Source organism: Trichomycterus rosablanca, chromosome 17, assembly GCF_030014385.1.
Source record: "Trichomycterus rosablanca isolate fTriRos1 chromosome 17, fTriRos1.hap1, whole genome shotgun sequence".
NCBI lineage: Eukaryota > Metazoa > Chordata > Actinopteri > Siluriformes > Trichomycteridae > Trichomycterus > Trichomycterus rosablanca.
In genome coordinates, this window is record NC_086004.1 from 6,785,692 (window position 1) to 6,836,660 (window position 50,969).

A 50,969-nucleotide genomic window follows, 5' to 3' on the forward strand; every position below is an offset into this window, starting at 1 on the left:
AACCAGTAACTACCGTTCCTGTCATGAATGTAACCAAAGTGTAAAACAAAGACGTTAAAATCCTAATAAACAAATAAACAATCACCCACCCCATCATCCTATTTGAATTATAACAATGAGTTATTTCCTCTGTGTAAACTTTAAGCTGATAGATAAATGCAGTTTTTCTTAAAATTTAGACTCTTTAACTGAAATTATCAGTGTTTTTAAATTATTATATCGAATTTTATTTTATTTTAATGTTTTTTTAATTAAATATTAAAATATTAATGTTTCCTCTTTATTCAGGTTGCTCAGTGCTGTGTAGATGTGGATGGAGACTTTTCATTTGAAATCAGCGCCGCTTCACTGAACCTCGTTTCTTTTTGCGTGTCGTCTCGGTCAAAGAGGTTCATCTTACTGCGTTTAGCATGTACACAGAGAGGACCAGCAGTCTCTGAACAGGTGAGTGCTTTTATAAATATGTTCCTCTGTGACTTGCAGTATTATTAGCTGAAATGTAATATTCACGCTGTTTGCAGTGTTTTTAAATGTGAAATTGACATTACGAGCCAGTGCTAATAGTGCTAACTATGCTAACACTCACCGGTACAGACGCACTCAGAGCTAAGCTGAGGGGAGCTGTTATGACTCTTCTGTCCCTGTTTGTTTTTTTAACTACATTTGAACAGTTTGGCTGGTATTTTCTGGTTAGAACAATTACAAAAGAAATAATAGATGTATTAATGTTAATAAGGTGTTAACTTAAATAGCTAGTGTAAACTTCAGGTAGTTTAGGTAAAACGCGACCGGCTCGCCAACCTGTCAAAACATTTCACTTTTATTTGGCTGCTCATAGGAACCTCGTCCAGACCAGCTGGTTTACTAGTAAACATTACAGATGGATAAGCTTTACATTTTAACGAAATTAAGCTAATGGGAACAAGTATTCGTATATACAAGAGCGACAACAAACCTATTTATATCGTTTGGGCTTTATTTAAATTTATTTTTTGTTTTTTTACGTGTACACTTGTTTTTCTGTAACTGAGTGTACATCACAAACATATTTGTCCAAAAATCGTTTATTTGTTGCTACTTTCTGATATTCTGCTTGCTATAATATACACACAGTTAGGGCTGGGCGATATGACCAAAAATTTGTATCACGATATTTTTTTAAGATTCCTGCGGTTCCACGGTATTTCACTGTATGTTTTTTTGTATTACTGGGACTTTTAATATGTCTGTGGCTTATTCTACTGTCATAAGTACATAGAATATAAAAGGTTCAGTTTTACCATGTATATAATGAAGGTTTTGAGAACTATAAGCTATGCTTGGCGACACAATATATGATTGAATCAGTACGCATGAAACTGTTGCAGTAAATACAATTTTTAAGTATTGTACAATTACCCTCAGCTCTCCCTTTAACAAATAAAACAACGTTTGCAAACTCCACCTGTTTGTTGTAGAAAAGTGGACAACTTTATATATCTCCGCTTCCAATTTGCTTATAACGTTGGTTTAGCAACTGACCTGAAGTATTTTCACCCCATAAGACAAACCTGGATTCTACTGATTTCCACTTATTTCCACTTATTTCCACTTATTTCCACTGATTTCCACTGATTTCCACTGATTCTCGACTGTCTATAGAGGAATGTTATATGATTTGCTGCGTACAGCTGTTGTATTAACTATGCTATGGTATGGTGGTATTTGTTTAACAGCCCTAAGTTTAACAAAATTAAATTCTTCTCTTTTTTTATTATGACAACCTAATGGGAACAAATGTTCATAAACAGTACACAGGAGCGACAACAGAAACCAATTTAAATTTAGTTATTGTTGTTTTTTTAATTTGTACACTTGTTTTTCTGTGACTGAATGTACTGTACATCACATACATATTTGTCCAAAAATCTTGTATTTGTTGTTACTGTCTGATATTCTTCTTGGTAAAAAATACACACAGTACTAAGAGTCATTTTTTGATGTAGAAAGGTCTGAAAGGTCATTCAACTTTGTGTTATGACTTATTTCTGGTGACCTGGTGACTTTTCTGCACCCATGTAAATAAGCACAGTTTGACTGCATCTATTAAAAAGGCAGAAAAACCAAACTTTTACTGTATACTAAGAAAACATTTGTCTGAATGGTCAGACGTAATTCAAGAAACACTTCTGCCTTAAATCGTAAGTTAATATAAGGGTGTGTGGATGAAGTAAAGGGGCAGTTTTAGTTTCTATTTTTAATACTAGAATAGTGTTTCATTTGAAATGCTGAGTGTAATTTAACACAGTACGTGTGTAGATGTCATTACAAAAGCGAAAGTGAAATGAACTTGTGTATAGTGGTATTTGCATTGTTTTTGCTTAAGTGGCTAAGGCAACTGGAAATAGGTTTTACTGTGACCTGAATCAAAAGTAAACCATTCATCAACAGAATCTGCATGTCTTTTATTGTCTTTTGTTATTTTCAGTGTTATTATTTGTAGTGCTGAATGTTATGTGACTTGGGATTGAAAAATGGACCAAGGCGACCGCTCTCCACTCAAGCGCTTTGTACTGGCCAAAAAGAAGATCAGTGATGTTTTTGAGCAGCTGCTTGGTTATGTCCAAGAGAGTTCAGCGTTCATCAGAGGTCAGAAGAGCTCATTTTTGGGTTAAATGCATTTTAAGTGTTTGTATGATGCATTTTGGTAATCTGTTTTTGTATTGTGCCATCTCCAGATACATGTCACAATGAATCGTTGGTGCACATTGCCAGCAGGGATCAGTTAGAGGAAACTGAGGCCTACACCAGCAAACTAGCAGTCATCAGAGAGGTGCTTGCTCGCAGACATATGAAGGTGGCTTTTTTTGGCAGGTATAAAATGTATATATGTATATCTTTTTTTTTTTTTTTTAGAAAAACAATAGGATTTTAAAACCTGTGGGATTATACCGCTTTGAACAAGCCTCCTAATATAAGGGGGATTATCTTGTGTTTTAAGTAATGTAGTATGGAGTGTATACAAAATCTTGTGCCTTGTTTAAACATTTTTTAGAACAAGCAATGGGAAGAGCACAGTTGTAAACGCTATGCTGCGGGACCGGGTGCTGCCCAGCGGCATTGGCCACACGACAAACTGCTTTCTGAGCGTTGAGGGAACAGATGAAGACAAGGCTTACTTAAAGACAGAAGGATCGGAAGAAGAAAAAAGCATCAAGGTTACTTAAAATTACTCTTCTATTAATGTATTTTGTCAGAATTTCTGTTTTATTAGGAATCTATTTTATTAGGTGTTTGTTTTGCAACCGGAGGCTGGTACAGTTCTAAACCCGTGTCTCTGTTATGCTGTGAAGGAAAATAAATTTGCTGGTTTGGATCTTCTTATGCCCTTTAGAGAAAATGGTTATTACTAACCAATACAAATTTATATCACTAATAACCTGGTTAATATGATAGAACATTTTCTATTTCAGACCATCAGAAGGGTATAAGAGGTCACTGAAAATGGCATGTAAATCATATACTCTGATATCCACTGTCACTGGAACTCAGTCCAATAAAACTCATAGTGCTCTCCATCACCAGCATTAAACACCTTATATAGAATCGATTCCAATGCTTATCAAACCTTTTCTGGCAGCTTGTAGTGGCTCAACAATTTACTACAAGATTTTATGTGGACATTAGAGGGAGTGTGTTATTACAAATAACATCATGGCTGTGAATCAGCCACAGGTCATCATGTGTGTAATGTTTTTGTAAAAACACCCAACTTCCAGTGCTTTTAGGGCTTTAGCAATGATGTTTGTTTTTACTCTGCTTATACCTTATGTTAAAAAGGGCCAAAGTTATAAATATGTAATAGCACTTACCCATTAAGAAAAGCAATCCAGAAGATATTCAACACCCAGACATGAATTAGTTTAATATCAAACATTGAAATCCTGATCTAGGAGGGCTGTAACCAATTTGATTTCACATGATGGTTGTACTGTTACAATGATCTACCATGACTGAGGTCATGGTAGATCACCCACCCTTAATAGATCAACCATGGTTAATTCAGTGACTGTGTCCTGCTTTACTGTGAGTGTTTTCTCTGACCTGGGATTTGCTTGACGCCCGCAGACAGTCAATCAGCTGGCTCATGCACTGCACATGGACGAGAGTCTTGATGCTGGCTGCCTGGTCAAAGTTTTCTGGCCCAAATCAAAATGTGCTCTGCTCAGAGATGATCTGGTTCTCGTGGACAGGTACAGATTATTATTTCTATTTGAAATCAAATGTGGGCAGGCTGAGTGTAAGTGTAATTGTGTGTGCATTTGTGTTGCACTTTGCTTTGTAGAATAAAGTGGTTAAAAGTAAATTAATAGGTTGGTGTCGATCCTGTCTTGTTTCCTTAGTCCCGGGACTGACGTCACCACACAGCTGGACAGCTGGATCGACAAGTTCTGTCTGGATGCTGATGTGTTTGTACTGGTAGCTAACTCTGAATCCACACTTATGAACACGGTGAGAATCTGATTGTATAATTATATATGTTGTTTATTATATATTCGTTAATTTTAAAGCTGTAATATTTGCATGTGATAATGTTACTGAATGGTTTTGCTTTTATTATCTTATGCATTTATCTGTTGACATGATTGGCTATGTCTGGGGAGGGGGGAGGCTAGGCCCCGCAAGAGATTGTTGTCCGTTTTGGGGTGTGTTACTACATTGCTCCCAGTGATTCCAGGGAAACTGGACCCACCATGACCTTGACTAGTAAACATGAAAATGAAATGGAAAAAATATAAATTTTTATTTAACATAATTAATATCTAAAATACAAAAACAGAGCACCTATATTTCACTATGAGTTTTAATAACTACAGTAAAAGTGTTTGAATATAGAATAAACATAGAGTGAATGTCCGATGCATACTTTATTGTTAGGTGACTTACATATAAAAGCAAATGAAATTTAAATAAATATTCTAAGTAATTAGAATCAAAGTGTAAATGAAAACTTGTTTCTTTGTTTATCTGACACTAGAAGGCATCCTCCAACCTGTGTCATTCATTAATAGGTAGATCTTTGTACTGGTATGTGATGTCACATGTTCTGCTTTCCATATAACTGTGTGTCTGACCACAACACCAGTAAAGAGGTGGAATGTGTTTCCATTCACATGGGGGGAGTGGCATTCTGCCATGCCTTCTGATTGGTCTTGCTGGTCTGGGGAGCACACACTCACTCCCAGCTTTGTTTAAACCAGTTGAAGTATGCATGGCATGTTCATGCCACTGGGGGAAAAGCACTGGCGCTGAGCTGAGGGTTATGTTACAAAGTTTGTGGCAGATTTGGGAAAGGCCCTTTGACTTATGGAACACAAATAAAAGGTGGAAAAAATCAGGAAAAAATGAATAACTTTGGTTCAGTAGGAGAACCGGGACAACCTGAATAGCCTAGGAACAGTTCAGTGTCTCCAGTTTCCAAATGCATGATTTATTAGGGCACATGCAATGACCTGTGATTAATCTGAACCTGACCTTCTTCAATGTAAATCATATGGGCTGATGAGCACATTGTGAAATATGTGTAATGTCTTTGCTTCAATAAAACCGGCTACACTGGTGTCCCTCCCTTATGTGGTCTGTTTGTGGATGGTTTTCTCTCTGATGGAAGCAAGGTGGCAAGGACAGCTGGGTAAAATAGGTAATTCCACAGCTTGCTGTAATAACCAAGGTTAATGTCACTAAAACGTGTACACAAATGTCATTAAAAGAAGCATGATAAGACTTTTTAAAACCATAAATTAAGATTTCAGAAATATGCCAATTAAAAACAATGTGGACCCGTAACACTGCCACATTCTTTCGCAGTATTTACACATTGTAATGTTGAAAACCAGTTCGCTATGAAGCTACAAGGCGCTTGGGTGGCGCTGTACACAAGCCCACAATTGCTGAGATCCGGGGATCCATGGTTTGAGTTTCTGACTTTCTTGACTCTGATTGTTTTTCAAAGGAGAAACACTTCTTCCACAAAGTAAACGAGCGCTTATCAAAACCCAACATTTTCATCTTGAATAATCGCTGGGATGCTTCTGCTGCTGAGCCTGAATACATGGAGGATGTAAGCACTTGGAATTTTTCATTACAGATTTTATATACATTTTGCTATTTTGTATCCAAAATTGCTCATTTTAGGTCTGCTACACCACTTTAGGTGCGCAAGCAGCACATGGACAGGTGTGTGCACTTCTTGGTGGAGGAACTGAAGGTGGTGGATCATCAGCAGGCTCCCAATCGCATCTTCTTTGTGTCTGCTAAGGAAGTTTTGAATTCCAGAATGCAACGGGCTCAGGGTATGCCAGAGACTGGTAAGCATTAGGTCATCACAGGGTTCACGGGACACTGGCCAAACTCACCTACATGCCATCCAAGCTTAGTAACACTTAGTACATCTCCAAGTACCCACACACTTATAACATATATAATAATCTTCCTGCCAGTGCATTACCAGGGTCAGAAGGTTGTGACCTTCTGAGTGAGGTGGAATAATCAGACCATTGCCTTGTGTACCCTGAACTGACCTTAGATTTGCACATAGTTAGGCATGCCTTTGTTTTGGGGGGTTTTGTATTTCGATGTCTCCTCTATGAGCTGCTGTATTGAAGATATGCTACTTGTTTCCAGGAGGAGCGTTAGCAGAGGGCTTCCAGGAAAGACTAAAGGAGTTCCAGAATTTCGAGAGAATGTTTGAGGCAAGTGGAAGACTGAATACTGAGCTACTACTGAAGTGGCAATTTATAAGAAAAAAATTCTCAGCTTCACTTATTAGAACTGTAAAAACAGTTTCCCCTCCCCATTCCTCAAATCATCACCTCTATGATGGAAACCTGAATACAGTCCGTTCTGTCTTCAAATTCTCCTGCCAGAAACCAGTGCTGTGAAAGAGTCTTTGCCTTTCTTCTGGTTTCCTTTATTACTGCATATTCGTTACATTAAATACTTTGAGTTTATCACATAAGTTGTAAATGCAAAAATCACAGTTCATTAATGATTATTGTTCTTGATTTATTTTGATTCATGCTTGTTTTTAGTGTATTCCACAGTGCTGGAATGGATCTATTTGATCTATTAGATTATTATCAAAAAATTAATATCCAAAAATCAATTTGGTTAATTAAGTAACAAATTTGGAAAAAACTTAGTGATTAAAAAAAGAAAATTATAAAAAAAAAAACTATTTTTGCTCGTGCTTAAGTTGTCTTATTGTTGTAGTATATTTTGTTAAAAGATTTAAAACAATTAAGGTGAAAATGTATAAAAGGAGTCTTAAATAAGAAGACAAGCAAATACTTTTTTGCGTGGCAAAAAAATAGTAAATTACGAATGCCAAGCTGTTCATCCAGTACCTCAGCTGTGGTGGTTTACATCAAGTTCCAAGACCGTGTCTTTTTCAAAAATGTACCATAAGCATATACTTCTGGGAAGTCAACCCAAGTCCGTTCATGATTGTGAAAGTGAAGTGTAACTATTCTACTAGGTTTTTTTCCACACTCAGCCAGTTCGTCAGTTCCTTCACTCAGCCAGTTCGTCAGTTCCTTCACTCAGCCAGTTCGTCAGTTCCTTCACTCAGCCAGTTCGTCAGTGCTCTTTCGGTCAATCTATGTATTCATTGCTGAAGTCTAGATTTGCTTAGGCGAGGGCGCCTGTCTCCTCAGTTCTGTTTCACACGAGTACTTTTCTGTTGATGTTGCTGTTTATTGTATGATTTTGAGTACCACATGTTCTGGACTATAAGACACTCACAGACCCAATAGAAATCAGCCAGTAAGACTTTATACTCACATAAGTTCAACCTAACATTCCTAACAAGTTTCTCCACACTTTTAACCTTGTTAAAAATAGTCTGGGCCCATAAGACAAATATTAATATTAACTATATGTTAAAACAAGGTATTATTTAATACAACAATTATTTTAGACTTCTGAATGACTTATTGTCCAGAAAATATGGTATCCTTTGAATACGTGTTCCATTTTCATGTTTTTATTTCTGTTTTGGATTATGTTTATCACCCAATAATGCTTTTATTTCTTTTTGACTTGATTTAAATGTTTTGTTTATTCATTATTATTGTTCATTTGCCATGTTACTGAGATTAATCATGAGGCCAAGAAGGTACAGACCTGCTGCTGGACTTTTTCACCTTCTGTTTTCCATCAGTTCAGTATGGGTTGCAGCAGCAGGTCAGTTTCTTCCCCAGTTTAAGTGCCTCTCATCCCAGTAACATGCATGTGGCCTCGCAGGAGTGTATCTCGCAGTCAGCAGTGAAAACAAAGTTTGAGCAGCACACAATCAGGGCAAAGCAGATTACTGAAAGTGTTAAAGACATCATGGATCAAATCAACATCACAGCTGCTGAAAAGAGGTATGTCCACTCTCTTTTAGTCTTCTCCAACTACATGTCTTCACAGTTGGCTCTGTATGCTTACTAACTTGTGTTTATATTAATTTCATTTATAAAAGCCTGTGTGCGATTCAGAGCATGGATCATTATCCTGGTAACGTTCCTATAATGAGGAGCTTCTGTGTGTTTTATGTAGATTCAGCAGATTTAGCTACAAGTTTATTTAGCTCTAGATCTCACTGATTATGTTTTGGCTCTTTTATCAGGGTGGCCTCTCTGGAAGAGAGAGAGTATCTAATGGACCGGCTGGAGTTTGTTCGAAATCAACTTAACCTTTTGACTGAAGACATCAAAAGGAAAATCAAGATGGTCTCAGAGGAGGTGGCTAACCAGGTAGAAATGACAGAACGCAGCACTAGATAAATGTAATGCTAGATTGATGAGGCTCAGTCATGGAGCTGTGTGTGGATGTATATTTTCCAGGTATCTAATGCCATGGCAAATGAGATCTGCCGACTCTCAGTGCTAATGGATGAGTTTAATGCAGACTTCCATCCATCCCCCCATGTGCTGAAGATCTACAAGTCTGTGAGTTGGTCTATCAGACACTTCAACACTGTTGGCCAGAGATGTCCGAACGGTTTTCATAGTGGGGCGGACTAAAATGTAACAGAATAAACAAGGGTGGTTACTAATCAAAACAATGAGTGAATATATCTTTCAAATATCTTGAACAGTCATTTTAAAGCGGTTGTTATTTTTGAGTTTCTGTTTTTGGTTGACTGTATTCTATTTGCTTGATTCTTGTTCTTTAGAATCAGATCCTCAATACAAAAACTGAGCCTGGAAGTTTATTACTCTCTGGAATTGTCACAAAGTGATGATTCCTAATGACAATTATTAACCTGTGTAAGGTATCCTATTAAGTCAACAAAGGCCTGATTATGTAAGTTTTGAGACAACTGGAAAGGTGTCTGATTTTCTTCTACATGCTGTTAACTAAAGAAAAAAAATGGAACACAGCCAGCCAAAAGCAGAAACTTAAAAAAAACAACGACCGCTTTAAAATAACTGTTCAAGATGTGGGACAGTGGTACTCTAGTGGGTAGAGCTTTTGCCTATCAATTGAATGGTTAGGAGTTCAAATCTTAGCTCTTCCATGCAGCCACTGTTGGGCCCTTGAGCAAGGCCCCTCTGCAAAGAAAAATTTTCCTTGTACTGTACATGTGTACATGTGTATATGACAAATAAAAATAGCAAGCAAGCAAGCATGATTACTGTGGACTACAAAAAAAAAGATTGGATTCCTGAATAAGATGCTGACAATATGTGAACTGTAAATCTTTTTTAGGAACTGCTTAATCATGTGGAGAGGGGCATGGGGAAGAACATAGCTTTTCGCTGCTCTGATGCAGTCAATGCTTCTGTGCAGTCTTCTCAAAAAGAAATGATCGGTGTGTATCTATATTCACCAATGTTATAATCTCTTAGTCATATAGATGTTAGAAATGTACAGAAAGGAATCATTTGTTAATCCACATCACCTCTGTTTGTTCCTAAACTATACAAATATGAAATTGTGGCAACTACACACTTGCTAACATACATGAAACAGAAAATCTGTCTTAATGGTTTGATTAAATGTATAAACCACCAAAACAGACACTTTTGGAACTAGGGTGACAGTCCAGTAAGTATTGCATTGCCATATGATTAGTGGTTGCTGTGCATTGTCAATATGATAAACAAATTTTTGTTTGAAGTCCACATCAGGCATGTACGTTGTGTGTAAAAAGTACAAATATAAAGTATGTAGTGATTGCGTTAACTATCTATGTATAATCATTATAACATTGTCCCCTAATGATCTTCTGCTTGCTATGCTAACAGAATGTTTGCAGCCTCTGCTGCCGTCTGCTATTCAGAACCAAATCCAAATGCTGATCCCCTGCAGGAAGTTTGACCTCAACTACGACCTGAACTGTGCCACGCTTTGTGCCGATTTCCAGGAGAACATTGAATTTCAGTTTTCGCTAGGCTGGACTACCCTGGTCAGCCGCTTCCTCGGCCCGGCCAATGCCAAGCGAGCCCTCATGTTGGTGGACCGGAACTTGGTAAGAGCTTTGTCATGAAAAAAAAACAATTTCGTAATTCTTCCTCTTCTACTCAAAGGTGTTGGTCTGATTCTCTTTTAGCTCTCATGCCCTTTGGCCACCACCCCGTCAGGTGGTCCTGTGGTACAGGCTTCAGTCCCTGGACCTGCAGCTGCTCCGAGCCAGACGCAGGCTGTGATGAGTCAAGAGGAGATCATGATGTCCATGGTTACAAATGTGGCTTCACTCACATCACGCACGTCCATGAGCTTGGTTCTCGTTGGTGGAATGGTGGGTAACATTAATTCTACAGTGTGTAGCAACAGTAAGCTTGCAAAAAATATTTGTGCTCTTGGTAATGAAGGGTGAATATGGAACAAAAATGATGACAGGATCATAACATTTAACTAAAGTAAATTTATTACACACAGAGTACATTGACTGAGCACATTTTAGTACGCATATTGTATTGATTTTTTTTATAAGCTACACTTACCATACAAATAAATGTTGGGAGTGTACAGTTACTCTGTTCACTAGTGTCACCCCTTGTATTTATCAGATCCTTATCGGATCTCCATTGACAAGATGTTATTTGGGTGGTAGACCATTCTCAGCACTTCAGTGCAGGTCTTTTATTTCTGTTATTGCTTTGATGAAGTCTTAAATGGGTGTGTTGTTCATCTGGTTATTTCAGCAGTTTCAGTTTAATAGTTTTCCTCTGTGTTTGTATAACAGGTGTGGAAGACAATAGGCTGGAGAATCATTGCTCTGTCTATGAGTCTTTATGGCTTGCTTTACCTGTTTGAAAAACTCACCTGGACTACCAGGGCCAAGGAACGAGCTCTGAAGAAGCAATTTGTAGATTATGCAACTGAGAGACTTCAGATGATGGTCAGTGTCACCAGTTCAAACTGCAGCACTCAGGTCCAGCAGTAAGTACCTATTTGTTTAAACACTAATACAACACTTTTATCATTTAATGTACTTTGTGTGGTATTCAGCAGCTTGACGGTTTGTTTGTGTCACACAGGGAGATAGCCAGCACCTTTGCCAGGTTGTGCAAACAGGTGGATGTGACTCAGCAGGATTTGGAGAGTGAAATTAAGCAGCTGACAATAAAGATCCAGCAGCTAGAGACGGTCCAGAGCAGCTCTAAAGCACTTAGGTCAGCATACTAACTAACTAACATCCAGCACATGCAGTTAATACAGCATTCATCAAACTACCTGATACTATTCATGTTTGGAAAACTACTATGATTCTACCTCGATTCTGTGTACAGCTGTATTGCTTTGCACATTAAAACTGAATGTGGTTCTCATTACAGAGTAGCTTTTAATCTTACATACTAAAGTATGAATTAGTGATCAAAAGTTTGATTTGATTTGTTGAATCTGTTTTTGTCAGCTTGGCCAACAGTTTTGGATTATGTCTCTCTTCGTTCAAACTACTAAGAGCCAAGTTCCCAATGCACTGTAGTTATGCATTAAACTTTGTTAAAGTTTGTAACATGTAAAACTATATTGTTCTATATTTATATACATAAAATAAAAAAGGAACTTTACCAGGGGGATTCCTTTTTTGTATAGTACTGTAGGTGTAAAAATGTGTAAAATGCCATGCTAATAGTTTTGAGCCTGTTGTCTTTGCAACTGTGTGCCATTTACAATGAGGATATTATTATGATATTAATGTCTCAGCCAGCATTAGAGCTCTGATATTGGCATGTCATCCTAAATTCTTTTTTTGTTCTTCCAGACACAAAGCTACAGATCTGGAGAGGCAGCTGGAGAGCTTCACCAACCAGTATCTCCAACCACAGAATTGAACTCCTGCTTAATTCACAGTCGCAGCTCCTTCATCAGGCCACCTGGAACTAGACTTTGGGTTCCTTTTACATTCACGTGTCCTCCAGGAAGCAGCTCTTTGTCTGCACTTTAACAAGGTTTAGCATTGAAATCTGTCACATACACGAATATTGTCACTGGTGGCTTGAGACTTTCACATGAAGAATGTATTTATGGTTTGATTGCTGTGTTTCACCTTGAATCTGTTCTGTAATGAGATTACAAAGCATTGATATCACTACTGTATGAACTGTGAAAAAGGCGCATGAAGAAAAACATCACGGCTCTAGAAGGGCTGAGTGGTAGAACTTGAGTGGTAGAACTTGAGTGGTAGCTGCCCAGTCGACATGACTCTTCTGAGCACGGTGTAAAACATTTTCTTACTGAACAAAACATGATTACTTCTTCTTTTATTTAGCTGGCATGAAACAGTCTATTTCCAAGCTCTGTTTTCTAAAAATAAAAAAGTTGAAGAAGTCTTTATCTAAAATCAGTATTCTGTGGACAGCCTTTAATTACTGCCTTTTTTCTACATATTATATCTGAATACTTTTTAATGATGCTAACCCATTGTGAAAACTTTCTTATGGATCCTTTCATTTGTGTAAAAAAGTTAATATTCAGTTTAATAATCTAAAAAAATAATAAAGAATGTAAATAAAATACTACTAAATGCTTTTTGGGTTTTTCTTAGCATTACCTTTGTGAATGCAACATGGACAAACAAACAGATTTGGTTAATACTCTTTTATTGAATAAAATTTTAACCAATGGCAACGTAGCGTTGTTACCAGCCACTGTATAAAAACAACAAACAGCTGAGCAAATATAAAATCATATAACAAATGATTTATCCACATAATGGCATTATTAAAGACTTCAGGGACAAGCCCAGTTTGTACTGGCTCAAAACAAAAAAAAACAGGATGTGGCAATTAAGGGCTCTGCCCTACTTGAGTTCAATTCAAAAGCTTAATACAGTGTTCAAACAGGGAAAAATGGCTGGAATTATAAATGCTTTCTGGCATTAGATATACTGGTCATGGAAACCATGGGAATGCCGTTTGGTTCTCAAGTGTGTTTACATTCAGTCTAATTTCATCACTTGGTTTCCATGCATTTATCAAGAGAAAAGGTTTACCTGAGTCAGTCAGTAATCAGATTACTTTAGTAGCATTTACAAGTAGTAAAGCTGACTAACATCATACAGAGATCAGTAGCATCAAAACCTTTAACATTACAATCACGATTGTAATACTTACTGCAGTACATCTTACAACTTCTTGATTAGACAGCAAAGAAAGTAAAAACAGTTTTACATTGATGTAGACAAACCAGCGTAAACATAAAACTGCAGGGCAGTGGGCCTTCAGGACTGGAGTTGATCCTGCTTGGGACAAATAACTGAGTTATCCTCAATTCAGGAAGGGCTCGGGACCAGTGTGCAGCAATTTCAAAGGGGGGAAACAAGTATTAGGTGGGTATGGAACTGCAACTCAGTAATCCAGTATCAGTATGGCATCAAAAAGGGAGAAATAGGATTGGATCATCCCTAAAACATTATTCCTATTGATTACAGGCACTAATGACCAGTAATCCAATACCCAATTAAAACATTGTATTAAAATACTACAATTTAGGCATAGAAAATTAATAATATGTTTTAACATTTAAAATATACTGGAAATAATGCACTTCAAAACAGATAATGGGTTTTAATCTTAATATATACAATACCACTGAGTGGGTGTATATATGGTATATACAGTGTATCACAAAAGTGAGTACACCCCTCACATTTCTGCAAATATTTCATTATATCTTTTCATGGGACAACACTATAGAAATAAAACTTGGATATAACTTAGAGTAGTCAGTGTACAACTTGTATAGCAGTGTAGATTTACTGTCTTCTGAAAATAACTCAACACACAGCCATTAATGTCTAAATGGCTGGCAACATAAGTGAGTACACCCCACAGTGAACATGTACAAATTGTGCCCAAAGTGTCAATATTTTGTGTGATCACCATTATTTTCCAGCACTGCCTTAACCCTCCTGGGCATGGAATTCACCAGAGCTGCACAGGTTGCTACTGGAATCCTCTTCCACTCCTCCGTGATGACATCACGGAGCTGGTGGATGTTAGACACCTTGAACTCCTCCACCTTCCACTTGAGGATGCGCCACAGGTGCTCAATTGGGTTTAGTCCATCACCTTTACCTTCAGCTTCCTCAGCAAGGCAGTTGTCATCTTGGAGGTTGTGTTTGGGGTCGTTGTCCTGTTGGAAAACTGCCATGAGGCCCAGTTTTCGAAGGGAGGGGATCATGCTCTGTTTCAGAATGTCACAGTACATGTTGAAATTCATGTTTCCCTCAATGAACTGCAGCTCCCCAGTGCCAGCAACACTCATGCAGCCCAAGACCATGATGCTACCACCACCATGCTTGACTGTAGGCAAGATACAGTTGTCTCGGTACTTCTCACCAGGGCGCCGCCACACATGCTGGACACCATCTGAGCCAAACAAGTTTATCTTGGTCTCGTCAGACCACAGGGCATTCCAGTAATCCATGTTCTTGGACTGCTTGTCTTCAGCAAACTGTTTGCTGGCTTTCTTGTGCGTCAGCTTCCTTCTGGGATGACGACCATGCAGACCGAGTTGATGCAGTGTGCGGCGTATGGTCTGAGCACTGACAGGCTGACCTCCCACGTCTTCAACCTCTGCAGCAATGCTGGCAGCACTCATGTGTCTATTTTTTAAAGCCAACCTCTGGATATGACGCCGAACACGTGGACTCAACTTCTTTGGTCGACCCTGGCGAAGCCTGTTCCGAGTGGAACCTGTCCTGGAAAACCGCTGTATGACCTTGGCCACCATGCTGTAGCTCAGTTTCAGGGTGTTAGCAATCTTCTTATAGCCCAGGCCATCTTTGTGGAGTGCAACAATTCTATTTCTCACATCCTCAGAGAGTTCTTTGCCATGAGGTGCCATGTTGAATATCCAGTGGCCAGTATGAGAGAATTGTACCCAAAACACCAAATTTAACAGCCCTGCTCCCCATTTACACCTGGGACCTTGACACATGACACCAGGGAGGGACAACGACACATTTGGGCACAATTTGGACATATTCACTGTGGGGTGTACTCACTTATGTTGCCAGCTATTTAGACATTAATGGCTGTGTGTTGAGTTATTTTCAGAAGACAGTAAATCTACACTGCTATACAAGCTGTACACTGACTACTCTAAGTTATATCCAAGTTTCATGTCTATAGTGTTGTCCCATGAAAAGATATAATGAAACATTTGCAGAAATGTGAGGGGTGTACTCACTTTTGTGATACACTGTACATGCTGTACATTTATACCATATTAAATGTATATTCATATACATACAACACTTTTTTTCAATATCTGTACTGCCCAACCCAACTGTCTCCTCCTCTGGAATGTATCATAGTCTTCAAATATAAAAGCAGTAATGTTTTTATTACAGTAGAGGCCTGTAGTGGTGTTGCAGATACTTAATCCTTCAATAAGTTTCTCTGTAAAAGTGTTCAGTTCCAGATCCGAAGGAAGCTATCCCAAGAGCCTGTGGCCACAGCCATGCCATCGTCGGTCACCCCTAAACAGCTGACCCTGTTGTCATGGCCAGCAAGGACACCTAGAAATGGAAACGGCACTTAATGAGACACAATGAGCAGAGCCAGACTGTACAGAGCCTTGGTCTCACTGTGCTGCATTTAATTTCATTCAAAGCTTGTTGTATGGGCTTGAGGTCAACTCAGCGCAAATAGTTTTGAGTGTGATGTTCAGACGTAGGGTGTCCATAAACTTTTGACTGTATTACATGGGAAGACAAACAGGTAATTAACAATTAGACAATAAATACAAGTGTAAGATCTGATGACCTCACCTATACGATCACCCTTTAACGTATCCCAGATGTTGCAGTTAAAGTCGTCGTAGCCAGCGAAAAGCAGCCGGCCGCTCTTGGAGAAGGCCACAGAGGTGATGCCGCAGATGATGTTGTCATGAGCATAGGTCACCAGCTCCTGATCCGCACGCAGGTCAAACAGCCTGCAGGTGGCATCGTCCGAGCCCGTAGCAAAGGCGTTACCATTGGGGAAAAACTGCAAAAGTAAGAGGACACAGGTCAAATGATTTGGAATTAGAACACTTGGGCTACGTTCACACGGTACACACAAAATTCCTCAGTTTTCCATTTGTGAATCTATTAAAAGTTTGTGGTTCATGTAGACACTTACACAGACCGCATTAATGTCTGAAACGTGTCCTGTAAAGGTCTGTCTGCACAAGCCATCTCGAATATCCCACAGTTTGGAGGAGGCATCACAGGCACCCGATACAAAAGTCCTGGAGTCAGGGCTGAGGGACAGACTCATCACGTCACCAGTGTGGCCAGTAAAGGTGGTGGCCTGCTGGCCAGTCTCGATATCCCACAGTGCACTGGAGAGAAAGTAATTCAATTAGCTTATGCAAAGTGCAAAATGAAAATAATAAAACGAATGGTCACACCTGCAGCAACAGCTAGGCCTGCTTTTTTTACCACCATCACTAACATTTATTTTTTCTTTCACATAACATCTGTAGTGCTTCTGCCTCTGGGCTGTGGTAACTCAGTGGTTAAGGTCACTTGTTAACATGAATAGCCAATAATGTATGTGTAGTTGCCCAACTAGCCAACAGCACTGCTAAGATTCAAACCCCTGGATCTTAGTGGTAGTGGGCTAGGATAAATTACTGCTGTGTCACATGAGCACCAGCAACACAAGTAGTTATACCAAAAACATCAGTGAAAGATAAAAACAAAGTCATTTCATTTGGATAAAATATGAAACTACAACTATCTTTTCATTTAATTTTCACCCTGGTCAGGGTCGCAGCAGGTCCAATTCTACCTGGAAACAATGGGTGCAAGACAGGAACACTCTGGACAGGGCAAAGCTTCAGCCATTTCCCTTTTAAGACATAGCCAAACATGTCTGTGTAGACACCCGGACGGGAGTGGTGGGCTAGCATAATACGGTTCTTGCCACCAGAGCACCCAGGACTGTTACAGCAACTGATTCAGTGACTAGTTTCCATGACTACAATCAGCATTTCAACTTGCAGTTCAGCTTAAAAGTTACCTTAGATTAGAACTCACTAAATCATTAATAACATTTTAATGGTAATGCTGCTATATTAATAAAATAATGATATTCTTTATATCATCACACGTTATTAACAAATATTAATAAATTCCACTGAACTCACCATGAGGTATCTCCAGAGCTGGTGACAATTTGGTTGTCACTGAGAAAACGACAGCAAGACAAATATCCTGCAGAGAAAAGCAAGCAAAAATAAGTCAATTTACTTACACTCCTACTCTTAGTCCTACAAAGTACTGCTACTACTGACTTCATTCTATTATCAAGGCCAAGGGCACCATTGGGAACTTTGGGCTATCAGAAATGGCAAGCACCAGGATTTTTGCCTCCATTTATTTAGCTAAAGTTTAAGACATTTTGCACATCTTGTGGATTAAACTCAGTGGGCCCTGTGGGAGGTTTTAGGGTGGATTGATAATTCAGTCAGGAAATTACAACATCAATAAACCAAAGGCCTTACTTGCCTAAAACTGCTTTAACATGGTAAGCATGGTGTGTGTTTTTTTACCTGTATGTCCTGGCAGTTCTCTGGTAACCCTGACATTGCCTTCACGAGTCTTCAGGCTGTAGATGGAGCAGATGTTGTCCAGGCCGCCACAGGCCACATAGTTTCCTGAGGGAGCGTAGGCACACGTCATTACCCAGGATGAGCGCAGAGGAATCGCGTGTACCTGAGAAGCATAACCAGAGAAGCAGCAAATGAGTGGAAATGCAGTGTATGATATGCAGACAACAGATCAACACAGACTAAAACATAAGCTTTGCTGTTACATTACCTTGTTTGTTGTGTAGCTGTCCCAAATGATTAATTTGCCATCTTGAGAGGCACTGACAAGTAACCTGAACAGAAAAGATCATTCACACTCAACACTGAACAGGGGGTCAAGAACTTTTCATGGCACAGATTAGAGTGTCTCTGTTGTGGACAGTGGTAGCTCAGTGGTAAGGAACTGGATTACTCAACAAACAGTTGCTGGTTCAAGCCTCAGCACTGCCAAGTTTCCATTGTTGGGCCCCTGAGCAAGGCCCTTACTGCTTTTTTGATTAAAGCATCAGCAAATGCTGAAATGTAAATGTAAATAGTGCTACACTGAATTAAGAAACAAAGTCAAATACTAATATCACCCTAGTGGAAAAATAGATATCACCTGAACTAAAGTGCTTGCATTACATTTACCAGCAAAGATCACAACTAAAAGCTTTTTTGTCTGTGAATCTAAAATACAACAGCAAGTTTTGGATTGGCTTAATTAAAGTCCTGACCGAAGTGATGATGTGGTGAGACTTGAAACGAGAAGTACATACTAAAAAAACCTATACCGGTGTCTGATTTAAAACAGTTCTGCAATAGAGTGGGTTACAATTTCTTCACAACAATGTGGTCAAACGAATATTTAAACAATACAAAAAGCTTTTAGTTGTGATCTTCGCTGGTCAATGTAATGCAAACATTTTAGTTTAGGTGATATCTGTTTTTCCACTGGGGCGCTATTAGTATTGGTCTTCGTTTCTTAATTCAGCGTAGCACATGCACTATTTACATTTACTTTTTTAGCATTTAGCAGATGCTTCAATCCAAACGTAGTAAGGGCCTTGCTCAGGGGCACAATAGGACAGATGTTACATTCTTCTCAAGAATTTTACTATGAAATACTGGATTTGCTTTTTACCAGAACTAATGAAAAAATTGTGGTTCGAAACTTAAATGTAAGTTGTCTGTTTAAGGATCTTTAACTCAAAAGTTTTAGTGATCATTGAAGGTTTTTTTTGGGCAAGTGTCAAACTGGCACTGAAGTCTTTGGTTGGCAGTGGTTTCCTTCTTACTTCCCCTTCCATGAATATTTTTGCCAAGTATACTGAAATTCAGTTTCATTTATTTGTAAAACATATTTTGATTAATATCCAGTGATACTATTGTTGTAGCACCAGTGCAAAATAGAGAAGAAAACATTGGACACCAACTCCACTTTGTGGATACCACGAAATTGTGCATGCTCACCAACAGCTTATTTTAGATCATTTGCTAGAAATCAAGTTATACAAACCTGGAGTCAGTGGCCCAGTTCATGGCATAAATTTTGGCTAAATGCCCCCTAAGTGTTCGTCTTGTCCTCATCTGTATCCTTCTCGTTGAGTCCAGACCAGCTGTGATCTGCCCAAAAAGCACAATGGCAGGATACAACATTACACACAATGCCCAGTCAACACAGTCAATACCTAATGAATCAGGAAGACAGATGTGTTTGTCCCAGCTTTGTGGTATAAAGTGAGAAACAAAGTTTTAGTGCGTACATTCATTCATTGTCTGTTTTATGATAGCATTATTCTGGTCAAGGTTGCAGGGGGTCTGACTCATTTGGGCAATGGCATTTCAGGTCATCCTGCAACTTATTTTGGTGACTGGTGGCTCCTGGTGTAGATATGTCTGGTATAGATAGGTGTAATTAAAGTAACACCCTGAATAAAAAATTTAAGGAACATTAAGCAGATCCCTTCAGACAGGTAAACAGCATTAAATACCATCAATTGCCATCTCTAAAACTGCTAAGCAGATTTCTTAGATTGGGATCAAGAGGCCAGATTAACTAACATTGAAGGAGTGTACATTATTGGGATATAATGAAATCGTCTTCTCAAGACTCAAAGTCTTGAAGAGATTAAAGTCTGCTTAACTTGGTGGTGTTTTGTGTCTCATAGAATAAGTAGCAGTGGATAACTGGCTTTCTTTTGCATAAATTGTAAATCAAATCAAATCAAACACCATAATCTTTAGGCTTGTTTACAACAGATTTATTAAATCAAATCACAGCCTTTTGACCTTTGGGTTTTTTTTCTTTAAGCAATATTTTGGTGTCACGGGAAGCACGTTCAATTTCCAGCTCTCAGAACATTCATACAACATATGTGTTCACACTTAGAAAACATGATTGCACATACCTGAAGGAGAGTTGAATCACTACAAGCATTTCTGGCATCCTGTTGAAAAAAAGACAACAGAAGAAAATATATATAATATAAAACTATTTTGACAGAATTACCATGTAATGCATGTTAAAATATGTTAAAATATCTAAGTCTTTCCAACCCGGATCTGATTGCGGAGTTGCTCCGCTTCCTGACGTAACTGCTCCAGTTCACTCATTGTCCCTGGATGACTTTCCAATGAGGCAGTGGACCAGCTGGAACCTGTAATACATACAGACATTTCTCATCATGGGATGACTTCAGCAAAAAGTATACATTTAGCAACCCTCCCTCACTCAGTCATGGCTAGTTGAGTCTGTTGGATGCCTGGCTTTATCAGTAGTACTGCTCCACAATGGTGATTAGACCCGAGTATCACCCGAGTGCTTCCTGCATGTATGTAACAGATGAGAGGAAATCCGACTACCTGCTGGAACCCCATGCAGACATTGGTAAAATGTGCAAACACCTTAAAAACAGGGCTGTAAGCAAAGATTGAACCCATGATCTTGGGTAACACGTTGAAAACTTCAACAATGCCCAGCCAGTGAGATGGCACTCACACACAGGTCTGTGTTAATCTCTCAGTCTGTTTAATAAAATCTTCATGAACTGCTTCATTCTGCTTAGAGTCACATCAGGTCTGGTTTAGATATACCCTGGAAAAAATACCCTGGTATACTCTGGCAAAAGGTAAATTTGCTGTAATACAAATTTGTCTGTTAGCCAGTTTCTTAAATAAACATTCATTCAAATCCTGAACTACAACAGACTTTTCAACATAGTCCCAGATTAGCCATAATCCATATTCTGGTCACCACACCATAATGTATATATAACAACACGTTCACTAAATTATTGTATTCTATATGCTACATGTGTTTGCTTTTAACCCACTACCTACATAAAAACACCCACATCAATCTACTTCATTTCTGCTTTATGAGTGCCATAACAATAGATAAACGGTATGCATACTACATCTGAACAAACTGGTTTATAAAGTTAAAGTTAAAATAAGAGTTTTGTATGTAGAGTTCACTTGTCTGACCTGTTGCATTTCAGAAAACAGTGTTTTGTAGTCATTTAAATTTTCCAGTGCACAATAACACCAGATTTTAAAGTATAAAAGTATAAAACATCAGTATGTTTAATTTCACATTCCCAAAATTAGTGTATAGTACTGAAATGTGCAATAGATCATAAGTACAATAGATCATAAGTACAATAGATCATAAGTACAAACTACATGGAACAGTGAAAAAGACTTATTCTGACTTTCTGCAGATGCAATCCCAACCTTCAAAAAACAGGTCTGGCATGAATTAGCTGGAACAAAGTCATCCCTGTCCACAGTCAACAAGCTTTACCTTGTCATGGTTTTGGAAGTTATGGTGCATGAAAAAAGCCCTGCTGCAAAACAAGGCCTGACTTTAGATGTAAAAAAAACAGATTGGGTTTATTGGCCATAATAAATATGTGAATGGTACTGAAAAGACAGTTCTACTAACTACCAGTTCTGCCAGGTAGTGTGGTCATAAATCCAATCAGAGTTGTGCCATAAGATTGTTGATCAAAAGCACCTGACCAGATATTAGGTATGGTGTATGTATGTATATTCTGGACTAATCAGATTTTGACATTTTTTACATTTTGACACCTAATTAACTGGACTAAGAAATGTGTCTCAATAACTCAATAAAAACAGAATCCAAAATAATTGACATTTCAATACTTTTATGACACACACGTCTGTTACAAGTGCATGAAAACTGAGACTTCAGCTGCATGAGGTTAAAAGTGACTGACACAGGAAAAAGAGAAAACAGTTTATTATGAACAAAATGCTTATATTTGTGTTTTTGTTTCTGATAGGCCGCATATGAGAAAACAGGTTGTTGCACCAGGTTCAGATCACAGTCTGGTTTTAAAAGCAAACTAATTAATGAGTGATAAATATCTATCTATCTATTATTTTAATGATCATAACACTATAATAAACAATACACAATATGTATGTATAGAACACAGAAGTACACTATTCAACTTGTTGCTCAGTGTCGGTTCTAAAGCAGGAAACGCCGAAAATAACCAAAAATAAGAAGCACTTTTGTTTTACCTGTAAGAAGTTAGTCGGATTGGTGTGTAACCCAGCTGGATTCAAAATACACACATCATAACATCTGGAAAACAAATGACAAATAAACTGTAATACTGATTTAAAGATTTAAAGGGCCAGGCACCCTCTCTCACTTCACCACACCCGTAGGCAGAACGGGAACATGGCAACAGCAGTGGCGTAGGGGTGAACACCATGTATTTATTTTGGAAAACATCAACAATTATCGTAAAAACATATTTGTTGTTATTTATTTTAACAGAAATACACATTTCATGGTCACACAATTTCACTTACTTCTAAACATGTTTACTGAAGACTAAAAACAATTCCAGAATAATCATGTGTTCCCTCTGATCTAATGGCATAGCCCGTCCACAGCGGTGAGAAACAGGAAATGTATCCGTTACGTGCGGTTTCAGGCTGAATCCCAAATGACTCTGCAGGAGAGCTGCAGTGTACAGGGTGGTAGGGTGCACAGTTAGTTCATAGTAGTAAGTGCACTTCTAAAAGCAATATACAGTCATTTGGGTTACTGAACATTAAATAACTATTAATACTGATGATAATAATAATATTGAATATTGTGAATAATGATAATAATTATATTATATTGTATTGGTAGTAGTAATAATAATAATAATAATAATAATAATAATAACAATAATAATAACAATAACAATAACAATAACAACAACAATAATAATAATAATAACAACAACAATAATAATAATAATAATAATAATAATATTAAATATTGTGAATAATGATAATAATTATATTATTTTGTATTGGCGGTGTAATAATAATAACAATAACAATAACAATAACAATAATAATAACAACAACAACAACAACAACAACAACAATAATAATAATAATAACAACAATAACAATAATAATAATAATAATAATAATAACAATAATAATAATAATAGTAACAACAACAACAATAACAATAATAATTATAATAATATTGAATATTGTGAATAATGATAATAATTATATTATATTGTATTGGCAGTATAATAATAATAATAATAATAATAATAATAATATTGGGGGCCAAAATGCTTTTTTGAATAAATGAGCAAAAAATTTTGTGGAAAACCTTTCCAGATAAATTGCAGAAGATGAAATGGCTGCATTCAGAAGGTGACTTAGATGCTTATAGATCAGCTCTTAATTGCTCCTAGGTGTAAAAGTGAGTAAAATCCTGGTCAAGGGTCAAGGATACTTACCTGGCAGGGGCGAGACCATGATGAAGAAGGTGGTTCACCCAGGGCGAGGCTCAGCCATCGCACTCTGGTTGTGTTGACCCCTGTGAATTCCCCAAATGTGGGAATCTCGACTGCATAATTTCTGATAGTGAGGGACTGTGTTCACGCTCTCTCCTGATTACTGGGACAGTGGTAACCTAGTGGGTTGAGCTTTGAGGTATCAACTGATCGAATCCCAGCTCACTCCTTAACCCTGTCTGCTCCTGGTTCCACCTAGAAATACTAGGCGCAAGGGATTCCCTGGACAGGGTGCAAATCCATCTCTCCCATCTCCGACATACCCAGTCATGTCTGATTAGTCGCCTGGCCTACTAATATAGAGTTCTGAATTCAGTCATAAATTATTAATGTAAAATATATTAAATGCCTTGTAATCTTAGTAGTGTAGTAAGTGTGATGGTGGACAGGGGGAGGTAAGGAGCTGCAGGTTTATAATGTCCCTTAGCAGCTTATTTCACTTTACTTCTAACTTCATTTCAGTTCTTTTATCCTTTCCCCTTCACTTTATTTTTTCTTCAAAAACAGAAACTTTAGATAATGCTGTCTTCTGTATTTTTATTTATAGTTTATATCTATATTATTTTATGCTGTGGAATTTATTGAACCTGAAGTATTTTAACTACTAATGATATAGGAAATACAAAACCTTTTATATGATGATTACAACAGGTGTCCCAAGGTTAGGAGAGATGATGCATAAGACCAACTTAGTTTCCCCAGGGAATTAACTGTAAAAATACTGTGCCTTTAGATAATTTCACTCTTGCATTAAGTTAACGTTGTATTAACTTGGTAAAAAAAAAAGACAACTGTTGGAGGAGTGGTTTCTTAACCCCTCCATTCAGAAAGTGGGCAGTTACAATATCTGCTTTCTTGTCCATGTATGTTGTAGATGACCTGCCATCTTTTGAAGCTCCATCAGGACAGCCCAAAACACCTGTAGACATGGACACACAGGGGTCAGTAGAACAGCACTCTAAAGAGAAATGGGAACTAGTGAATGTTGCCCTTACTGGTGGAGCTCCTTGGGGTTTTACTTTGAGAGGAGGTCTGGAATACCAAGAGCCACTACTTATCACAAAGGTTGGTGTGTGCTGGTGTTTATTTTAAAGATGCTTTTATCAAATACCAATAAATCTTCTAAGTCATGTTTATGTTCAGATCAGAACCTTACAACAAAGGCCTTTAGGAGTAGAAAAGCTTTGAAATTTTTGACAGGCTATTAGAATAGTTAGGATATAAAAATTGTAAGAAATTGTAAGAAACTTTGTAAGTATAAAGTCATTGTATGGAACTTTGAATCATTTGAAGCAGCAAAGGACCCATATGTATCTTACTTCTTCTGCAGTTAATGTAAATGTAAACAGTAAAAAAGGTTTAATTATTTAGGTGTTTACCATTCTTTTGGTGTATGCCACATATACACTTACTGAGAATGTGGTAAATAACAACAAATTTTCATTTAGTTCCTCAGCCATCTGTATATGTAAACGTCGCCAGGCCTCCTTTTTTTTAATTGTTTAGTGGTAATAAATCTAGACAACTACACTTGTATTATAAACTTGCAGATGTTTTCACATTCATTTGAGAGACTTTATCAGTTCTAGACTATAACAAAAGCCTGGTTTACCGTTAAGGCTAAGAACTAGCCTTCTTGAAATAAGCTAACCTCACTCTCATTTTCATCATACAATTGTAATGCATAGCATGTTTCAGACTAGCAGCTCTGAGGTACATCACAACAGAACACCTCAATTCTTTTGCTTCATGCTTTCCTTACAGGGATCATGCATTATAAAACACACACCCTCATGCAGTCTAGCGTTTCAGCCTCATGAATTTTTCACCAGTAGACTCAGGTTGCATTCTTTGTTTCAGAAAGTAAGAAATAAAACAACTTAATAACAGAAACTAAAGACTGTTAACCTATAGCTTTTATTAGCTTTTTTTAATTAAGTTTGTGCTGAAGTTGTCACAAGGCTCTGTATATGCTTTCAGGAGTGAAGATATTTTGTGTGGTCGCAGCTTAATTATATGTCCACTCAGCAGACATTCTGAACTGTATTTAAAAGCTACATCTACTTTATTTCCCCCATGGTAATATAAACACAGTGGTGTGGAAAAACCACTGACTGCCTCTGTTTTTGCAAATTAATACACTAAATAATTTTAGGTCATTAAACAAAGCATGATATTATGCATGGAAACTGAAGTAAAATCATCATAATTTCACTTATTTAATAAGCAAAGTCATACTACATTCAAATTTTGTTTATTTAAAAAGGGGCTCCATTACTCCAACCAATAAACCAAATGTAATTGTTAAGCAAATTGAGGTAATTGCACACAGCCGGCTTAATTTCATTTTAAATTTTGACATCAAATTAAAGCAGTTGTGGTAAAGTTTCTATATGAAATTTAAGGCACAGTGTAAAAAGAATCCAGGTGCAATTAGAAAAAAGTTATTTAATTAAAAAAGAATATTACTGAATAATTAGTGGAAAAATAATGGCTGAAAATGGAAAAACGCTCAAAAACAGTGAAGCACTTTACAACATTTTAATGCTCCATATTACCCAAAATAGTTTTAGCACTCCAGTGCAATATGCAGAAACAAAACATACTGTAAATAGGTTTGCAGTTTGGCTTGCCTTTATCCTTGATAGTTGCTAGAATGACTGTTCATTTTCATAAGTTGTCATGTTGAATGAGTAACACATGGTAGTTAGTGATGTGGTTAGGTTAAATACAATTGATGTCCGGTATCAGCAGTGACCAGAATTTCCCACCACACAGCAGGCAGTGAAGGCTTGATGTTGTAAACATGGTCTCTGTACAGAGTGAATGTGTGGGAAAAAGCAGATATCAAGGACTGGTGAAGACTGGTGATAAAAATGACAGGATGACTACATTATTTTATCTAGTGTTTACAGTGACTGTCTGGCCTTGACAGTGTTCAAGCTATGCACAAGCTATACACTTAAAACATTATAAAACATTTGTGTTTATTTTTATTTAATTGATTTGTGCAACTGTGCTTTGAAACATACATTTTTTATTAAAAGGAAAAAAAATGCTTACTTTCAAGTTGTTTTGTCATTTTATAGTGATTTTTTTTGGAAATGTGATAGTCAAAATATACAAACACAAATTTAGATTATTAATTTAGTGTTATATATAATATATTTATATATAATGAATTTAACAATTGACTACAGCGGGTCACTTCTCCGTCCCAGCATAATGGCTAGATGGCAGTGGGTAAAGTTAATCTGGGTCAAGAAATATGAATTCATGTTACTGAATCAATTTATGCAAAGTTATATAATAAATATCCATACAAAATAGAGAAACTGACCAAATTCTTCTGCTGTTGAAGCATATTTTATAACTAACAGAGCAAATATGTGTTTGTGTGTGTGTTCAGGTGGAGGAGAATGGTCGGGCAGCGTCGCAGCTTAAGGTTGGTGATGTAATTGTCTGTGTTAATTCTGTTCCTCTGAGCGGGTACAGACAGGAGGCCATCCGCCTGGTAAAGAGTTCCCACAAAACTCTGGTTTTAGGGGTGAAACGGTAAGCTTGAAATCTTTAACACTGATTATTAAAGTTTCTGTTGAGCTTAACTGTCTAATTATATTTATATTAACTTATATCTGTGATTGATGAGTGACACCTCTCAGTGTTGGTCTTGAGAGAAAAGAAAGTCTTTGTATTAATTTAAAATGTTTTAGAAACAGGCTTACTGTTTATTTTAGAATTCTTTTACATGGCTCTGGTTGCTTTTGCATTCTTTTACTGCATGTGCATCTATTTAGAGCAAATCTTGGTATTCATATTTCTATAAGTGTAGCATCCATTTCCTTTTGTTTATGTTTAAGCAAATTGTGATATTAGTAAACATCACATCAATTTGTTTTAATTCTACTGAATATTTTTGTAGCATGGATGTGGTAAGATTTGAGGTTTTGGTCTATGTTGACATGACTGCATCACATAATTTCTGTAAATTTGATGGCTGCATAATCTTACTATAAATGTCCTATTCCACCACATCCCAAAGGTGCACTGTTGGATTCAGATCTGCTGACTGGGAAGGCCATTGACACTCATTTTATTGTTTGCATAGTCATGGAACCAGTTTAATGACATGTGATCGATTATTATGCTAAACGTAGCCTTTATTAACTATACTAAGATCGGCTGTAGCATTCAAATGATGCTTGGTGCTATGTGTGCCAAAAAAGCATTTCCCACAACATTATTCTGTCATTACCAGCCTTAACTGGTACTTGGATTAATTACTTGGACTCCAAGTAACTTTCACATTAGCATGACACGTAGCTTCCACTAAACCTTGACTCATCTCATTTTTTAGTCTGATGAAACATGGTTGAGAGAATATGTCTCTACTGCTCCAGAATCTAGTGGTGGTGTGCTTTACAGAATTATAAATGGTACTTGAAATTTGCAGGAGGCTTGTGTGTGTCTGCCGAGCCACACAACTCTATCTGTGAAGGTCAGATGAACAGATCTTGTATTGAGGTTGCCTCCTGGTACGGTTGCTGCTTGTTGACTCTTAAACAGGGCAATTCTTTACCAGGGCAGAAATTTGAGGGTGGCATGGCATCCTATAATCATGCTATGTTAAAAACCACTAGTGTCTAGTACTACCTGTTTTACTGCCAGTGTTTGTCTGTGAACATCTGTACTTTTAGCTGTATATGGTATCTGAGTACCACTGTCATATTAGGTTGGTATTACTACATGCTCTTTAGTTCATTAACTATCAGTGTGTACAGTGTGTGTCATAATTTGGAGACTTTTGTTCTTTTATGTGTACAGTATTAAGCTTTAGCTTAATTACTGGTAACGTGATGCCTGTTGAGTAAGTATGGCCATCTAGTGGCAGGAACACTAAACAATACATTTTGTTTCCAGCATTGGATACTGGAGCCCTGAACACCAATTCAGACTCTGGCCCAAACTCAGATTAGTTAGACCAAAGAAAAAAAACTTTACCATGCAAGCCTGTGATCTTTATAGCATACAGCAGGGGTGGACAAGAGAAATTGAGATCAGTACTTTTTTGTTCAAACATGAAATTAAATGGTAAATGGAATAGGGTGCCTTTATAGGTCCTAACAAAGGTTGTAAAAATCATTTATTTAAAGTATGAAGATGAAAACTTACCCCATTTATTAACGTTTACATAAACTGATCCAGCCTGGCCAGTGATGCATTAGCTCAAAATCCAATTACAACCTGCAGTGCTAGACCTCGGTGTAGGAGCTATTCCTAAACTCCCCAAGCTTACAGAGTTTTATGATAACTATGTGTATTTGTTGCTTAATTTAAATTGATCTGTGTATAATCTGATGTACAAAACAGCAGGATGTTCAGTCTTTAATATCTAGTATTGTAAATGATAGTGGGAATATCCTTTGCTGAACCCCAGTGTGTTAGAGAAATGGTTGGAGCCATTGCCTAGGTGAGGGCATTCATCTTGCAGGATTGGCTGTGATGTTTGAGCCTATTGTAATCCAGCAAAGGGCACAGACTTCTTAATCTTGATTTTGTTATGGTTTTGTTATTTAGTAGATGTCTGGTGCATATATTTTAAAATTTACACACATGATTTTACATTAATGCAGTGTAAATACAAGAAGTATGTATTTACAAGCATAAAAACAACAATATAAGGAAAATACATATTCATTTGCCTTATAAAAATGTAAATATGCAAACATCACACAAATTCTTATGTAAAATTCTAAAACCCCGGGTCTATTGGGTCTCTGATCCAGATAAAGAAGTTAGTAACAATAAATAAAATAGTAAATACTTGCAACACAGTGTTACAGCAAATGGTGTTGAGCAGCATAGCTTAAGTAACCCATGGTAATTTCTGTCTCCATTTACAGTCTGTGGGGAATTTCTTATTTTCTTCTTGTGTCTGCATGGAGTCCTTATAGCACTTTTAATATCCAAACCAGTATTTGGATACGGGCTGGATATATGGTCTATTCCAGTTGTGAGTAAACACATGTATTAATTATAGCTTGCATCATGATACTCATGAATTATGTCTAATTTCAGAAATGTATAAAATTAAATAATTGATCTGTTTTCTGAATGTAATAGTCGATGAAGCTGTTGTGTTTTTAGACTGGCCTTACCTGTCCTGGCACCTATCACATCACGAGAGTAGTAGTGGAAATCCACCTATACAGGATTTGAAACTCTGCCTGATTTAGAAGCTGTCATTGTCCTGCTAAGCTCTTCAAGCTCAATGTCACTGCTTACCAGACAGCATTAAAACTGTGGTTCTTAATGTGGGATATAAAGACCCCCATGGGATCAGTGCCATATGGCCAGGGGGCACAATTTTATGATCAGATTTAATAACTTTATTGGCTTGTGGCTGTTAAGGGGAGAAAGAGATTGCTAGAGTACACTGGAAAATTGAGAATATCAAAAAATTAATTTATTAGACCATGCAACATGACCGAGTGCCCATGTAGTCTCAAATTCCTCTTCTTCACTGGCAAGAATGAAAGCCATTGTGGTCTTCAGCTACTGTAGCCCACCCGCCTTAAGGTTTGTTGTATTGTGCAGTTTATGATGCTTTTCTGCTCACAACAGTGGCCATTTAATCAAACTGGTCAAACCAGCTCTATCATCTGGTTTCTATCTGCAGAACAGCCACGTACTATAGGTTTTTTTGGTTCTCACACTACTCTGTGTAAACTTTAGAGACTGTGTGACAAAAAACAGATTCTGACACACCTGATATGCCATGGTCACTTAGATTTTGGTCAAATTTGTCCAATTCTGATGTTTAATATGAATGTTACCTGAGGTGCTTGACCCGTATCTCTATGACTTTAGACCATCAGTACATAAATGAGCAGGTGTTCCTAATAAAGTGGTCAGTGATTCCAAACAATAATATAATATTTTTAGTTTAGAGAATGAGAGGATAAGGTAAATGAAATATGTCTTATCTTCTGATTGGAACACTGAATGTGTGTGTATGAAGGGTGTGCTGTGGAATCTGACAGGATTTACTTTGCCCTGTCACCAATAAGCTGGGTTGTGATTATGATGGCATTTTCTTTTGTCTGCTGTCCCTTTGTTTCCCTTCGGCAGTTTATCCAGACTTATGTTACAAACTGCCAGGGTACCAAATATCTATGTAGTGACTCAGTTAACAAGGAATTCATTTAATCCACTGGTTGAATATATTTATCTATGAATCAATGAATCGATCGATAGATAGATAGATAGATAGATAGATAGATAGATAGATAGATAGATAGATAGATAGATAGATAGATAGATAGATATATAGATAGATAGATAGATAGATAATTCATCACATCATTATGTATGTATAAACAACAGTTTACAGACATTTGATCAACAGTTTTTTGGACATCCCAGTGGGGTTGTGGTTGAAGCTCTGTGCAGGTCACTAATTTTTCTTCACACTAAAATTATATATATGTATATTTTAAAAGTCATGCTGGAACAGAAGGACCTTTCCCCAAACTCTTGCCAACACATCTGACATATTAATGCACGACTTGAAAATGCCTGTTTATAAAAACAAACCCAGAATAAATCAAATTCCTCCTTGTGCAGGTCTGCTCATCAGCTACAGGACTTTTATTATTGTTATCTACCAATCATTAAATAAAGGGTTCACGTTTGTACTGAAATGTAAAATGTATTATACATAAACATGAAAGGTACTTACATTTAGTTATAACAGAGAATGCCTGTTATTATGACCTGGATGAAAATAATAACACTTATTATGAGTAATGCTTTTATTGACACCCTTACAGACAGCACACTAATTAATTAAGACCATTAGTAGTCATACTTTGTAGCGCCACCATTGTTTATGATTTATTAGCCAATCAGAGAAGTAGATTAGAGCACTTGTGATAACTGGACACCCACTGGTGCTAAAACTTGATCCCCATAATTCCCCTGAGCACACACACCGTCAGCCACCCACCGGCTGTGTTGTTGCTATAGAGAGGGTGTGACGAAGCTGTGTGTGTGTGTGTGTGTGTGTGTGTGTGTGTGTGTGTGAGGGGATTTAGTAAGTGGGAGGTTGATTGGTCAGCCTACCCACATTTGTCTTTGACTTCTTGTGCTGAGTGTGTGGAGGTCCTGCCATAAATGCGTTCAGATTCTGAGGTCAGACAGGCTTTAGTGTCTATGCAGCCATTTTAAAGCGCTGGAGGAATGAATGTATTCACTGAAAACAAAGCAAAAAGTCACGTTCAGTTAGTGCTAACGAAACTTCTTAACGTGTGGAACTGATCAAAGAATTATGGAACCACAGGAATTAAGCAGGAATATTTATAAAACCTAAGGAAATTATCATGGAATAATTATTAGGTAAGTGGCATGTTTTTGTCTTTAGCCCCTTTGACTACTCTGTAACATCACATGTAGTTTTTTAAAGGTCCTGTTTAGTATGTTTAGTGTTTTATAATAAAGTTAATAATGTTTACATTTTTTTTATCAGATATGAGCAAAGCTCATTCTGAATGACTTGGTAGAGACTGTGGTGGGGAAATCCACTACTCCATGCAAAAGACACCAGTACTGTTTAAACTGGTTAATTACAAAAAAAAAGATAATAAACTCATTGGAAAAGTAGCTGTTTTAAGGTTAAATGTGGGGGTCTTAACTTGACGATCACAAGCACCTGTAAAAAATTACATATTTAAAGTTAAAAATCAAGTAAAATAATTAAAAGTGCAGTGAATCTTTTTAGTAATTACTAGAAATAAAATATGCAAATACTATGGTTTGTTAATGCTAAAATTACACTGTATTTAACGTCTTTTTGCTTTGTAATTGATCCATTTAAAGTTTTAAATTTTGAATATTAATATAATCAAATATAGACCCACCGAAATTTGCATTATTTAATTTTTTTAATTAATTAAATTTTTCAGCATTTGTTCAAGTATTATGACTAAAACATATGTAAGATATATATGTAAACATTTTTAAGTTACTAGATTGTGACATATTTGCCACAAAGTGAAACTTTCCCCTCTTTTTCCAGACAACACATGACACATGCTTTATTAAACATTTAAAGACTAATCTCACAATTTCTAGAACACTGTGGTCATATTATGGCTTCATCTGACCTAGATTCTTTAGCTGTTATATTGGATTAAAATTTGTTAACTGGCTTTTTATTGCCTTGATTAGCAATACTAAAAATGTTGGATTCAATTTTCATCAAAAATAAATTGCTTGCCAAAAATTTATGGAATTAACTGACATTCTCACAGGAACCAAGATGATGAACTACAACCAAGTTATGTAAAATGAAAAACTAGTAATAGTGTACTGTGTTCATGTAAGTTAGTCATTTTCTACTTTTTTGTTGTCTGGGCCAACCTGGGCAGCAACAGTGGACAAAATCATACATACAAGACTTACACATGCATCAAAGTATAGGAATAATTGATCCAAAATACAGAAGCACAGGCCATACTTTCATGTGTCATGGCCCTTAAGATGTCAATGGTACGGATGTTTAGAATCCCAGATTTAGCTGATCTGTGTCATCAGTCAACATTACACATGCTCACAGTATAAACATGTCAGTCAATCAGACCGGAAAAGTCAGATGTGAAACTGTGCAGATTAAGTTTTAGGTCAGTATGGCTATATAGTTTTTTTGAGGGTTTCCTGATGTAAATTATGGTTTAGGTACAAGTTTGACTAGGAAAAGTGGTTTGGTGTCAGTATGCTTGTGTCAGCATTGTAGTATTTTTTAAATATGTTTTAACATTGATTTAACGTAAAACATATCTAATTCTGATCAGACAATGCTTTAAGCAGTTTGTGTTCCCCACTGTTTTTCCATGTTGTACAGAAAGATTAAATGGTTGTAACACTAACAATGCCTGCAGAAAGTGACATACATGTGGCCCGTGGCTTTCTTACCAAGATTTTGCGAAGCTCTATGAGGTACTGTGTTATAGTTAGTCTTCCTTCACTTCTCCCTTAATCCCAAATTTCATGTCCTCCTACCCCATCATCTCCAGTACTGCCATGTGGTGTCCTAGCTGTACCAGCTTTAGTATTTATACATTGTTGCTGTAATTTAAGATATTTAAGTATTAATACAAGTATTTTTTGTGATAAATACTTTTACTTCTGTTGATATTTCAGTTGATAAAAGATTTTTTGCACACCAGGTTTTAAAAACAGCCATTACTCATTATAAGCTTTTTCTATATGAAACTGTAGCATAATTGCATTGGGGAAATTTTAAAGCACTTAAAGATGATTTACTGCAGTGCAGTAAATGATTTGTCACTTCACTGTCCCCAACTCTGGTAATATTTTACTTTATTTTACTTTGTTTTTTTCTGTAAAAAACAAAGAACAATGTGAAATGTTGTAATTGTTTAATATATAACTAAACTAGCGCCATTACATTAATTATCTACACCAAAAGAAGGGAGAAGCTCAACAACTACTTAAGAGTAATGTAATTCTTGTTCATTAACACAAAATTTTAAAAAGATCTTATAACAATCTTATAATACTTAATTATATAAAGTTAATTATATAAAATTACCAGTTTAAGCTACACTAGTGTACATATTGTAGGTGTATTTGCAGTTAATCCTCCTCCAGCTCAAAATTAGTGTTCTGTATTTTAAACCTATAAAAGACACTAAGGTGTTAAATACAGCAACATACTTGTACCTAATATGCTTATACCAGTAGCATTCACTATCATGTTACTACTATGTAGCCAATAATGGTACCACCTTGGTGGTCCTGTGATGGGCTCTTGTCAATAATAAATCGGGTAGAGGGAGGCTAATGTATAGTACAACAGGGACTCTTTATACTTTTTCACAAAGGGCTACAGCTTTTCATTTCAGCCAAACGAGCTGCAACCTAATTAGTTTTTTCTCTGTGAAAGACTTTGGCTTGTAGGCCAACATAAGCTGTTGTCATGTGTTGCTTCTTACATGTTATGAAAATCTTCAACCTCAGTAAATAACTGGATACTCATGAAGGTGTACCTGATTAAAAAAAGATTAAAAAATCTTACTGTATATCTACATCTAGGAGGAATGATCCTACATGCAGACCTCAATCTTGGCACTCTTCAAAAGTCTCTGAGAACTCATTAGAAGTGTCTGACATTAAAGCTACCTCTGCAGTTGAACCAGTCTGGCAGACAAAATGCGATGCAAGGTAAGCTTCCAGGAATTACTGCCAAAACTTCATTTATTTTGTCGTGTTTTTAATCTCTTAACAGAGTATTTTAACTTTTTAACTTGTAACTTTAGCAGTGTGTGACTGTGCCAATTAATTAAGCACTCATAAATCTGCAGTTGCATGTTTTACAGCGCCCCCAGTTCCAATGTCCCAGTAGTTAATGTATTAATGTTATGGCATATAGTGTGTCTCATGTTAAGTCACATTATGTCTGTTTTCTTTCCAGCTCAGTGCCAAAAGATTTTAGTAGCTTTTGGGGCCAAACAAATCTGCAACCTATGTCATGTCAGTTCAGCTCACTGGGAAACATGGAAATCCTCGAGTACTCCCCGAACAAGCATTACGGTAAAGCAGAGCCTTCAGTGACTATGAGAGAGGTCTGCAAACATGACTCAGCCTATAGCTCTTTTAACTGTAGTTCACCTGAACAGAGTTTGTCAAGAAGCACTGGTCCCTCCACAGAGTGTATGTTTTATCGCAACAACAGTGAACACCATAGGTACCTACAGGTCCCTGTAAGTAATGGGGGTCCAGTCAGCCCTAAGGCTGAGGAGACGTCTAGCTCTAGATTCTCTTCTCCTGGAAAGGTGAATGTTAATAAAGTATGGCATGTTTCAGAGAAGTCTTCAGCCGCTCCTTCACCACCTCCTCCTGCTCCACCCTTGCGCAGTGACAGTTTTGCTGCCACTAAAGTTCACGAAAAGGCATTCATTATGCCGTACCCTCAGGGACCCCCTGCATATTCCCATCAGAAATGCTACAGGCAGTTTGATGACTACCTTGTTAAGGAACAAGGACCCAAATCACCTAGCTACAGCTCACCCTCTAAGAAAGATTTTCTTCATGTATACTCACCTGCTGACAACTACAACTCAAATGAGCTGAATCCAAAAAAGGTATTTTCATTATCAAGCACAGATGTAAGACAAAGCCTCAACCCCTTTGCCTGTCAGCCTCAACATCAGCGGCAGCGCAGTGATGAGAGTCCCTTCTACTTTCAACAAAGGTACCAATTTGCACCCAAAACACAAAGAGTTAGCAGCTCTTACCAGAGCCTGCAAAATCTCCCCAGTAATGTGGGTCTCCAGAAACCAGCTACAAGCTCCAAGTCATCAAGCTCAGCTTTGGACAACAGCTCGGATGGACTTGCACATTTCCGCTATTATTGCATCACTGCCCAACAGCCTATTCAAGATATCTCAGAAGGAGTGGGAGAGGACAGATGGAGGTCAAAATCTAAGTCTGATGCTACCAGTGACTGTAACCAAGTTTGTTCCCAAGGGACCATGAAACCTAAGAAACCAGTACCTCATCTAGAGGCATCTGAAAGCAAGGGCTCTAAAGAATACTCCAAACATTTCTACAGTCCTCCAAAAATGTCCTTACCAAGACCTGTGAAGTCCAACTCTGGAGAGAGACAGAAGGACAATCAATGGAGGAAAGATGATGGAATTGCTGAAAATCAGTACAGCAACTCAGTTTTGAACCAGGCAGAGAAGAGAGCCCTTTCCACCACAGCTCATCAAGGCACCCAGACACAGTCTTTGAAATCAAAAAATGAGCCGAAGATCTGTCCTCAGAAGACCCCACTGTTGCACTGTCTAGCTCAGGATAGCAAGATTCTGGCAGACAGTACATTGCTCCCAGTCAAGACAGGTTTTGTTCAAGAAATGTCTGATCCTTTAGGCAGCAAACCAGGAAGACGAAGCGATCGTTATGCTACCATTTTGCGTCATGAGATCCAAGAAATAAGAGCCCAGCTTCAAAAGAGCCGGAGTGCTGCTGCATTGACTTGTCCTAGAGAAATCGAAGATGATTTAGTATGGAAGTCGACGGAGACCTCTACATCTTCATCTGATGGCTCATTCACAAACACCTATAAAGACAATCTAAAAGAAGCTCAAGCAAGAGTCCTACAGGCTACATCTTTTAAAAGAAAGGACCTGGAGCTACCTGGGAATCAAAGTCAGTTATTTACAAAATCAGATTCCACCAATGGTCATGTCTCACGCATTGGAAGCAGAAAACGTTTTCCTATGGACAAAAGAGTGCATTCCTTCTCAGAGCCTGAAAAGATCAATGAACTGGGTGTAGAAGAAAAAGCCTCACAAGCAATCAATGGCTCCTTCATTGACAGATGCAAGTTCTTTGAAGGAGGTTCTAGACCAACCTGTCCCAGACCTCTTCCGGAAAATAACCTGAATGAAAACATTAGTGGAAAAAAAGACATCTCATCCTGGTATATAAGTGAAAATGATAAACAGCTCAGTAGTGAATGTGCTACCAGAGATGAGCACCAGAAGCGATTGGGCACTTTTGCGGAGTATCAAGCAAAATGGAATTTGCAGAGAAAAACATCAGGAGGAATCATGTCTGGCAGGTATCATTCAGCAGAGAACATTCTGGATTCTGGAATAGAGGAATCCAGTAGCTTCATGTGCATTCATGAAAGATCAAGATCGTCTCCTTCAGCAGACTTCAATGCAGAAGTAAGTTTATTTTTGTAGATCTGAAATTTGTTGATTTTATTGGTTCATCATTCCTTGGTTGATCTCAGATATACATTTTTGAGTTTAGATTCATAATAAAATTAGTTATTGTAGCAGAATCATTTTTCATTGGTGCTATCACACCAAAGTCATTACTGACAGTACCAATAAGTGGCAATATACTGTATATTCTTGCCTCAAACGGATCAATCACTATTCTTTAACTCTCTTTTAACCTACTGCCTTGGAATTTACAGACTAGGAGTTTACTGATTTAATTAAAGCCAAACTGGTTGTAATCATAAAGAGTAAAGATGGCCCAATCTGTTTTTATAATCCAATATGCATTTGTTGGTTTTCATATATGGACCTAAGATATGTATTTGGAAATCATGATTTGATTGGATCTCAGACTTCCTACCAATACTTCTTGAAATAAAATCATTTGGAAAAGAGTCCAAGAGGGAATGATTTCTTGTTGACAGTTCTTGATAATGACTTGCACTCTTGCACTTGGGTGGCACAGGGTCTCAGCAGGTAGAGTGGGTGCCACACAGCAACTACTGGTAGCATTTCTATGTCAAAGGTGGCCTAACCAAAAAAGTAGTGATTCTATGGAAAAAAACAAATCATACACAATGTAATATTTCTGTGGAATCATTATTAGTGAGATCAGGTCCTGTATTAACAGAGGCTACTACAGTTCTCTCTCCGCTTTGATTGTTAATCACATGACGATTTCTAAACTGTAAAATAGGAATGCTTATATGAAAAGCATAATCAGCGAAGCCCTTAAACTGAAAATTAGTGTAAACTGTTTTTTCCTTTAGAACATCTGTCAGCCAAAAGAGCAATCTGTGGAAGAATCTAATCAGATGTACGAGCAAGATGCAGAGAAGATCCATGGTACCAGGTTAGACTCTCTTAACTATCCAGCTATTATCAGCTAATTGGCTCTTTGTGGGGGAAAGCTCTGCGATAGATTGGCACCTTATCCAGTGTGTTCATGTCTTGCGCCCAGTGATTTCAGATGGAACCTGACGATTGATTGTTTAGTCTATAATACATAGTTTGAAATGTATTTTATAGAGTAACAGTGTATGTATATATTTTAATATATATTTTATGTAAATTCATGTGCTATTATCGAGTTTCATTTGGTAACTGTTTTCTTTCACAGTACATTAATAAAGAACACATCAGCACCTAACTGTGATGAGCGAGAAGTTCATTCAGAAAACAACTTTGAGATAAATTGTAAGCATAATCTGGAACCAAGCGATGTACCTGGATATACTAATGAGGTGTCTGTCAACCAACTAAGCCCATTGTCCTCTCCAAAGCATCATCACTCACTTACTTCTACCAGTACTAGTCCAGTACAGTCCAGTTTTTCAGAAACCATTTTAGTGGAAGGGTTGAACATTACAGAGTCATTGAGGTTGCCTACAGCGGCTGCTGGTCTCTCTGAGGATGAGAAAAGAGAGGAGCTCGCCAGGGACATCATGGGAAAAGACAAGAGTCTGGTGGACATTTTGGATCAGAAAAAGATGAAGACCACTATGGATCTGATGGAAGGGATCTACCCTCAGCCAGAACAGCTTCTCGAGGGTGTACAGCAGCGGAGAAAATCCGCCTCAAAACAGTTGTCTCCCAAAACTACACAGGAGAGGTGAGTCACAAGTGTGTTTGGGTCTTAAAGTTTTGGTTTTGTCTATAAAGTAGTTTGTTCATTTTTCATTCATGCCACAATGTACCCATGATGTGGTGTTATAAAATAGTAATAATTGCACTCAGTCCTGATCAGTGTTTTTTAGTTCCTGCTCATGAAACACATAAATAATTTTGTAAATGGTGAAGATTTTGTCCACTTGTTTGTTGTTTTTTAAGTATTAGGCTGTAGTTGTCCCACCTTAAATTAACTGTGTCAGAAAAAATCTGATTATGGACTGGATTGTGCAGATTATTAACATAAAATCCCAGTCAAATCGATATTGATTACAGTTTGCAGCACTGCATAATGTTTACAAGTCCAACTGTGGTTAAAACATATGCATTAAAACCTACTGGGAATCTACTGCTGCTTTTTCTAAAAATGGCAGCTCTGACCCATGTTTCTCATACACAGAGTGGACGACAGTATGGCCGTCACAACCTCACTAGTGACCAGTTCCTCATACTACAGCACGTCTGCGCCCAAGGCTGAGCTCCTGATAAAAATGAAAGACATGCAAGAAGAAATGAAGGAACCAGAACCTGAAGATGATCTCGATTATAACCTGTCCAAAAAGAAGGTACAACAGCCTCACATAGGTTGTTTTACACACATATTTATAAGAACTTGTCATGGCATTTTTATATATGTATATAGCAACAACTCTACATCTCCATAGTAACTGGTAACTGTTGTGGCTTAGCATAATGCAGCCTGACTAGTTCTATTTATAAGGACACAGAGAAGTCACTAGCTGCTGTCAGCCATGTCTTTTACAAGTGTATGCAAACATTCAACCTAAATTAAAATCCTTTTGTTTATACCCTTGGTTTTCACATTCTGATGTTTTTAATTAACTTGCTGCATACTAAACCTAATGCTATGCGTATCTTTGCAGCTGGAGCTGATTGACAGTCTTAGCAAGAAGCTGCAGGTGTTGCGTCAGGCCGGAGAGAGTCTTCTGGAGGACATGGAGGACAACAATGTCCTGGGCGAGGAGGTGGAGGCCACCGTGAAGTCCATCTGTAAACCCAACGAGCTGGACAAGTTCCGAATGTTTGTGGGAGACCTGGACAAAGTGGTCAGTCTGCTACTGTCTCTGTCAGGCAGACTGGCACGGGTGGAAAATGCTCTCAACAACCTAGAAGAAAGTGTTTCTGCTGAGGAAAGGGTAAGGTAGTTGAAATGTATAATTTTAAGTTGTAACTTTAACTTTGGACCTCGGTTTGATTCTCTACCTAGATCACTGTCCATGTGAGCGAACGAGTAAGTTGGTGAAAGTGCGAGAGTGTGTTTCCTTGATCAGGTGTATGCCTTGCCACCAATGTTAATGGACCCTCTGCAAATCCCAGTCAGAATTTATGTTTTGTTTTAACTGAATGTCCATATCTGTGTACACAGCACACTCTTACAGAGAAACGGAAGCTGCTGATCTGTCAGCATGAAGATGCCAAGGAGCTGAAGGAGAACCTGGACCGAAGGGAACGTCTGGTCTACGATATTCTGGCCGGCTGCTTGAGTGAGGAGCACCTGGCTGACTACCAGCACTTTGTAAAGATGAAGTCAGCTCTCATTATTGAACAGCGTAAACTTGAGGACCGAATCAAACTGGGAGAGGAGCAGCTCAAGTGTTTAAGGGACAGTCTGCCACTGGAACAAAGTATTGCAGTTCTGAAAATGGACATGTGAATTATATTTTTTACCAAAAACTGCCTGATTATTGGGTTTAATTTAAATTAAATTCCTTTGTAATTTAGATCCAGCAGATAATGAATGATATAATGTTGACCAAGCTGTTTTTGAAATGTGATATATTTATATTGCATGAAGTTTTGGCAATTTGATTGTAGAGTCTGATAGTAGAAAAGTGAAATGGCTGGGTTTTTTTATTGAAAAGCCAATTTAGCCAATAAAATTGATTTCAGTGGCCCTGTGAAATACAATTTACATGTATGGCATTTAGTGGACACTTTTTTTTTTTTATCAAAAAAAGACAATTGAGATTGAATACAAAAATTCAACACTAAGATAAAATAGCTATGATAGCATCACAATTGCAGGTTTGTTTGTGTGCATATTGTAAACATTTTCCTTAATAGAGAATTTGCTTATCAGAACCGGTGCATTATTAAACACATGGACTCTTTTTATTCATATTTTCTATAGCAATAATGACCTGAATGGAGTGATAAGGTTTAATTTAAATATATCTGTAGTATAATGTACATGTAGAATGTAATATGTCCATTTGTGTACTATATATTATTTTTTAGCTAGCAATTTATTGTAGTATATCTACAATTTACAGCTTTTATGTTTATATTAAAAATATAATTTAGTTTTTTTCCAACGCAATCTATATCTGCCACATCTGTATACCATAGGCAGGAAGTTTCAGTTGTTTCTTGTGTTTACAAACTAATGAAAGACTTGTATACTCATGAATTATTTATTATGAAAGTTTAAAGACAGATCATTTAATTCTGTAAATAAATGTGAATTTAAAACTATACTTTAGTTGTTCCAGAAGTGGGTAGCATGACATCTGCCTATGGGTGCCACAGATTTCTATGATGACAAATTGGATTTATAACCAATATTTCAATAGTTTCTAATTCATTCCAGATCTTTTTTCTAGATGGTTTTACAATTGGATCCAACCTTTTCAGATAAATTTCCTCTCAGCAAAAGATGACAGTTTAGGTTTGCTTCCAGACCTTCAAGAAATCAAGATAAAACCTTGTACTTATTATGGATGCAGTCTGACTAGTCTTATTTGTATGGGCAGAGAGAAGTCAGCAGCTATAGTTCTTTGTAAACCATAATGAGGAATTAAGAGGCCATATAAGTAAAATGACAGTTTATAGATCTTTTAGACCACTAAATAAAAAAATTGCTTTATGTATATTTTTGACCCAGTAGCCCCATAGATCTCCAAGCCTACAATAAACTAAAAGTAATTTGAAAGTCATTTGTGGAAGTGTTTGATTTATCTTTCTTTTTTTTTTTTTTTCTTTTTTTTACAAAGAAGCTTGAGTTACAAATACTCTGTCATAAACACTAACTGTTGCAGAAATCATTGAAATACCCAAACTAGACATAAATGTGCCTTTAAGTGTATGTTTTAAAGCACATGTAAAAGTCAACCCATGCGGTAATTTAAATATTTTGTAAACTTGACCTGGTTTTTAAGAGTTAATGACCCCAAAATTTCCTCAAAAACTTCCTGCAGCGGTGACCAAGCCTTTAAAGGTGCGATCAAGTCACTGTGTAACTACAAAAGAAATAAAGTTTTACCAGCCACTTTTTCAGCCTTCATATTAATAAGTGATAAGGTAGAACAGATTATTATGATTGTCATTCCCTTACATGCCATGCAACTCTGAGAAACATTAAACCATGATTAATAGATTCTGGAAATCTTGCACCACCCAACTGTTGCAGGAAAAACTTTGGTGCCAGTAGGTACATCCTGCCAGAATTACTGGCAAAGCAAACAATGAAATTCTCATTACATGTCATTACACTTCATTTCCCTGTGTCCCATCCCCCAGGATTATACTATATTGCTGTCTCACACAGCTCTGCGACACCTGACCCAATATGATCTGTTCCTCCATTGAGCAGTTGTAATGACTTTATTGAGGACGTCATGGCCAGCATCTGTGAGGAGTGAGGAATGAATGTTAGTTAATCATTAACACAGTTACAACTGTTTCTTTAATTACTCTAAATGGTGAAGAGGAGGAAGTGAAGCGTTACTGAGCTTTTAGGTTGACGATTTAAACATTCACATCAGACCTTTTAAGGTAAGGAAAGCTTTAAAATGTTTTGTTTTTTTCTTATACGAGTTTTTAAATAGTTGTTCTTTCGGGTGTGATGGTTGTGGATAAAGTGGTCTGTTCACAACTGTATGTGTTTAAATATAAGTTTTAGGGCAGTCACTATACTCTCTTAACAATAAAGTTTCATAAGCAACAGCAAGTTAACAAATTATATTGGAAGCTTTTCTGTGACCATTGTAAAGATTTAGAAGTTTTTTTTAGAAACCATATGTAACCAGGTTCTTTATATAACGTTTAATGTGGTGTCAAGAACCATTTTCAGGTATACAGGTCAAATGAGCTACTTTTTTAGCATTGTGCATTTATTCTGTATTCATTCTGTTCTCGACTTTAAACTGAATAGTTCAGACGGTGTACTTGATGTACTAACATGATTTTTTATACATTTTAAAATACATGAATGTGTAATGAATGACTTAATGGAATAGCAAACAGTACATTATTTACATTCTTTACTTTTGTATGATTACATATAATGTGTGTGTGTGTGTGTGTGTGTGTGTGTGTTTTACTTTGACATGACCACCAAATTTTTATAGTTGTTTAATAGTTATGACTGAAAGTTGATGATTTGTTCCCATAAACAGGCATTTACTGCATTAACGAGTGAGACACACATTACAATGGGATCTAAAAACAGGATTATAGCTTCACAAAGTCATGTTTTACAAACCCATGTCTAAGCAACTCCAGGACTCCAGATCATAATCATACATGGAACAGTGGTTTTATTGCCAAGGTCAGGAAAATAAACCTGTGACTTTACACTGAGAGGTAACTTGTCTGGATGATTAGCTGTAATCCAAGAACCATCAAAAACAGGCTTATGATTAATTAGAAGGTGCTAATTAGAGTAACACATATGGTAATACAAATTATAAAAAGTGGTTTTTTTTCTCTGTAAATAATTTCATTGTAATTGTAATAAACGCAACTTAAATATTAACCAGTGCACTTAATGTGAAAATACCTTAGTGTCTGTCTGTGACCAGTGCAGGCTATGTTATTGACGGTTAGCTAGCTGGGAAGCTAACTTGTCTGTGATAAACAAAAGACTGAGTCCCAAACTATTTATGTACTTTAGAGTAATAATAACACCGTTGTTAGCACACTAATTTGTAGTACAGTGTTATAATATGAGGGATCTCAACAAATTAGTGGATTCTTTTATTTAAATTAATTTTGTTTTTTTTTCTTTGTTAGATGGCCTGCATATGTGTAGATAATATTTAAAGACCATAGATATAAATAGAAACTTACATTATCAATGGCTGAAAATTAATTGTTTACTGGAACCTGATTAGGAATCGAGCCTTTTTTCTATCAAAATTCCAAAAACAAGGGGTGTGAATTTAAAGTGAAGGCTATAGGGCAGGGTAATCTGATGATATAATATTAACACTATAATTGTGGTATAAATAAACAATAATAGTATTGTATCCAAGTGTATTTCATGCCCATTTAGAAGTTTTTGGTAAAAATAAATAAATAAATAAATAATGTGGCTCCAATATCACTTACAATAACAAGTTTCTAAATGCCAAAAATTCTTTGTTACTGTTGAATAAATATTTTTAAGCGTAAATCAAGTTTCATGATGTTGTGTACCATAAAAATAACAACTTTGCCATACCACCCACACCTTGTGTACAAATTTCTTCTCTTGATTCTTTTGAGCTCTGTTGTATTTATTTCATGAGTTTGTTTTCCTTAAAAGCCTCAGTGTATTCTCACTAATTAAACTTAATATCCTTGTTCGTTCTCTCTGTCTGTTTTCTCTAAGGGATGCTGCTTGTTTGTTTGTCTTTTTCAGGTTTCTTGGCGACAGGGCATGATCAGCAAGACAGATCTGCTAGCCAAAATCACATCATTTAATTTTAATCCCATGCACTAAACCAGATGACACAGATCCAAGGAGTCTAATTCACCTCTGATGTAAGAATGGACGGTACTAAAGTGGCTTGGATTGAAGATTAGGAGCTGGAGGTGGCAAGGTATCATGCCCTACCTGGCCCACACTGCCCATGCCCAGTTTGTAGGGTTCTGGGTGGGCGCAATTGGCTGGATTCTTACCATCGTATCCATCGGTCTGGTCCAGTGGAGGATCTGGGAGGTGACTGACATCTCTGTGATTACTTCAGGCCAAGCCTGGGTGGGCATCTGGAGGGTTTGCTTTTTTACCCATGTCCTCCAAACCTCTGAGTTACAGATCATGTACTGCCAGAAGATGCAACTGACGGACCCTTTCATTCCAAGCGAGATTGCTGCTGCTCAAGCTCTAATGCTGCTTGCTTTCATCCTGGGATTTTTTGGCAACTCCAGCATCATATACGGGCTCAGGAATGTTTACTTTGGACTAGAAGATCTCAGATTTATTATGCTGGCTTTTTCATTCGGTGGACTACTTTTAATAACTGGTGGTGTGACCTCATTTATTCCTCTTATCTGGAATTTAAACTCTGTGGTGACTAATAAGACTATCAACTTTCCGACCAGCTTCTACATGCCCCTGGCTCCTGATGAGCAATATGTTGGTCCAGGTATTGCTGTTGGCATTTTTGCATCCATCCTGCTGATGTTAAGTGGAGTGGTATTCTTGTCCTACAGGCTACCAGAAAGCTTGAGCTCCAGAATCAGACCAAAAGATACCCACTTTAGACTGGCAGAAGCTGGAGTGGCAGTGAACCCAACACAGACATCCAAACAGGGTAAAATGAGCTGCCATGGCATTGACAACATGGCCTTTAGGTAGGGCAGTTATTTCCTATTTAGCAGTCAATTCCAGGACTCATTTATATTTTTCTGTATCCAAGTAGGTACAAATCTTTTGTGATATGATTGTTTATCGGAATGCCATATGCCAGTGTTATAGGTGGCATTTCATTCAGAGTGTTTACAGTCCAAAGGTCCTTAGGAGCAGGATGGTAATTGGAAGAATTTTGGGAAGTTCTTTTGCGAATGGAAATTTGAAATTTGATGCCAATCACGTTCCAACAGGTGAATAATGAAGTGCATTTTTAGGAGAAAAACAGGCAGGAAACTCAGATCTGGCAGGCAAAACATAACCTATGCAGTGCAGGTGGGTCTGAACATGAATTTGTAGGAAATAACAAATGGAGCGGCTGAATTTGTTTAGCTCTAGACTTCAAAAAATCACTGACTTTTTCTTGAGAAGGCAGAAACTTTCAAGTCATCTCTGTATGATACACTTGAATGTATAGTCTGTGTCTTGTTTTTAAATGTGTTTAAAATGTTCCTTTAAATGTTTTGTCTTTTATATGTTTTATACTTTGGTAACTGGGTACTTTTTACTGTTGTTAAGCAGCAATTATTTAATGTATACCTTTTATTCAGTCACTGTCTGTAAAGAGTTTGGCTTGTGAATCATGGTGTTAGAATGTAAGTGAATGTTTGGGTGAGTGGTGCCCTGTAATGGACTGGCATCACAGGGTGTATTTCTGTCCTGTTCTCATTGACCAGGTAGTGCCAGACCAACCTTGATCTTCATCAGAATGAAGTTAGTAAATATCAATAAATGAATGAATGAAGGTTTGTGCTGTAAATTTGTTGATTACAGAGGATGTAAATGATTGAAATGAGTGAACGTTTGCTGGAAGATTTTGCCAACAGAAAGCAAGTGTGACTGAGAATTTACCTTACTAAAACTGAAAGAGATTCTAGCAGGTGAATTTTTTTTAAAGGGCCGAGCTTTAACAGAATTAAGTTTGGAGAAATGTTTAAGGGATTTATAGATTTATAAATCTATAAGGGATCTATATAAATTGGGTTTATACTCAGTTTAAATTTCATATGCTAATTTTTGCTCCTTCTTCTCCTCTTCTTATTCTTCTTCTTATACTTTATTATTAAATTGTATTATTATTATTACTACTATTACAATAATGGGTTTAGTTTTAACACTGTTAGTTTTAACAATGTCCTGCTGTGAATAATTACCAAAACTTGTCACTTTAGTGTGCAGTTATGTGTAGTGAGTGTGGAAAACTTAATAAATGCAGTTAAAAATAATTATCATTAGGCATAAACTGTTCATTGTATTTAGACCTAAGTAAAAATTAAATAAATCTGACCTTACAAATTACTGGACTTGGACTGGCCTACTAAGTTTGTTTATTCATCCATCTGCTGAATAGGACAGAAGTGTTTATATATATTTTTTTTTATGTAAATGAATTTTCTGTGCTGCCCTGATATGTGATCTTGTGAACAGTAAAACCCAAAAGAAAATAAACATGAAAAGTATTTGTGACAGGTGTGTGTAAATACACAGTGCATTACAGATGAGAATATGCCATCACTGACTCATGTACTGTAGTTTTGTGAGCCTCATTCACATGTTATAGGTGTGGGCTCCTGGGTCCATGACCTTTCTGGGCGACCATGCTCATGTGAACCAGAGCGGAGGATGGCAGCGGCAGGGCACGTGAGCTCGTCTCCAGACTTCTCACAGCAGCGCTAATTGTTAGCCTGGAAGTGCAGCATGCACCAACCCAGCTGTGTGTGCTCAGAATCGCGAACTGGCTGATGCTGGCAGAACAAAAGGCCTTTTTCAGCAACATGGCAGCATGGGCAGGACTGTGATTTCTGCAGAGGGCCACTTATGAGGGTGAGAAGAGAGTAATGATAACTCTGGCATGTGTTTCAATTATACACCATAAAACATCAGACTCTGATTCACAACAGAATAAATACGACCTTGATATGATTACAAAATTGCCTGCTGGAAGACACTATGTTATAATTTACTCAACTTCACAACCGTACTTTCTTAATTACCCATGCATTAGTCACTCCCTTCTACAATGTTAATTATATATATACTAGGATAAAATTAAATTTAAATTGCATTTAAATTTGAATGAAACGCTTGCTAGCACACGCCTCGTCTTACAAATGTAAAGCTGCTCAAAAGCAAAGTCTCAGAACGTACAAAGGTAACACTACTCCAGTTGTATTTTTGTCTCTGCACCTTGACCAGACAGCAAAACATTGTCCAGCGTTCCAGGAAAATAAATAAATAAACAGACAAATAAATAAATATTAATAAAAGAGCCATGATAGCAAGTGAGTATGGTGCTGGAGACTTAAGTACAATCTTTGCCTCCACTTACTGTCTGTGTATTATATAATTTGGCATGGTAGTTGGCATGTGTATCACCTTTCTAGGTACTGTTTTTCTTTTCCAAAAAACCCCAAACAAAACAAAAACACCATGCTAGCAGGTGTATAATGCTAAGTGAGTATGTAAGCGTCTGCGGCTGTTACGTTGTGGCTTTTACATTGTTAGGCTCCAGACTCACAGTCACCCAATTAAGAGGACTAAATGCAGGAACACCTGTAAGAACAGATCTTTTCCATGTAAATCCAGCTAATTTATTAGAAGCCCTAACTACCAAATTATATAATTACCCATTTACAGGAATTGCTTTATCTTGATCAGGGTCACAGTGGGTCTAACATCACCTGGAAACACTAGGAAGGTAAACAGATACATCTAAATAGGACATCAATCCATCACACACTACCACACTTACTCACAACTGGAAACATTTTATCATAGCCAATCTACAGTACGTTCTGCATGTTTTTAAAGGAGGGTTTGAGATTTGTTCCCAACATCCTACACCACCTGCTGCACCACTGTTGCTGCCTCAAATATATAATATGACTTGAATTCTGTATGATGTAAATATTTTGAGATAAGTCATTTAAAAATAATTGAAATTGATCTGTTGCTTTTCCTTGACCAGACAATTCTACATCCATACAGCTCATTTGCACAAAGGAAGTGGGAAGGAAACTGGCAGCTTCTGAAAGCACCATGTGCTTCTTGTGACGCTGAAAAACCTTTGTATGTATAAAGATGATAAGATTAGCATACAAAGTTAAATGAGTCCATTGTGGAGGCCCAACAAGAGAACATCGTGCACACACACACACACACACACACACACACTCTAGTCGTGGAACACAAGATTAGCCTAAAACCCTGAACAGACTGAACCCTCTAGCTGAGAACATTTGATAGAGAACATATGAATGATTTCAGAAGTGCATGACCTGAGGCAGCTTGTATAAGTGTATCATCATTAAAGTGCTCATTAACTGTAGCTTAGTGCAGCAGTGCAGACACACCGGATCAGAGAAGATTACACTCAACTGCTACTTCTGAAAGATCTGCTCTATCAGCTCTCCGCCTCTTCAAAATGGCTTAGAATTACAGTGCCTTCAAAATACTCAGCCCCATTACCTATGTTCATATTCTCAGATTGGATGATAAAGTACTTACTTTCAGTGCATGTTTTCACTTCTGACACACATTTTATTATTATAAATATAAACAATTTGTGTATTTGAAGTATAACTGAAATAAATTGATATTTAAGCATAAAAATAAATGATGGGAAAAATGTTTTGGAAGCCACAAATAAATTAGACAGTACAAATCTGTTGTTGCCAAATATAGCAACCATTATTTTTAGTACTTTTTACCACTACACCAAGTTTAACTTTAGGTTAATGCTTTGCTACTATTGATTATGCAACAAGTAGCAGTAACAGTGTAGCTTCCCACACTTCATAGGTATTAAAAAACTTAAACAAATAAACAAACAAAAAACAAATTTCATCTAATAAGAATAAAATCAAACATTTTAGCTTAAATTGTATGTTGTATGTATGGCATATGGAAATGCTTTTTAGCAGCAGGGACTGGCAATCTGATCAGGATTGTTGGGAAAATGCTGCACAAGCAAAGTACTTTGTTGCTATTCATGTGCATCTCATATTTTATTGAAGCATAATCATTCACTTTACAATAAATTATATATTTTTAATAATCATGTCCCTTTTCCCAAGTTTTTATTTTAAAAATTCAATCCAGTATTTCTATACAGCTCACCATCCAAATTAAAGCTCTTAAAAAAAAAAAAAAATTATAAATAGTTATTTTGCTCTGTATTTTACCTACTACATGAAACTACTGCATAAATATAAAGCATATAAACACAACACAGATATAACCTCAAATAATAGAATACACACATTTGCATTTGAATACAGGAAAAATAATGATTTAAAATCAATCTTATTACATATTGCATATTAACTGGAAAAAAAAATCATTAAAAATACAGATTTATTAACAAATTATCCAGAACAATCTGCTTGTCTATTTGGTAACAAGTTGGATTAAAAGCACTAACCATTAAATCATAATATACACTGATCAGGCATAACATTAAACCACATCCTTGTTTCTACACTCACTGCCCATTTTATCAGCTCCACTTACCATATAGAAGCACTTTGTAGTTCTACAATTACTGACTGTAGTCGATCTGTTTCTCGACATACTTTTTTTAGCCTACTTTCACCCTGTTCTTTAATGGTCAGGACCCTCACAGGACCACTACAGAGTAGGTATTATTTGGGTGGTGGATCATTCTCAGCACTGCAGTGACAGTGACATGGTGGTGGTGTGTTAGTGTGTGTTGTGCTGGTATGAGGGAATCAGAGACAGCAGCGGTGCTGGAGTTTTTATATATCGTGTCCACTTACTGTCCACTCTATTAGACACTCCTATCTAGTTGGTCCACCTTGTAGATTTAAAGTCAGAGACGATCGCTCATCTATTGCTGCTGTTTGAGTTGGTCATCTTCTAGACCTTCAGCAGTGGTCACAGGACGCTGCCCACGGGGTGCTGTTTGCTGGATATATTTTTGGTTGGTGGACTATT

The 50,969-nt window shown here is 37.1% G+C and overlaps 4 protein-coding genes and 1 non-coding gene across 6 annotated transcripts; 4 read left to right on the plus strand and 1 right to left on the minus strand.

Annotated features, from left to right (window-relative positions):
- Positions 1–288: 288 nt before the first annotated feature.
- On the plus strand, positions 289–12,817 carry mfn1b (mitofusin 1b). Of its 2 annotated transcripts, none has more exons than XM_063012833.1 (18): positions 289–444; positions 2,468–2,628; positions 2,718–2,853; positions 3,035–3,197; positions 4,108–4,232; positions 4,383–4,491; positions 5,993–6,100; positions 6,194–6,347; positions 6,664–6,731; positions 8,284–8,405; positions 8,651–8,777; positions 8,868–8,972; positions 9,736–9,838; positions 10,275–10,498; positions 10,580–10,768; positions 11,216–11,412; positions 11,511–11,645; positions 12,239–12,817. In XM_063012833.1, the coding sequence occupies exons 2-18, from the start codon at positions 2,514–2,516 to the stop codon at positions 12,306–12,308; spliced, it is 2,250 nt and encodes a 749-aa protein (XP_062868903.1). In that variant the 5' UTR covers positions 289–444; positions 2,468–2,513; the 3' UTR covers positions 12,309–12,817. The 2 variants fall into 2 exon arrangements, with proteins under 2 accessions (XP_062868903.1, XP_062868904.1); XM_063012834.1 differs by having other exon boundaries at positions 2,483–2,628.
- Positions 12,818–15,771: 2,954 nt separating this feature from the next.
- On the minus strand, positions 15,772–22,684 carry LOC134331063 (guanine nucleotide-binding protein subunit beta-4-like). The gene is made up of 10 exons (XM_063012316.1): positions 22,597–22,684; positions 20,599–20,699; positions 20,451–20,489; positions 19,559–19,665; positions 18,290–18,353; positions 18,022–18,184; positions 17,617–17,683; positions 16,605–16,806; positions 16,253–16,469; positions 15,772–16,000 (listed from the first exon to the last, which is right to left on the minus strand). The coding sequence occupies exons 2-10, from the start codon at positions 20,653–20,655 to the stop codon at positions 15,894–15,896; spliced, it is 1,023 nt and encodes a 340-aa protein (XP_062868386.1). The 5' UTR covers positions 20,656–20,699; positions 22,597–22,684; the 3' UTR covers positions 15,772–15,893.
- shroom2b (shroom family member 2b) lies at positions 20,833–41,074 on the plus strand. Its single transcript, XM_063013386.1, has 10 exons — positions 20,833–20,929; positions 24,769–24,959; positions 27,304–27,449; positions 35,010–35,138; positions 35,389–37,651; positions 38,482–38,564; positions 38,832–39,323; positions 39,780–39,945; positions 40,264–40,536; positions 40,767–41,074. Exons 1-10 carry the CDS (start codon positions 20,833–20,835, stop codon positions 41,052–41,054), a joined length of 4,128 nt encoding a protein of 1,375 aa, XP_062869456.1. The 3' UTR covers positions 41,055–41,074.
- On the plus strand, positions 23,830–23,991 carry LOC134331985 (U1 spliceosomal RNA). The gene has a single exon (XR_010015210.1). It is a non-coding gene; the product is annotated as a U1 spliceosomal RNA (small nuclear RNA).
- Positions 41,075–45,209: 4,135 nt separating the features above from the next.
- On the plus strand, positions 45,210–45,962 carry LOC134331846 (claudin-34-like). The gene has a single exon (XM_063013387.1). The coding sequence runs from the start codon at positions 45,210–45,212 to the stop codon at positions 45,960–45,962; it is 753 nt and encodes a 250-aa protein (XP_062869457.1).
- The last annotated feature ends 5,007 nt before the right edge of the window (positions 45,963–50,969 follow it).

Coding starts and splice junctions, on each gene's coding strand:
- mfn1b (XM_063012833.1), top strand. CDS start 2,514: ATGGACCAAGGCGACCGCTCTCCACTCAAGCGCTTTGTACTGGCCAAA. Junction 2,854..3,034: donor AAGGTGGCTTTTTTTGGCAG/GTATAAAATGTA, acceptor AACATTTTTTAG/AACAAGCAATGGGAAGAGCA. Junction 4,492..5,992: donor AATCCACACTTATGAACACG/GTGAGAATCTGA, acceptor TGTTTTTCAAAG/GAGAAACACTTCTTCCACAA.
- LOC134331063 (XM_063012316.1), bottom strand. CDS start 20,655: ATGAGTGAACTGGAGCAGTTACGTCAGGAAGCGGAGCAACTCCGCAAT. Junction 17,684..18,021: donor AGAACTGCCAGGACATACAG/GTAAAAAAACAC, acceptor TTTTCTCTGCAG/GATATTTGTCTTGCTGTCGT. Junction 16,001..16,252: donor GTTAAAGGGTGATCGTATAG/GTGAGGTCATCA, acceptor TTCCATTTCTAG/GTGTCCTTGCTGGCCATGAC.
- shroom2b (XM_063013386.1), top strand. CDS start 20,833: ATGGTGATTAGACCCGAGTATCACCCGAGTGCTTCCTGCATGTATGTA. Junction 27,450..35,009: donor CTGGTTTTAGGGGTGAAACG/GTAAGCTTGAAA, acceptor ATCTACATCTAG/GAGGAATGATCCTACATGCA. Junction 38,565..38,831: donor GAGAAGATCCATGGTACCAG/GTTAGACTCTCT, acceptor TTTCTTTCACAG/TACATTAATAAAGAACACAT.
- LOC134331846 (XM_063013387.1), top strand. CDS start 45,210: ATGCCCTACCTGGCCCACACTGCCCATGCCCAGTTTGTAGGGTTCTGG.